Consider the following 71,412-nt stretch of genomic DNA (forward strand, 5'->3'; position numbering starts at 1 on the left):
AGGAACGTCCATTAGGACCCTTCTTAGCACATTAAAAACTCAGTCTCTTGAAGGCCTGCTATAAAGAAATTCCTATGTACCAAATCCTTTGGGAAATACCTTCTTGAAAAGCATCTGTGTCCCTCCAGCTCTGATTATTTCCATTTTAACATGTATGATTCTTTGGACGCCTGGGTGGCTCAGTCAGTTGAGTGTCTGACTTCAGCTCAGGTCATGATCTCACGGTTCATGGGTTCGAGCCCCGCATTGGGCCCTGCACTGACAGCTCAGAGCCTGGAGTCTGCTTCAGATTCTGTGTCTGCCTCTCTGTCTGCCCCTCCCCCCTCTCATGCTCTGTCTCTCTCTGTCTCTCAAGAATAAATAATAAACATTTAAAAAAATTTAATATTTATGATTCTTTACCCCCCCCCCCCCCCCCCTGGATACACAGGCTTTTCCGGTCCTCTTTGCACCAATGCAAATGATTGCAGGGATCCTTTTCCATTATCCAGTGGATGGTTTGGCTAAAAGATGCTTCTCCTTCCTACACAGCATTAAGGCTCCTTCTTTGCTCATCTATATCCAGCCCCAAATGAAGTCAGCCACTTTCTTCCTGAGTTTATAATTGATTTGGATGAAAAACCTAAGTACTTTGTCTTTGCTAATACCTTATTATGTTAATTTGAAAGATTTGTTCAAGCTCCGATGCATCTTTGTAATTAAACTGTTTCAGGGGCGCCTGGCTGGCTCATTTGGTAGAGCATATGACTCTTGATCTCAGGGTTGTAAGTTCAAGCCCTATGTTGGGTGTAAAGATTACTTAAAAAATTAAAATCTTTAGGGTGACTGGGTGGCTCAGTCGGGCGTCTGACTCTTGATTTCAGCTCATTATCTTTTTTTTTTAATTTTTTTAAATTTATTTTTGAGAGAGAGAGACAGAGAGACAGAGAGCAAGAGAGAGAAGGAGACACAGACTCTGAAGCAGGCTCCAGGCTCTGAGCTGTCAGCACAGAGCCCGATGTGGGACTGGAACCCATGAACCATGAGATCATGACCTGAGCCGAAATCAGACACTTAACCAACTGAGCCACCCAGGTATATCACCAGCTCAGGTCATGATCTTATAGTTTGTGGGATCTAGCCCTGTGTTGGGCTCCACGCTGAGCATACAGCCTGCTTAGGATACTCTCTCTCCCCACCTCTCTCTGCCTCTCCCCCACTTGCACTCAATCTCTCTCTCTCCAAACAAATAAATAAACTTAAAAAACGTACAATCTTTTTAAAAAACATCAAAATAAACTGATTTCTTCAGAACTTCACCCTTACAGAGTTCATAAAATAAGGTATTAGTATGATAATGTGAGGCCCCTTTAAGAATTTCTCAGGCCAGAAGAATTCATATAATATAGCATCACCCGCTAGTAAAGAGTGGTATTACAGGGCACCTCTTGGCCCCTATGTACATTCTCAAAAGTTCTAGTATTGATAAATGTAATGTAAGGCAAGAATCCACAGACATGGGAGGAAACTTAGGTGAATTTCTGGGAGGAAGCAATAAAAGATAGGAAACTTAAGAATTGTGAAAATATCAGATAGTCCAGAGTATGGGCCAAAGAAGGCCAATTTAACACTTCTTGGGACAAATGTCTTCAACTGAGAATGTTGAAGGGTCCCCCCCCCCCCCCGCCGCCGCCCACCCCAGGAAATTCTATTTCTTATTTTAAATGGAATCCAACAGAAAAATGGGATTTATATTTTCCTGTACGGCTAGGGCACTGCTCTGTTGGAACTGGCCCCGCGTGACCTTTCAAAAATATTTTACTCCTGTGCAGGCTGGGTGAGCATACCTGCCTTCTAAAGGTAGTTTACTCTTTGGCTTCCAATGAACGATGATTTGGGTGAAGCTCTGGCATGAACAAAGTGACAACAACCCTGCATGGAGTTTCAATCCACTGCATTAGAGAGCTTACTGGGGGAGTAAGGACGAAAATCTCGCCAAGTTCTGGGTTGCAGACGGGTTTGTTAGTGCACTGGAGGCCTCGCCAGCATCCATGTTTCCCCCTCTCCTCACGGTAACCCCCCTAAGGGATGTTTCCCAGCCCCTGCCTTTGCTTGAGGTCATGTGACTGAGTTCCAGCCAATGGAATATAGCCGATGGTGATGTGTGCCTCTCCTAGGCGTGTGCCAGGATTACCTCCAACCCACAATCCTCCAATCTCTCTCCCCCTTCTACGTCAACCTTGGGGGCTACTTATTAAAGATGGCAGCCTCACAGGACGGAAGAAGCCCCCATCCCCGAGGCAACATTTGTAAGGGAGCCATCTAACCTGCAATGGATTGTGATCTACGTGAGAGATAAACTATTGCTGTGCTGTCATTCAAATCTTGCAGTTGTTAGAACTAGCATTACTTGCTCTGACTACCATAGAAGCTGCTATCTTGAAATGGGAGGCCACAGTAATAAAAACATAAATATGTGGCCTGGCTTAGCAATTGGGTAGCAGGATGTGAGGAACTTGATATTAGAGGCCGAAAATACAAAAATCTTTGGGGCCTTCTCTAATCCGTTGAAGACCTTAACAGGAAAACAAAACAAAACAACAACAAAAAAAACTGACCTCCCCAGAGAAAGAGGGAATTCTGTCAGCAGACTGCCTTTGGACTTGAGCTGCAACATTAATTCTTCCCTGGGTCTCCAGCCTACCGGCTTATTGGTTCTGTTTCCTTGGAGAACTCTGACAAATACAGTGTTAAGTCTACAAAAGTTTGAAGACAATGCAAGTTTTGAAAGAGTAATTATCTTGGCAACTAAGAGGAAGGTAGCAATTTTAGCAAGCATTGTGAGTTACAGCTACATCCTGAGAAGGAAAAGTGGAAGCAAGGTCCTAATGCTGGAGAAGAACAGGCTGTGAGAAGAAAGGATCAAAAGCACAGAGGGAGGAATCGAACTTTCGGAGAAAGAGATGTTTTGTGCCTGAAGCAGAAGAGAGAAAGGATGGTCTGGGGGGCTCCCTAGGAGGTTCTGTTCTCAGCAAATCATAGCACTGCTCACAAACTGAGGTGGGACTTTGTACCTCCATTAATACACGGGGAGTTCCATCACTAGTGATTCTTTTTTTTTTTTTTTTCCCTCTAAATGACATCTGTTCTATAGCTACTTCCTTTGGCTTTCAGCAGAGTACGGCTTAAGTGCCACAGTCAAATGTCCTCACCCCCTCCCCAGCCCACACACAAGTTAAAAACAGCATTAAGCATTTCTCCCTATCCCATCCCGCCCCCCCCCCCCCTTTGCTGTCTCTGCCTCTGTGCTGAAGTCCCAGCCTGAGCCCCATCCTGATAACACCCCCCCTCCCATTCTGGTCTGGGTGGGGATTTTGTTTCAATTGACCCTGGGTCTATCCCTCTGGCTGTTGGTAGAAAATGCCTGAAATTGCAGCTGAAAGGCTTTCACCCAAAGGCTAGTATGATCTCTTAGAAAATCCCTGTCTCCTCCCTTCTTGATCTGTGATCATCCTTTATTCTCATCATTCTGCCTTCCCTCTGAACTATTTTGGAGCTTTGACCCCTTGTGCCTGCCAACTCATCTCCAGCTCTTTCCTGCCACTCCACAGAGCTAGGTCCCCTCTCCCCTAGAGTCCTTTTGGAACTGGAGTTCATCCTCTGAACCTCTGCAGGGCTGGGGTCCAGCTCTGCTCACCCAGGGCCGATCTGCCACCAGACACGGACATATTTCATTTCTTTGCTGATTCATTTGCACATCATAGCAATACCACAGGGTATGTACATCCTCCAAATCCAAAAGGGCAGGGACAGGGGTTGGGGGGGCACTCCCTCACATCAGGGATAGGCCCTTTTTGTCACCAAACATCTTGGATCAAGCCAATTGAGAAAGCATGGAGAAAACCAAAGGTCATTTGCTTGTTCTTTCTGTCAATAAATATTTGACAGATATTTCTGTCAATAATATTTCTGTCAATAAATATTGCCTTCTATGAGAGGCAGTGTGATGGACTGAAGCTATACACACAGGCACTGGATTTAGCCTGCCTGGGTTCGGCTTTCAAGATCTCCACTTACTAGCTACATGACAGGAAGCACATTATTAAATCGCTCCTTGCCTCAGTTAACCTCCGATAAAAAATGAGGACAACAATTGTGCTTATCTCATAAGGCTGCTACGAGGATTAAATAAATTAATACACAGGTAGCCTAGGTAAGGATTCCTTTGATGTGAATATCTCCCTGGTATTTACCAAGCAATTCTCCGACCCAGGCCACAACGCCAGCAGACGGGAGGTAGACTCGGAATCCAGGTTCAAGGAGGACATTGTGACTGCTGCCAGGGAGGCAACATCCTCTCTGAACCTCAGTCTCTGCGTCTGTAAGATGGGCAGCATGGGACCTGGCTCCCTCGCTGGAGGCTGTGGTGAGGTTGTCTTGAGACCATTGAGAGAACGTGCTTTACAAACTGAAACTTGCCTTGACCAGGTGGAGCAGATTAGAGATGGCTGATTGGCTTTCTAATCGGCTGGGATTGTGAATTGGCTTTCTGATGGCTGGCCCCTTCTCAGCTCCTGGTTTAGAGGAAAGTTCTTGCGTTTTGGCCATACCTACTTTACTCCATGGGCCAAGCCGGGTGTGGGCATGGAAGTGTGGGGATGTGGGAAAAGGCCGGGCAGGGTTGCCCCCGTTCTGTGGTCCCCTCTCTCCCTGCACTGTCCTGTTGTAACTTTCATCACACCTCAGCCCCCTCACTTGTCAAATTGTTGGCTTTCGTCACCAGATGCAACCTCTTGGGGCCAGGGCTGGTGTGAAGTATTCCGCACACTCCCAGAGTTTGGGGCGGAACCTGGTGTGCGGTAGGTAGGGATCCATTCATGAAGAATGACAAGTGAGGATCCCAGGTGGGAGCCTAGGACGAGAGTCACAACTCCCTGCTAGAGGTCTGTTCCCCTCCGATGGATGTCACTGTTTATACCAGAGGCCCCTCCACGAACAAAATCACAGAATTTGGGAGCGCCTGGGGCCCAGCTCCCTCCGTCAGAACACGGAGGTTTGGAGACACGAAGTGGCTGCTGAGTCATTCGCCCAGCGTGGCGGGGCTGGGGACCAACCTCGCGGGGTCTTCCCGGGACCGAGGGGCTGCGGGGGAGGGGGGCGGAATTTCAGTGCTAAGGCGGAGACAGTCCCAGGCAAACCGGGGCAGGAGAGGCTGGGGCAGCAACCCGGGGAGCCTGTCTTCTCCCAGTACGTCTCCCCCTTAGACGGACGAGGAGACCGCGCGGTCCAGGGCTGAACCCCGCTCCCGCACCCCAGCCCGGCCACGAGGCGGCCCCCGGGGCGGGCGGCGGCTCGGGAGGCGCCTCCCCCGGGCGCGGCGGCCGCAGGGCGGGCCCGGGGAGCCGGCGGGGCCCGGGGTCGGGGGGCCCCCGCGGCGGCACAAAGAGGCCCGCCGCGGCAGTTTTGAAAATACCGAGGAAGTGGATCTGGGCCGGGGCCCAGGGAGTGACGACGAGGGAGGGAGCGCGCGCCAGCGAGCAGGGGGGAGGCGGGAGGCGGGGAGCGCGGGGCGCGGGCCGGCCGCAGACCTCGCCGGCCTCCAGCGGGAAGCGCGCGGGCGGCGGCGGCGGCGGGATGGGCGGCCCGGCGCCCCCCGGCTGCGACCCCGCGGACCCTCCCCTCGGCGCGCCGCCTCCGCAGCCCGGCGCTCGAGCGGGCGGCGCGTAGGGCGGCGAGCGGGTGCCGGCCGAGGACCCGCCGGCTTCACCGCGCGCGCCAGTCCGCAGCTCGAGCCGCCGCCCCGGGGCGCTCCCGAGGCCCCTACCGGAGGGATCATGAAAGGTAAGCCCCGAGCGCTCGAGGACGAGGCGAACCCCGGCGGGACCCCCCGCGCTCCCCTCCCCGCCCGGGCGCGGAGGGCAGGACTCTCGGGGTGGGGCGGGGTAGCCATGGGCTCTCCTGCCCTTCTGAACCTCCTGCCTAAGGCACTGATATGGGGGACGCATGCAGCCCTGAGTGTCTAGAGGAGGGAGAGTTCACACAGTCACCTTCTCACTCCGCATCGCTCTATCCCTAAAAACAGTTTGAACTTCCAGAGAAGTTTCTGGTCCCTTTAACCGGTCAGCGCAGAAAGATGTCACCAGCCCAGCCTTCTGGGTGGTGTAAATCCCCAACCAGGGGACCCATCCTAGAGCTCCCGCAGCCCCCTACCTAGCTTGCCAGGTGCCAGGCCTAGGTACTGTCCTCCAGGAACTTCAACCCCTTCTTCAGGAGAGACCTGTTTTGTCCAAGTCGCTCAGCCCAGGCCCTGCCCCACCCCAGCCTCTGAACCCTGGCTGACCAGCCCTCTGACCTCCCAGGGACAAAGCATCTGGGAAAGACCAGTGGTCCAGGCCTGAGCTCTCCCCTGGAGCACTGGGTTATCCCCACAGTGGCCCTTCCTTGCAGAGACAAGAACCAGACTTGGTCCCTGGTGCTCATACCTGGGCCTGGCTTTCTTGAGGCCCGGGAAAAAGCACACTTTGCCTTAACACTCATTTTCAGGCTAAGGGCGCAGCAGACTTTGGGATCATCTTATGGGACAGGCAACCTTTGGGGTTTTTAATGCTCTCTCCCATGCTTTCCAATAATCCTTCCACAGCACCTCGGGCAGGTGCCGGTGTTCCTGGTAGTGAGAACCTCATCACTCCTTTGACTTACCGAATGCTGGGGCTGACAAAGACCTTCGAGATCATCTATGTGGCTTTAAATATACTCCCAGGTGTTGTTGAAGTATCAGCTCTGTTTGTGTCTTTTACATATGAGGGTCTAAGGGTTCCTGTGGAGAAAGGGCCCCACAGACAAACCTCTCTGACTGAATGCAACCTCCGTGTTGTATAGTTGAGGAAACTGAGGCCCAAACAGGTAGAAGCGGCTTCATGGGTGTGCAGACCTGTGCATCTTCACAGCTTCCTGCGCTCGGAAGGCCTCACACTGGGTTCAATGTCTTGAAAATGCTTAGTAACTTTTAAACAAGGGCCCCTAACACTTTACCAGCCTCTACGAATTATGTTGCTGGTCCTAGGGATAGGAGAAAGGAACTTGCTTAAGACTCACAGTGAGTCCAGAGAACCAGAACCCAGCGGCCTGACTTCCAGGCCAGAGCACTGGCCAACGCACCCCTGCCTCTCTGTCACTTCCTTCCCTCTGGCCTCCGGACCCTCTATCTGTGCTTGCTGACGGCCTCACCGTGTCTTGGGCTGTCTGGGATGAGGCAAGCAAGTTATAATCACCTCCAGGGAGTTCCCATGGCAGCAGAGAGGAGCCTCACCCACGAAGCTCCTGCCTTCAGCTACCACATCTGTGGAGACGTACTCACCCCGGTCAGCCGGCCTAGGGCAGGTCATTACCCAGAAGCCTTTGGAAGGGTCTTAGACCACATCTCACCACAGGCTTGGGGCCCATACTGCTCTGGGCCTTCATGACAATGGTGAGATGCTACACATACTCAGAGTGGTGTGGCTCCACCAACATCCCCGGCAAACACTGTAAGAGAAAACAGAGTGAGGGACAGCAGGGCAGGGCAGGAATCCCCTGGAGTGGAGGAGCCATCTGGCTCCCAGAGAGGAGGGAGTCGGGAGCACATGACCTGCCTTTCTGAAACTCAGCAAGGCAATTCCACTCCTCCGAATGGAAGAGGAAATGAGCTAGTGTGGATGAATATTTCGAGGAGGAGGGACTACTGTGGCAGCAGGTCTCGGGGTCTTTGTGGCCTGCCGGCCGGAAGTCTACAGGCTCCCTCCTTGGGTTCCCAAAGTCTGCCCCTCTCACCTCTTCTTCCCTGTTCTCAACCAACAGCCTCACCACCACGTGGGGCCAAATTCCTCTTCACTGAGGCCTTTGGGGCCGCTATCATGTATTTGTCCTCCAGTCTCCAGGAAACCTTCCGTGATCTCCCATAACATCCCAGGGGCATGGGCTGCCGGGCTGCGGGGGAAGATGAGGGTTGATTCCCAGGGCACCCCCCCACCCCGCCCCGCAAGTGTCTTCCCTCATTCTCCCCAGGAGCCAGGAAGACCTGCCACCTCTACCTGAGATGGAAAAGGCAGGGCAGACAGCAAATATTTGGCCTTTGGATCCGTGGCGTGTGAAGAACCAGGGTTTTTTTCACCCACATGGAAAAAGTAAAATGCCCAGCAAAGCAGGGCAGCCCTTCCAGACTGGCCCTTCCCCAAGGGGAACTGGCTTCACACGCTCCTCCAAAGGCCCCACCAATCTGAGAATTACATCTGTTGGCCAAGATTCATCATCTCCCCTCAAAGCAAAACATGGTGATGTTATGCTTTGTGGGGGAGAGGGGTGTTGGTGGGGACGGTACGTAAACCAGAAAACACATTTGCTGAGGAGTACGGCCCCCGGTGGCCAGGCGCCAGGGCCTGCTCCTGCCAGCCAGGCTGTTTCCACCCCGAGGCCCCTCCTGCCTGCCTGCCTGCCTGCCTGCCTGCCTCTGGCTGGGCCTCCCAGGCGACCACATCTTCTGATGCAAGCTGGTACCTGGCCCCAGGTGCGGCCCCTTCTCACACCTGGGGGCCACACAGCCGGCCCCGGGCCTTTGGTGATTGGCCCATCTTGGAGCTTCCCACTGGCCTGTCTGAGCCATTAATAGCCACCTGTGGCGAGAGGGTCCGGTCGTGGGAGTTCTCCCAGCTATCCAAGTGATTTGAGAGTCAAAAATAGGGGCTCGAGTCCTGGCCCCACGTGAGGCTCTGGTCAAAGCGTTTCTGTCTCTGGGCCTCGTTTTCCTCCTGGGTGATCCCTAAGGCCCGTCCTGCTCTTATGCACTGTGGCTCAGCCCAGGACCTCTGGCCCTGAGTACCACTTGGGGAGCGGAAGTGACTCGGTGGAGGGATGGTTGGAAGCAGGCCCACCGCACGGGTGAGTCTTTGCCCCTGGGAGACTTGTCCTCAGCTGCCACAGACAGGGCAGAGCCACACCCCGCTGTTCCCCAAGTGTGGGAGGGATGGCCCCTCGCCACAGAATCAGAGACCAGTGCCCATGCTCCGTGGAGAAAGGGTGGAGAGGGAGAGAAAGAGCTTCAGAATATAGCAGTGTGATCCCAGGAAAATCCATCCCCCACAGCTTGGCGGAGGGGATCATGAGCGGGCAGACTGGGTCCCCTTGGAAAGCCTGACCTCCATCCCCAGACATTGGGTGCTGAAAGGAGCCTGAGACTAGAAGAAAAGGAGCTGACGTGGCAGAGGTGCAGCGAGCCACTAAACGGCCTGAGGTGGGGGGGCCCGGGAGCTTAGATGATGGAGGTCAGCTCCAAACCCTCACCCCGCCCCACCGCTACTCACCTTGCCATCCAGCTGGGGTAATTTTAATAGCTGAAGACTCACATCGCAAAGCCAGTTTGCGAGGAAAAAGAATTCTGCTTCTCAGCAGATGTTTGGTGGAGAGCTTAGCTGTTTCCACGAAAGGCAGGCCGCCGTGCTGTGCGTTAAGACTGGCAGGTTCTGGCATGAGGGACTGTGCCACTATACTCATAGATATGCTGCCCATGTCGGATTATGTTTAACTTAGCAGGTGTGTGTGTGTGTGTGTGTGTGTGTGTGTGTGTGTGTTGTGAGCACTGAAGCCGGAGGTTAGACCTAGCCCTGTACCCGCCAGCTTTATAACCACATGGCTATGGTGAAGTCATTGCTACTCTCTGGCCCCCCTCGTCTGCAAGTAGACCGCATCGTCTTTAATGTTCTTTCCCCCTCTAACATTCTACTCTTTTGTTTTTCCTTCTGAGAGGGCTTATTGATTCAGTTATTTAATTTGAGTGCAGCTGACACACCCCATTACATTAGTTTCAGGTGTGCACCATACTGACTGCACAAGTTTAGACATTACGCCGTGCTCCCCACAAGTGTAGCTGCCATCGGTCACCCTACAGCACTGTTACAGTATCGTTGACTGCGTTCCCTACGTGGTGCCTTTTCTTCCCCTGATTCATTCATTCCATAACCAAAAGCCTCTATCTCCTGCTCCCCTTCCCCCATTCTGCCCACCCTCCCACCTCCCTTCTGGCAACCATCTGTTTGTCCTCTGTATTTATAGATCTGATTCTGCTGTTTATTCATTTGTTGTTTTTTCGGATTCCACATATGAGCGAAATCATGTGGTATTTGTCTCTCAGTCTGACTTACCTTCACTTGGCATAATACCCTCTAGGTCCATCCATGGTGGTTGCAAATGGCACAATCTCCTCCTCTTTATGACTGTGTAGTATTCCACGGTATATAGAGCGTACCTATATTTATATCTCTCCATCTGTCTATTGATCCATGTCTATTTTTCTCTCAGAATAAGACTGTAGAGCCCACAGGATAGTATTAGGATGTGAGTGTCATGAATATGGCAATCCTGTCCGCCTTTTTCTTGCCTCACTCCCTCACGGTGCCTGGCACTTAGGAGATGTCCACTGCATTTGCTAGTGGATACGTCTGAGTCCCCTACTGGGCTGAAATCCTTCAAGGCAACAGCAACACCGTGCTCTCTATCCCCAGAATCCAAGGTAGGTATCCCATAAAGACTCATGCTTCTATTTAACATTCACTGTCCAATCTCCAAATGCCAGGGCTTGTGTGTATATTTGTGTCTAAGGGTCAAGATAAATGCAAAGAAGAACTCACTGCCCTTTCGCTCAAGGAGCTTACCCTTTGCTAAGATGCTTAAGATTTGTGCCCAAATCATTCGAAAGAGATTGAAAGTGTGCCATAAGAGAGGTCCTGGGGAGGCCATTTAGGGTAGTTTTGGCTCTTTTCCTGTCTCCCTCTTAGCATAGCATCTGCTATGGACTCTCTGGTTCTCACGGGGCACCCATTCTAGTACAGTCTTCCCTGGCCTTGTGGATTTGACATATGAGGACAGGCTGAGGATACCAGGTTTACGGCTCTGGGCACCAGATTCATATTGCTGACTGTGTCGTGAACACCTCTAGAGGCCTGCGGACACCTTCAAGGCTCAGATGACATACCTCACAGCCACCTGAACCTGAGCTGTGGTTATTGGCTGTGGTTATTGGTTATTGGTTATTGGGATGTTGCACCACACTTTGGTGGCTTCTGCCCTCAGGCAGAGACGAGACATACACACTTAAGAAGAAAACTGGGTAATGAAGGGAGACGAAGCAAACAGACAAATGCATGGTATATGTAGTAGATTCAGTGGGAATCCCGGGGAGAAAGAGCAGTACAGGTTGGGGGGCAGTTTGGGGAGGCTTTAAGGAGGAATGAAAGGGTAGGCAAAACTTGGGTCAGGTCACTTAGGGGATAGTCATGAGAGGCAGGAAACAGCATTGTGGAAAGCTGGGCTTTACGTCATTGGGTAAATGTGTTTAGGGGTGATGGGTAAAGTGATTTGCCTAGGGTTGAGAGCTGGGTCAGCGACTCAGGGAGCCACAAGGCCAAGAGGCGTCGAGCACCCTGCCAAGGACTTCCGGTTGTGTCTTGTTGATTTTGGAGAAGCCCTGGAAGGGTTTGTCAGGAGACGGCCTGGAGATGTGCTCTAATGACTTTAGCCCACGTTGGAAAATCTCTGCTTTTAGAGAATGGCGGCAGAGGGGGTTGGGGCGGGAGAAAACGAGCCTGTGAGGGAGCCAGAGAGACACAGGCAGAGAACCGTGCCGGTAATGTCAGGGAAACTGAGAGGAGAAAGTTCCAAGAAGGAGGAAATGGTCAACAATGTTGACTGTTCCTCAACAGAGTTAATTGATCCGAGGAAGCCAGGCGGCACAGTCTGAGAGGGCAATGGCTAGATCTGAAGCAAAGGTACGGGGAGACCTCGCATTAGAGAAGTTCCAGAAAAAGGTAACTGAGTAGTGAACACAGGAAGCAGAGCCAGGCATGAAGGGGTTTTCAAGGTGGGGCTGGCCTGTGCTTATTTAAAGGGAGAGAGAGAGAAGCGGAGTTCTGGAAACGGGCACGTGGTGAGGAAGAAGGTAGCAGTGGGTAAGCTTTGCCTTCGAAAGAAGAAAGGCTCTCTTTTGGGGATGCAAGGGAAGGGAGAAATGACATGTACAGACACAGACTTGTTGCATTTAATCTTTTTATATATAGTACATATGCATTATGAAACATTTTGAAAAATTCAGTAAAGGGGAAAAAACAGCACTTACTCCTACCCCTCAGAGATAATTGACAAGATTTGGATGAGCATTCTTCCAGAAATCTTTGTGTGAATATTGGCACACCGATTTTTTTCATATGGATAAGATTATACTTTCCATGTTATTCTCTGTATGTATTTTTAAAATTCAACGAACTTAGATATCTTCTTGGGGAAAAAATTTTTTTAAACTGTTTATTTCAGAGAGAGAGAGAGCAGGGGAGGGGCAGAAAGAGACAGTGAGACAGAGAATCCTAAGCAGGCTCCACGCTGTCAGCACAGAGCCCAACACGGGGCTCAATCCCACAAACCGTGTGATCATAACCTGAGCCAAAATTAAGAGTCGGACAGTCAACTGACTGAACATTGAGACCCAGGTGTCCCAAGTCTGCATTATTTTTAAAATGGTTGCATAATATTCCATATATGACTTTACAATAATTTATTTAACCAATCCCTTATTGGTGGGCATTTGAGTTATTTACGTTCTTCCTTGGGTTTGTCACAACATACAATGATAATCTTCACACATTCATCTTTGCCCCACTGTATAAGCATCCCCTTAGGAAAAAATGCCTAGAAACCGGGTTGCTGAGTCAAAAGGCATGCTCATTTGAAGTTTGGAAACAGAGTGCCACACGACTCCAAAAGCATGAGTGGGCCCCTCAGCCCCACTGGGTTTGAGGTGTAACACGTGGAGGAAGTTTAGGGAAGGTGTAGACTTTTGATCTTTGCAGAAAAGGAGGAAGTGAGTTCATCTTTGGAGAATAAGCGATCAGAGAAGAGAAGGAACAGCGAGCGAGGATCCAAGCGGGACTTCATGGAAGCCAAATCCACGCCATTCTCTGACATCCTCTCACCGGGCTGGGGTTCCCCAGAGCAATGCAGAGGAAACAGGCTGAGGGGGTGAAGGGCACAAGGGCCAGGAGACAAAGCTAAAGGCCCCAGCACGCTGGAGCTTATCCCAGGGAGCTAGACTGAGAGCAGGGTGGAGTGAGGAGTGAAAAGGCTTAGCGCAGTGGAGAGATTGAAGAGCAGTGGGAGAGGTCCTTGAGGTCCAGCAGATGGGACAGCAGTAAACTTTCTGTTCCAGAGGGCACGCCAGCTGAGCTGTGGCCGAGGCAGAGAAGAGACTCATAGATTCCAGGTCAAGGAGCTTGGAGGTCTAGGGAACCAATGGGCTTTCAACAAATGTTGCTTCCATTAAAGTTGATGGCCGGAGACAGTCCAGAACATGAGACGCTCATGCTCTGTCTCTGTCTCTCAATAATAAATAAACGTTAAGAAAAAAAATTAAAAAAAAAAAGAATTACTAAAAAAAAAGTTCTATGGTCAAATAAGTTTGAGAAACATAAAATTAAACGCAGGTTGAAATGGGCTTTTTTTTTTTCTTTTGCTGCCTTGTCAAAATTTTCACTACGTTAATGTGAGCTTCCACGATGGTGATAGAGTACGCAGCACTTTCCAGACTTACTTGATCAAAGAGCTTTCTTTGTTTTGTTTTTCACAAAGAATATTTTGGGATTAGTGTTCCACAGGCCATATTTTGAAAAATGGATTTCTTGAAAGTTGGAAATTGGCCCTGAGCATAAGGGACACTGGGAAAGGATGAAAAATGACAGCAGCAATTCGAGTAGGACCGAAAAAGAGTCCCAATAAAAATGACAGCCACTACCATTTATCAGGTATTTGCCCTTCGCCAGGTACTTGTCATTTATTGTCTCATTGGGTTTCTTTTTTTTTTTCTTTTTTTTTTTAACATTTATTTATTTTTGAGACAGAGAGAGACAGAGCATGAATGGGGGAGGGTCAGAGAGAGGGAGACACAGAATCTGAAACAGGCTTCAGGCTCTGAGCTGTCAGCACAGAGCCCGACGCAGGACTCGAACTCACCGACCAAGAGATCATGACCTGAGCCAAAGTTGGACGCTTAACCGACTGAGCCACCCAGGCGCCCCTCTCATTGGGTTTCCACAGCAGCTCTGTGAGAAGATGGCGTGCTCTCTAGTTTGCACGTGAAGTTGAGAGAAGGGAAGAGAGGCCCCACAAGAGAGAGAGCAGGGGCCTCAAATGGTGAAACACAGGGAGAGTGAAGGGTTTGAAGATCCAGAAATGACCACAGAGATCAAGCAACTGGTGATTCCCACCCCTCCCCCACCATTTGCACGGGGTTTCAGGGTTCAGGGGCAGCGGAGGGGTCCCTGTCTACACAGAGGAGGACCAGTGTGTATGTGATGGGGGAGGGTTGGGTCTGTTGCATGGAGTGACTAGAATAGGCAAGATTCTTTTCTCACATGGAGGCCACACCGCCCCTTGAAGGGGTTTCTAGAAATGGGGCGGGCATCTGGAGTTATCACAATGATCAGGGATTGCTGCTGGCATTTAGCAGGCTCGAATGCCAGAAGTCTGCACAGCGTGGGTAAGCCCTGTCTAACAAAGAATTGTGTCCCCCAGATGATGGTCCCCCAGTTGGGAACACAGGGGGCAAGAAAGGCAAGGAAAGTCGTCGGGGATAAAGAGGGCTTAGGATAAAGGGTGAGTCTCCCCTCAGCCTCTGTGGTGACCCGGGAGCACAGTGGAAGGCAGGCTGAGGGCTGGCTCCGAGGACTGACACAGAGGTGGGCAGGAGGAGAGCAAAAACCCGTCCCAGAGTACCAAATGTGGATTTTAGGAATGAAGGCGCAGGGAGCAGGTGATCATCACAGGGAAGCAGATCATGACAAGTTGATGAGCCAGATAATCTGAAAGAGAAGGACCGGATTCATTAGAACAGAGAGGGGCAGACGGATTCCCATCGGAATATAGCTGTATCCACACAGGAAGCCTGCTGGGAGGGGGTAATGGCAGGAGGATTCTAATGAAAACAATTTTGCAACCGTAATTATAGCATTCTGCAACCCTAAACTATAGCCATTCTGCAACTTTAAATATAGCATTGGCTCCTGAGAAGACTCTGAAATCTTTATTTTTACCGGCCCAATTGGCCGTTTTGAAAACCCACTCTGTGAACTCCATAGAAGATAATCATCAAAATATGTTCCTTGAAGTTCCCAAAGAAAGACCTTTTATTCAGTTCCTCGAATCTCTCCCCCTCGCTGACTCTGATGGAAGATTGCAGTCCCGGAAAGGCTACGGAGTGAATTAACTCCATATTTTTGGTCAACCAAAAGAAAGCCAGTGTCAGTGACCACAGTTGAGTTAGCAGTTGGTTCACAGGTCCAGGCTATTTTCCACCTCCAGGGAGAAGTGAACAGAGCTCAACCCCAACAGAGTCAGCAGTCCCGCCAAAAATGTGCCAAGGCATGAACCTTCAATCACACTTTCTATGTGGCTCTGTGAGAGCAGAGGCACAAAAAGGGGGGGTGGGGTGCCTGGGTGACTCAGTCGGTTAAGCATCCGACTTTGGCTCAGGTCATGATCTCATGGTTCGTGGGTTCGGGCCCCGCATCGGGCTCTGTGCTGACAGATCAGAGCCTGGAGCCTGCTTGGGATTCTGTGTCTCCCCCTCTCTAGGCCCCTCCTCTGCTTGCGCTGTTTCTCTGTCCCTCTCATAAATAAACACTAAAAATAAAATTTAAAAAAAAAAAAGTAGTTTCTCTTGTGGCTGTCCTGACACTTGAGTTGGCCATTATGACCTCAGGTATGAGGGGAACAGAGGCTCTTTTCAAATCTTCAGTGGTTGCCACTGCTTTATGAGTCTGAGCTTGCAACCCTGGCCTTTGAAGGCTGTCGGGTTGGTTGTTTGTTTTCCTGCCTGCAATTTGTGTAGAAGTTGCTGGATGAGGAGTAGAGCCTGGCTCTACTGGCTGTGCCTTCGGTAGGTCATTCGTGGTGTCTGGCTTCTTTAACACAAGGACCAGGATACACACCTCATGACAGCGATAATCCCTTGGGGCCTCTGGAACAGGGGAGGCAGAAACCGGCTCATAAAACCTTAGGGGTTTGCTGACTGGAGCAGCTTGCTGCTTATAGTCTAGTCCTAAAGGCTTATAGTCCAGGCATTATCATCTCTTCTCCTGTGTCCTTTCCCAAGCCCACCACCTCTTGTCACAATTTATGCTAGAGTCGGCAAAATGAGGAAAGGAAGGGAAAAAAGGAGAGAAGGCAACAGAGTCTACTTCTGCCTTTATGGAACCTTAGCCCCCCTTCAGACACCCATGGCCTACAGCATTGCCTCTTCCTCAGCCCTCACAGACACCTAGCACCCATGATGTTTGACACTCGGCACTGCCTGGGTTTTTGGCATGCCAGGAGTCCTCAATTTCATGGATAACTTATGTATGACCCAGGGAAGAGCCGGGGCCTTGCTTTAGAGAGCCATAACATGCTGGTGCTATTCTAAGGTAATTAATTGGGACACCATTGGAAAATAATACTCCCCCCTTCCCACCAAAAAGAGGTCTTTTAGCTTTAGGAGAGGATTACCATGTCCCTTGTTCTGGTTCTGAGAAAGGGAGGGGAAGCAGACCCTACCTTCCACTATACCCCCCCCCCCAAGTTCATTCCTTTTCCTTAAAAAAGTTTTTTTTAATGTTTGTTTTTGAGGGAGACACAGAGAGAGAGAGACACAGAGTATGAGTCGGGGGAGGGCCAGAGAGAGAAGGAGACAGAATCTGAAGCAGGCTTCAGGCTCTGAGCTGTCGGCACAGAGCCCAACGGGGGGCTCGAACTCACAAACCGCTAGATCGTGATGTGAGCAGAAGTTGGACGCTTAACCAACTGAGCCACCTGGGCGCCCCCATTCCTTTTCAATTCAAACATTAGGCCCCTGTATGTGAATGCTAAGCCTCTGCTGCTTTAAGCCTTTGCATCCTCTATGCATTAGCACCCCCCAATACCCCCTAGCCGTGGAGAACTAAGAATACACAAAATTTAAACCATATTTGAAGTCATTCGTCTTTATTTTTTAATAAAAATGAGCTCTTAAATGAAACAGCAGATGTCAAGAATTAACTAAGGATGCAGGCTTTCTCAAAGGATCGGTAAACTCATTTTTTTGAACACCCACTCTGGGCTCAGCCCTGTGCAGACTGAGGCTGGAAAGAGGATTTCAGACCTGAAGGCAATGTAAACAGACATCGGGCCTGGATAGAAAAGACTTATCCCAGATCTGTGGCCAGTCCGAGCTGGGTATATGCGACCCTGCAAGCCCTCTGTGTGTGTGTTTGGATCTTCCTTCAGATCCCTGGAAGTTCAGGAACCACGAACTAACTGGCAGGTCACTTGACCTCTCCGCACCTCTGTACCATGACAGGTGGGCTCTGTGACTTCTGAGTTCCTTCCCACTCCCTGTCTCTGAAAACACATTGGAAAGCCGGTATGCCCAACATTAAGATCACCACAGAAGCCGTAGGAACAGGCAGGCATGGGAGATGGAGAGGAGGAGGAAAATTATCTTCCTGTCTCTTGGCCCAGTGCAAGGAGGGAGTACGGACTCCTGTCTAATCAATCATCCTCTGATCAATCATAGCCTCTGTATCCTCAAGCCAGGCTCTCCTCCATTCTTCAAGTCTGTTTCTTCCTCTGTCCCCTGACCGGAACAATCTTGGTGTAATGTGAATATAATGAGCCTGTGCTTGCAGAGGGCTTGGCTTATAAAAGCCTCCCAAATGCTTTGGATTATGGTCTCATTAAAATGAACAAGGCTAAAGTGGAGAGTTGCTACAGCATTCCAGACATAGGTAAATTAGAGGTCCCCCGGGCCCGCGGCTCTGTGCTGGTGAACAGGAAGTCCAAAGGATTAGAAAGAGGAGGAGACCCCCTTGGGGATCGGGGAGGGCGTGAGCTGCGGAGCTGAGATGTCAACAGAGGGAACAACGCCAAGCACTTGTGAACCCCTCATCTACAGAGAGCCAAGTTCGTGCTGGCAACTGTCATTTCCCTGCCCATGGGCTGCAAAGTACTGGAACAGGGTCTTTATTAATTCCCACTTGCTAACGATTGCCAATCTTGGGGGACCTCGGTGGGAGAGCAAAGTTATGACAAAGCTGTGTGCTTTTTGAGGGGGTGTTTGCTGAAGGTCAGTGTCAGCCTTGCTTGATTTAAGTTCTCCCAGATCCCTTGCAAAGGCTATAAACAGCGATGTGATGAAATTGGCCTCAGAGCCAGAACAGGGAGGAGGCCTAGTCACAAGGGAGGGCAGAGAAGCACCATCAAGGGGTGGAGAGAAATGAGAAACGGGCAGGAAGGCCTTGAAGGCATTTCTGCTCCAACGAATGGAAGGAATACCTCCCCTAGGGACCAAGGTGGCGGTAAATCCGGGTAAATCTGACAACCCTCAGCGTGGTTCTGGCTGAGATCATCTGGGGCTGAGATGTTAGGGGGAGGTTTTGGTCAGATGGAGCATAGAGGGCACCAAGGGATCCTAGCCTGCCTCATCTGAAGCATAAATTTATGGGAAAGGGATGGTAATCGTGGTAACCCCCCCGGGCACAGTTACCCTCATAAACTGGTGGCAGATTGATGGCAGCATGACAGCCTAAGACACAACACAGGGCTGAAAAGATGGATTTCTTTTTTTTTTTTTAATTTTTTTTTCTTTAACATTTTATTTATTTTTGAGACGGGGAGAGACAGAGCATGAACAGGGGAGGGTCAGAGAGAGAGGGAGACACAGAATCTGAAACAGGCTCCAGGCTCTGAGCTGTCAGCACACAGCCCGACGCAGGGCTCGAACTCACGGACTGCGAGATCATGACCTGAGCCGAAGTCGGCCGCTTAACCGACTGAGCCACCTAGGCTCCCCGGATTTCTTAGGCTATTTATGAGATGATCAGTGGTACCTGCCATGTCAGCCCTCCTTCTGCCATTGTACCCACTCCCCTCCAAGGCACACGCGTGCACACACACACACACACACACACACACACACACACACTGGTGCACACACCCATGAGAACACACTACCTCTATCAGAGAGGCTACCTGGAGGTAGCTGTGGATAGGAAAACAACCAGGATTCAGGAGGCTTTGCCACTAGCTGGCTCGGTGACTTTAGCCAGGTGTTACGAGATAACCCCCTGGCCCCAACTCACTTTCCTCACCTGGAGAGTGAGGGGAATAACTTCTCACCCTGTTTATCTCTCAGGCTAGTCATAAGGACCGAATGCAATAATGGATATGAGGTCTCCAGCCTCCCCCCCAGCTTAGGTCAGAATTGTTGAGAGTGGGGTGCTCACCTGGGGCTCTCGACCAAGCTTCCAGGTAGTTACACACGCGAGCGTAGACCTACTTACTACTGGAAAAGCATAATGTAAAATCATTCCTAGATTCATTTAAAATTGTGTTTGTTGAGTATTTCTCAGTGCCATATACAGCACTAGGGTCTTTGGATAAAGCAGAGAATAAGACAGACATATTCATTACCCCCAGATCTTAAACACTGGGGAAGAGACCTACTGAATAAATAAGAAAAGGTATATTGCCTTCTACAATGGGGAGACACAGAGCACACGGAAGTATGCATGGAGCATACTGGCTATTCCAATTTGGGAGCCCAAGGAAGGCCACTGAGGAAGTGACATATATGCTGTGCCCTGGAGGTCAGGCAGAAGGCATTCATGGTGATGATGGTGGCATCTTTAATTTGGGGTCACCCTCAGTTCCTCTCCTACTGAGTCCACTCATTTGATCATTACTCTGAGGAGGCGGTAGGCATGGTCGAAAAGATGTCTGAGTTCAGATCGCAGCCCCATCACATATTCAGTAGGCCATTAAGCAACAGTCTTAACCTCTCTGAACCTTAGTCTTTTTGTCCATGGAAATGACACTTGAGACTGTAAAGTTTATAGGGTTGTCGTGACGACTGACACAAGGCGAGACCCAGATTTTTATCAAATTGAAAAAGGGAAGAAACAAAAAACTTCGAGCTTCTACTTCTAGTGTTACCGGCTTAAAATATTCTTGGGACATGAAGCTTATGTCCTAGATAAACTACAAGCCAAATGCATAGGTAAAGTTGAAAGAAAACTGAGGAAGTTTACAAAGACCAAGAAAAAGAATTCGAATTAGGAGCTGAAACCAATGGGTCAACACATACAGAAGCTGGGTGTCAGGAACAAGGCTGTGAGTGGCACAGGGAGGGGGCAGCAGGCTCAAAGACCCCCACCATAAAGCCTGTCACACTCTGTCACCCTGAGAAACCCTGAGACAGCCATTCTGCCTGGTTTTGGGGTTTTCGTTTTTGTTTATGTTTTTGCCCCAGTCTTTTCTGATTGATCACAGTCTTCCTACTGGTTGCTCGATGCCTGTACCTGAGACATTTTGAAGCTCACCCCAGCGAGTCTGCTCCTTGGAAAAGAGGAGGGGAGAAGCGAGAGGCTGAGCGGGGAGGGGGTGGAGTGGAATACACCTGTCAGAGAGCTGTTGAGGAAACCGGATGTCTCCAGAGAGTCCAGAGGGTGGAAAGGGCTGTGCCAGGGATAGGCTTGCCCTCCCAAGGGTCTGGGTGTCCAGTTTATATTCAGTGTGCACTTGGGCAAGCCAATTTTATTTATTTATTTATTTGTCTACTTATTTATCCATTTAAAATTTTTCTAACATTTATTCATTTTCAAGAGACAGAGAGAGACAGAGTGTGAGTGGGGGAGGAGCAGAGAGAGGGGCCACACAGAATCTGAAGCAGGCCCCAGGCTCTGGGCTGCCAGCACACAGCCCAATGCAAGTCTTGAACCCACAAACCACGAGATCATGACCTGAGCCGAAGATGGACGCTTAACCCAGTGAGCCACCCAGGTGCCCTGGGCAAGCCAGTTTTGAAAAGCAAACTGCAGTGGTCCCAGATTGGTTGTTGTTCCCTTGGTACCTGGTAAAAGTCAAGAAAATTCCCTCTGGAAGAAAGAGTCTTGAATACAGACCCCTCAGGATTCTGTCATTTAATCAGGGGGTACGATATGGATGCCCTTCCACACCTCCCCACCCCGTGCCCTCCCCCTGGAAGACACTCTGGTGGCCCCGGAGCTGTGCACACACAAGCTTTAACAATTTAGAAATAGGGGCACCTGGGTGGCTCAGTCGGTTAAGCGTCTGACTTCAGCTCAGGTCATGATCTCACGGTTTGTGGGTTCGAGCCCCGTGTCTGGCTCTGTGCTGACAGCCCAGAGCCTGGAGCCTGCTTCAGATTCTGTGTCTCCCTGTTGTTCTCTGCCCCTCGCCCACTTGTGCTCTGTCTCTCTCCGTCTCTCAAAAATAAAGATGTTTAAAAAAATTTATAAATAAATCTATTGAAACATCTGCAAGACACGTGATAAAATGTTCTGATGAAAGCCTCGCACACACGCAAAATCCATAGCTCAACAGAAAAAAGAGCAAAGGCTACATATAGACAATGCATGGGAAAGAATGGCTAGTAAGCACTTGATAATGGTCAGCCTCTTAATTTTTTTCTCTAAAAAATTTTTTAAATGTTTATTTATTTTTGAGAAAGAGAAAGAATGCGAGCAGGGGGATGGGCAGAGAGAGGAGGAGACACAGAATCCGAAGCAGGCTCCAGGCTCTGAGCTGTCAGCACAGAGCCTGACACAGGGTTCAAACCCATGAACCATAAGATCATGATGTGAGCTAAAGTCAGAGGTGTAACCGGGTGACCCAGACTCCCCAATAATTTTTGTTAATAATTTTTTTTTACTTTTTAGATAGAGTGAAAGTGTCAGTGGGGGAAGGGGCAGATGCAGAGAGAGAGAGAGACAGAGAGAGAGACAGAGAGACAGAGACAGAGAGAGAGACAGAGAGACAGAGACAGAGAGAATTCCAAGCAGTCTCCACACTCAGCATGGAGCCTGAAGCAGGATTCCATTCCACAAACCACGAGATCTTGACCTGAGCTGAAATCAAGAGTCAGATGCTTAAGTGATTGAGCCACACAGTCGCCCCAATTTGCATGCCCTTTCTAGATGGCAGTTAGTTCATTTGTTTCCAGAACATTAAAATGTTCTTACAATGTGATCCAGACAATTCACTTTCAGGAAATTATCTTGAGAAGATCCTATATGTGCATAACATCTTATGCACAAGGATTTTCAATGAAGTATTACCCACACACACACACATATATGCATATACACATATGTACACATTTTTTTTTTTTTTTTGCACATACCTCATGGTCCTTTACTTCTAAACACTTCCGTATGGATTTCTTAAGAATAGGAATATGTCTGAATACAGTCATAAACTTCATGAATTGCTTTAAAACTTTATGTAACGTACAGTGTGTGTCCCAGTGTTACCAGTGGACCAGCAGTATCCTTTGTAGATTTCCTCTCCCCTCCAGCACAGGATCCAGTCTAATGTTAAGGGTTGCATTTAGTTGTCATGTCTCTTCCACCTTTATTGTCTTTTATGACTGATATTTTTGAAAAATACAGTCCTCTCCCACATCCTTTAAAAAAAATTTTTTTTTTGATCTTTATTTATTTTTGAGAGAGAGACGGAGTGCGGGCAGGGGAGGAACAGAGAGAGAGGGAGACACAGAATCCGAAGCAGGCTCCAGGCTCCGAGCTGTCGGCACAGAGCCTGACGTGGGGCTCAGACTCACCGACCGTGAGATCATGACCTGGACCGAAGTCGACTGAGCCGCCCAGGTGCCCCGTCACATCCCTTTTTTTAATGTGATGATCGTCACTTTGTGTTTTTCTCATGTTTCCTCGTGATTGGATTGCGGTTGTGTGTTCTTGGCCAATAAATAGTATATGTGATGGTGTGTGCTGCTCCAGCTAATACATCTCTAGGCACACAGTGTCCATCTGTCCCTCACAGGTGATGTTCATTTTGATCACCTGGTCAAGGTGTGGCCTGATTTCCCCGATACATAACGAGTGGGCTTTCCCCCCTCCCTCATAACAAATAAGTCATCTGTGAGAAGACACTTTAAGACCATGTGTATATACTGCTCTTCATCAAAATTTTCCCTGGAGGTAGCATCCGTTGATGGTTCTTGCCTGATTCAGTCTTTACTGTAATGAGTGCAGAGTGCTGATTTCCCAACCCCAGCGCTGCTGTAAGAAGGAGCCCTTCCCCTGGCCTCCCTGGCTGCTAAACCTTGGCTGCCATCATGAATGACAGACACAGTAACTATCCAGACTAGGAAGTTCATGACCAACCAGCGACTTCAGCAGAAACAAATGGTCATTGATGTTCTTCACCCCCAGAAAGGCAACAGTACCTAAGACAGAAATTCAGGGGAAAACCTAGTCTAAATGTACAAGACCACACCAGCTGTCATCTTTGTGTTTGGATTGGGAACCCGTTTTGGTGGTGGTAAGACAACTGGCTTTGGCAGGATTTATGATTCCTTGGATTATGCAAAGAAAAATGAGCCCAAACATAGACTTGCAAGACAGGGCCTGTATAAGAAGAAAAAGACCTCAAGAAAACAGCAAAAGGAACACAAGAACAGAATAGAGAAAGTCAGGGGGACTGCAAATGCCGGTGTTGATGCTGGCAAAAAGTGAGCTGGAGATTGGACAACAGAAGGGGTAAAAATTCTGCAGTGACTTTATCTGTGGCATTTGTGCAGATTGTGCAGATTCCCTCATGCAGATTCATGAGGGAATTAAGAAACAGAACTTACAAAAAAAAGGAAAGAGCCCTTCCTTCTATCTATCTAACTATCAGTGGTATGGATTCATGAATTCCTGTTTTTAATGACTTAAAATAGCATTATTATACTTAATTATTTTATGACTCAAATTGTTTTAGATTTGGCCAGTGCATACATCTTCGAGATGGTTTCTGTTTCCTTATGACATCCCCCATCATTTTTTTTAGCATTCCTTTAATTTCTGAAATAACAAGATGTTCCAGATTCATCTTTACCTACCTTTTACCCCAACCCTAGAATCAGCCATTTCTCTAAGAATGCCTGGCTTTTTTTTCTTCTTCTTTTCTAGGACACAGAGTATGAGTGGGAGAAGGGGCAGAAAGAGAGAGAGGGAGAGAGAGAATCCCAAGCAGGCTGTGCACTGACAGTACAGACTTGAGACTCAATCCCACGAACCATGAGACCATGACCTGAATTGAAATCAGGAGTCAGACGCTTAACCAATCGGGGTGCCCCTGCCTGGCTTTTTAAAGTGGGAAATAGTATTAGCCACCAAGACCTGGGGCTGCGAGGGCTGTTCATTGCTATTTAAGTGTCTGCTTTCTGAGCCTTTCAACAAAGTTATACGTGTACACATACCGACACATACAGATACGTATATGTTATATATGCACATAAGCATGAACATATACATACCTATATATATTGGAAATTATGAGCTTATATTGATACCCTCAATTTTAATCCATCCCCAAGGGTTCTTTCTTGTCCCCCCCATTCCATATTTCTGTGTCCCCTTTTCCATAGTGAAAAACCCTGGGCCCAAACCACATCAACACATTTATTCATTTGCTCAGTCTTTTTTTTTTTTTTTTAATGTTTATTTTTGAGAGAGAGAGAGACACACACACACGCGCGCGCACACACACACACACACACACACACACACACACACGTGGGGGAGGGGCAGAGAGAGAGACACACACAGAATCTGAAGGAGGCTTCCGGTTCTGAGCTGTCAGCACAGAGCCTGACATGGGGTTTGAACCCACAAACCATGAGCTCATGGCCTGAGCCAAAGTCGGACGCTAACCGACTGAGCCATCCAGGTGCTCCTCATTTGCTCAGTCTTGAATTAATCTAAAGTAATTTCAGAATTGCTTTACCCATGCTACAGTAATAAATAAAATTACTTTATAAGTTTCATACATGTTTGCACTTCCCCAATTATATCCTACCACATCCCAGATAGAGATTACATAGTCAAAACTAATTTATTTAGTTTACTTAGATTAAATAATTTTAGCTGATTTAGTAGATTAGTTCTTTCCTTCAGTATGCTTTGTAGTCATTTCAAAATGTAAATTAGGTTCATTTGGTTCTAGGTAGGTGGGTTTTTTTTAACCAATAAAATTTAATGTTTTGAATGTGTAAAATATTAAATGTTTTCGAAAGTCAAAACTAAAAAAGTTTCACTCAGAGAAATGCCACTCTGTCTATATCCCTTTCACCCTATTTCTCCCACCTCATCCTTTGTAGAAAACAACTTTTTGTTTTTTGTTTTTTCTTTCCTGTGTTTCTTCTTTTAATAGTAAGCAGATATATGCATGTTTTCTTATTTTCCCTTCTTTCTTACAAAAAAGGTAGCGTACTATATATTTGCACTTTGCTTTTTTATTTTTTTTTTTTTTTTTTTTTTTCCTTTTTTTCAACGTTTTTATTTTTATTTTTGGGACAGAGAGAGACAGAGCATGAACGGGGGAGGGGCAGAGAGAGAGGGAGACACAGAATCGGAAACAGGCTCCAGGCTCCGAGCCATCGGCCCAGAGCCTGACGCGGGGCTCGAACTCACGGACCGCGAGATCGTGACCTGGCTGAAGTCGGACGCTTAACCGACTGCGCCACCCAGGCGCCCCACTTTGCTTTTTTATTTAATATCTCCTGGAAATTATCCATGTCAGTTGATTGAGGTTTCTGTATTCATTTGTATAGCTGCATAGGGTCCCATTGTGTGTATATAACCATAGTATATTAACCAATCTCCCATGCTTGAATATTTAGATAGTTCTCAGTTTTCGCAATTACAAATAATTCTGAAGTGAATAACCTTGTCATATATGTTTTCAGATTGTTGGAGGTGTATATTATGGATAAATTTATAGAAGTATGATTGTGGGGTCAGAGGACAAATATGTATGTGTTTAATTCCCCTCCACCAGGTCTGGGCCATTTGCATTTCCACCCCAATTCCCCATAGCCTGGCCAATGCAGTATATTATCAGCCTCTGCATTTTTGCCAATCTGATAGTTGAGAACCGTTTTCACACTGTAGTTAAAAAAAACTTTTTTTAATGTTTATTTATTCTTTGAAAGAGAGAGACAGCATGAACACAGGAGGGGCACTGAGAAGGAGACAGAGAATGTGCAGCAGGCTCCAGGCTCCAAGCTGTCAGCACAGAGCCCAACGTGGGGCTCGAACTCCTGAACTGTGAGATCATGACCTGAGCTGAAGCCGGACACTTACCAGACTGAGCCACCCAAGCGCCCCTCATACTGTAGTTTTAAGTTGCATTTTGTCTTAGAATAAAGCTGAACATCTTTTCATTTGTTTAGGGGACCTTTTTTTTTTTTTTTCAACTGAACTATAGTTGACACACAATGTTACATTAGTTTCAGGTGTACAGCATAGTGATTTGACAAGTTTATACATTATGCTATTCTCACCACAAATGTAGCTACCGTCTGTCACCATACGACACTATTATAATACCATTGACTACATTCCCTATGCTGTACCTTTTATCCCCATGACTTATTTATTGCTTAATTGGAAACACTTAGGGGACATTTTTTATCTCTTTTCATAATTGCCTGTTCAGGTCTTTTGTCCATTTTTCTATAGGATTTTTGGGTTTAGGTTTTCCTATTTCATCCATCCCTCGACCCCCTTCCTTTTGGTAACCATCAATTTGTTCTCTATAGTTAAGAGTCTGTTTCTTGATTTGTCTTTCTCCCTTTTTTTATCCTTTGCTCATTTGTTTTGTTTCTTAAATTCCACATATGAGTGAAATCATATGGTATTTGTCTTTCTTTGACTGACTTATTTCACTTAGCATTATACTGTCTAGCTCCATCCATGTTATTGCAAATGGCAAATTTTCATTCTTTTTATGACTGGATAATATTCCATTAGGTGTATATACCACTTCTTTATCCATTCATCTGTCGACGGACATTTGGCTGCCTCTATAATTTGGCTATTGTAAATAATGCTGCAATAAACATCAGGTGCATGTATCCCTTTGAATTAGTGTTTTTGTATTTTGTTGAGGGGGTAAATGCCCAGTGTGTAATTACTGGATCATAGGGTAGTTCTATTTTTAACTGTTTGAGGAACCTCCATACTGTTTTCCACAGGGGCTGGAGCAGTTTACATTTCCACCAATAGTGCAAGGGGGTTCCTTTTTCTCCACATCCTCATCCTCACTTATGTTGTGTTTTGATTTTAGCCATTCTGACAGGTGTGAGGTGATATCTCGTTGTGGTTTTGATTTGCATTTCCCTGATGATGAGTGATGTTGGGCATCTTTTCACGTGCCTGTTGGCCAAGTGGATGTCTTCTTTGGAGAAATGTCTGTCCATGTCTTCTGCCCATTTTTAATTGGATTATTCATTTTGGGGGTGTTGAGTTTTATACATTCTTTATATATTTTGGATATTGACCCTCTATCAGATATGTCATTTGCAAATGAATTTTCATTTTAAATTCCATTCTGAATTTATTTTTGTGTATGGTGTAAGAAAGTGGTCCGGTGTCATTCTTTTGCATGCTGCTGTCCAGTTTTCCCACTGCCATTTGTTGAAGAGACTTTTTCCCATTGCATATTTTTTCCTGCTTTGTCAAAAATAAATTGACCATATAATTGTGGGCTTATTTCTGCGTTTTCTTTTCTGTTCCATTGATCAGTGTGTCTATTTTTGTGCCATTACCATGTTTGTACAGCTTTGTAGTATAAATTGAAGTCTGAAATTGTAATACTCCAGTTTTGTTTTTCTTTTTCAAGATTGCTTTGACTATTCAGGGTCTTTTGTGGCTCTGTACACATTTTAGGATTGTTAATTCCAGTTCTGTGAAAAATGCTGTTGGTATTTTGATAGGGACTGCATTAAATGTGTAGATTGTTTTGGGTAGTATAGACATTTTAACAGTATTTGTTCTTCCTATCCAGGAGCATGGAATATCTTTCCATTTCTTTGTGTAATTCTCAATTTCTTTCATCCGGGTTGTATAGTTTTCATCCGGTTGTATAGGTCTTTCACCTCTTCGGTTAGGTTTATTCCTGAACATCTTATTGGTTTTGGCACAGTTGCAAATAGGATTGATGCCTTAATTTCTCTTTCTGCTGCTTCATCATTAGGGTGTAGAAATGCAACAGATTTCTGTACGTTGATTTTGTATTCTGGGACTACGGGATTAATTCCACTTCCTGAATTTTTAAAGCTCTTTAGAAACTTGGTATATTGCCTCTTTGTCTATAATATGTGCTATGAATATTTTCTCCCAGTTTGTCATTGACTTTGTTTTGGTCATGCCAAAGCATTGTTATTTTATTGTCATGTGGTCAAATGTATTAATCTCTTTCTTTTATTGCTTCTGGATTTTGAGGCATAGTTTTAAAAAATCCCCTCAACAGATATCTCCCAGGAATTCAGTCATCATGATCAGCTCGTACACCACCCCCCCCCCCCCCCCCCCCCCCGCCACCCACATCCACACTTCCCAGGACAGAAGTACTGGGTGGCTCCATCCTTAAACACCCACTCTGGCTCACTCTGCCTATTTTGGGTGTCTTTCTCCTCATCATTTCTAAAAGACCAGGTCCTGGAAGGAGGAGGAGGTATGAGGTGTCTGAGGGAACAAAAGCAATCTTCTGATTGAGGGAATCCATCACCTAGGTCTTACTTAGGGAACACATGGCCCCAGGGAGACCTGCTCCTCCCATGGTCCCTTCCACACCCTGGCAGGTCCCGGATGAGGCAGAGCATGAGGCAGAGGTCTGTGACCATTTCCACCATTCTGTATTCTCTTTGTTCCCACTTCCTCCTTTCTGCAGCTCCCCCAGCTGGGCTGGATGCAGAGTCTTGTAGATTCACACTTGACTGTGGAGCAGAGGAATTCTGCTTGGGTTACCATGTGCCAGGGAACGGAAGGATGGCTGAGCCGGGTCAGGCAACCAGCGCTTATTCCTTCTGATTCCATCCCAGGGCTTTGAGCAAGGTACAGAGCAAGGAGGCAGCAGAGCTGGCCTGTGGATCTTTACCGGCTCGTGGGAGATCATGAAATCTCCTTGCCCAGAGGTGTTGGGACATCTCAGTTCCTCAGCCACTCGATTCTTCTCTCCCTCCCCCTTCCCCTTTCCTCCGGGTCACCTGGAGCTCAGGTGGGCTGACTTGTACTCAAGGGTGGGGGTGGGCATGGGGTGTGGGGATTGTAAATGAACTGGGCAGCTGGAGAGGGGTGGGCATGGCTCGAGGTTCCAGCCCCAGGTCTGACAGCACTGGCTCCGTCACAGTGAGGTCGGCCACCGGCGACAGAGATGCGTTGTATGTTACAGAAGAGGAGCTGGCTGGTGACGACGAGGACATGCCGACCTTCCCATGCACACAAGAGGGTAAGGGCTGCCCTCTGATCTCCCTGCCCCCACCCCCAGGCTGCTGACTTACCTCTCTACATGGCTTCAAAATCCTTCCCCCATTGCTTCCTGGAGGGGGAAGGGCAGAGTTGCATAGGCCTGGGTTATATAGTGTGGATGATGTCAAAGTCTGACACAAGTGACATCTGTCTCTAGGGCTCCTCCTGAGACCTGTCAGGGACCTCTGCCATCTCCCCCAGGACCTGTCCTCTATCTGGCCCAGAACTGTCCCCTTCACCATATCCCATGCCACCCAAGTGGTTCGACCACTTAGCCCACAGGACCCACCTTAGCATTTGGATAGTGTCAGAAACCAATGCCACCTGAACTGTTACTTAGAGTAGAATTTGGTGGGTTCTGGTTAGATTAGAGCAGCTGTTCTCAACCTTGGCTGTATTTTTTTTTTTTACATATAACATTTATTTATTTGAGAGAGACAGAGCATGAACAGGGGAGGGGCAGAAAGAGAAGGAGACATAGAATCCAAAGCAGGCTCCAGGCTCTGAGCTGTCAGCACAGAGCCCGACGCTGGGCTCAAACCCACCAACAGTGAGATCATGACCTGAGCCGAAGTTGGATGCCCAACTGACTGAGACCCCCAGGCACCCCAGCCTCGGCTGTATATTGTAACCATGCCAGGATGCCTGTGACCAGCCTTCAGAAATTCTGATTTCTTTCGGTCTGGAATGCAAAGGAAGCATCAGGAATTTTAAAACATTCCCAGTACTCATAATATGCAGCTGAAGCCAAATCCGCCTTAGAAATGTCACAACCGGGGACATCACTGCATGCCTCCTGGATGTTGGCCATGTGCCCGAGTAGCCAGAACACCTGGCTTCTTTCTTCTTCCATACCAGGGACCCAACTGGTGGACTGGAACCATTCATTCCGTTTCCAGGAGAACTGCTCGTTACCCGAAAAGTTTGGGGACTGAGGGGTTTCCCAGGGTGTATGACTGGTTTTCCCCATGCTGAGAAATTCCCACAACAGGAGACTTTCAGTGCTAAAGCCCGGAAAGTCGGAGGCAAATTGGAACAAGTTGGTCATCCAGTGGAGAAACAAAGCTGACTGCCCTGTGTTGTGGACCATCGTAAGGCCAATGCACCAGGAAGAGGTGTTTCCCCACACCATGGGCTGATTGACGTTGCCATAAAGGACACTGGTGGCAGTCATGGGCTGTTCTTGGAAGACCCCGATTCTGGTCTCTTCTATTTCTCAAAGCTTAAGCACCTAGAGAAAACACAGGGAGATGGGCAGACATGAAAATGGAGAACAACTCCCTTCCTGGAGGCTGGTTTGATATGTGATGAGACAGTTTAGACTAGGAACATGAAACTGTCCCTTCGCCTGCAGCCTCAGCCACTGGTCTGCTTTGTTCCCCAACAGGCCGGCCGGGGCCCCGCTGCAGCCGCTGCCAGAAGAACCTGTCTTTGCACACGTCGGTACGGATTCTTTATCTCTTCCTGGCCCTGCTCCTGGTGGCCGTGGCCGTGCTGGCCTCTCTGGGTGAGTGCAGGCTCCCAGTGGCATCTGGGAGTCCAGCATCTTTCTGGGGATCTTCATGCTTGGTTCAGACTCCAAAGGCTGGCCCCTGGATTCCGGTCAATTTGTAGCTGTGTGGCTTTGAGCAAGGCACTTGCTCTCTAGGGAGTCTGTTTTCCTACTGGGAAAATGAGAGGACAGGACCAGCTCAACGGTTCCCAGTTCCAGCTCCATGTGAGAATCACCTGGGAGCTTTAAAAGCTACCAATTCTGTGCCCCAGCCCAGGTAATGTCCATCCAGGGTTGAGATCACTCTGTTGGCAATGTCTAAGCCCCTTCCATGGTCTTTGTGAGTGTTTCTCAAAGTGAGGTTGGATGCCTGCCTGCATCAGGATCGCCCCCCAGTATTTGTTAAAATGCAAATTCCTGAGTCTCACTGGAACCTATGAAATGAGAGTCCTGTAGGCGAAGCCCAGGGACCTGGAGTTTGGCGGCTCTCATGAGCACTACAGCTTGTATGACCATGGTAGCCAACCCAGATGATGGTGCACAGCCAAGTTTAGGCAGCCCTGCCTCCTGGATGCTAATAGATTACGGTAAACTGAGGGGAACAGACGTGACAGCTTCTCACTGCAGTCCCATTACACTTAGCTTCAGATTTTAAAAAATCCAGATGTTACTAAGGGCAGCCAGTAGGTTTGCTAAAGAGCAGCCAGTAGGTTTGCTTGTTCCCGTGGACTAGATATTGGGGACAAGGCCGGGACGCAGGTGAGACAAGTGAGGAGCAGGGTGGGGTGCCTCAGTCCAGGTGCCGCCCCTGCACTTGTGTGACCCTGAGAATGAGCGCCTCCCTAAATGGGAGCACCTGGTCCCAGTCCTGGCTAAAGATATTCAGCCGCTGGCTCGCTTGGCTTGAGGGCACAAGGTGAGCATGTTAATGACTTGAATGGACACTGTTGTCATAATGCAGGAATCCTAAAGGTGTTAAGGAATCTAACACAAGCCGAGCACCTACTTTGTGCCAGGTAAAGGGAGCACCAGGATGAGGCCCTTACGTTTCGTCATCAGAGGGAGCAGTTCTCAGTTTTGTCTGGACCTTAAAAGGCATTTAAAATGCCTAATGGCAGGATTCCTGGCTCCAGATGAATGAAATCATAATCTCTGGGCAGGACCCAGGCCTTACTAAACTATAGAAGCTTCTCAGGTAATTCCAGAGTGCAACCAGGTTGGAGGACCATTGATTTCAAGAACTTTCCAAGCCTCTCACCTGGGTCAGCCCCACCTTTTCCTGCTAAATCACTTTACGGGGCTTGGCCTCTCAGAAAGTAGCCAAAATCCTGGGCCAGAGGAGGTGGGGAGCTGCGGGCCACCATTCTGAGGTGGCAAACGACATCAGGGAACCTCCAGAGGTTCCTGGTCAGGCCTTTTAGGGCCTCAGCTCCCGGCACCCGCAGGTCCATTAGTAAAGCTCCGGTAGCCACAAACCTGAGGCCAGAGCAGAACACAGGCACAACCACACTTCAGAAGCTATGGACAGTCATCGGTGCCCACCAGCTGCTAGGCACCATCGTATACATGATATTCGTGAGTCATCTTAACCAGCCCCGAAACGGGAGGCTGCCCTCGTTCCACATACCTGGAGAGGTGAAGTGATTTGCCCTAAGATCCAGAATGAATGAGCAGAAGATTGTAATAATTGGGGGCAAGGAGTGCATTTGGGGACTCCAGGGAGAACTTTAGGTTTCCTTTTGTGCTTTTGCCTCCAGCCTGGGCCTTCAAAGTCCCCAGAGCAGGGTGGGCTGGGCATCGTCCTGGCCTGGCTGGTAGGTGCTCGGTAATATTTGTCAAATGAATGACTAGAGATTTGTGAGTACATATGTGGATGGTCCTAGTCAAGGCATTATGGTCAGGACTGTGGATAAAGTCTGGAGGATTGAGCAAAATCCGTCTTCCTTGCAGGGAAATGAAAATGCACTTATTCATTTAATCAAGTATTTGTTGCATGCATACTATAAGCCAAGAACTGTATTAGGCACTGGGCATACACTGCTTAATAAAACATAGGCCTTGTCATTATGGGGATTATAACCTGGAACACGGTTTGGCAAACCTTCTGTAAAGGGCTAGGTAGTAAATATTTTAGGATTTGTGGGCCACACATGGTCTTTGTCAAAACCACTCTGCCATTGTGGAGCCAAAGCAGCCAGAGATAATATGAAAATGAATGGGGATGGCTATGTTCCAACAGAATGACATTGGGTTAGATTACATATGCAGATCCTACTTTGCCAGCCCTTGGTCTAGAGCAGTAACCTGTGACCTTTTTTTGACTGTGCACCCCATCAGTAAAAAAATTTGATTTAAAATGCATCAAAAAATTAGATGGGTAGGTGAATGGATAAAAAGATAAAATGGACAGATGTACAATAGTAAATATAGTAAATATAGTAAAATTTAAAAAAATAGTAAATATAGTAAAATGGTTTTTTGTTGTTTTTTTATTTTTTGAGAGAGGGGGGTGCAAGTGAGCAAGGGGCAGAGAAGAGAGAGAGAGAGAGAGAATTCCACAAGGGGCAGTTCCATGAGGGGCCAAGAGAAAGAGAGAGAGAAGTGGGGCTCACCTGAAGCAGGGCTCATGTTTTACCTGAAGCAAGGCTCGTGCTCACCTGAAGGGAGGGGGCTTGAGTTCACCCGATGTGGGACTCAAACTCACGAACCATGAGGTTATGACCTGAGCCAAAGTAAGATGCTTAATGACTGAGCCACCCAAGCACCCTATAGTAAAATGTTAATTATAGAATGTAGGCAGTTGATATATTACTGCCTACTGTGCAAGTAGGATTGTACAAGTCTTTTGATTACTCTTTGAAAATTTTTACAATTAAATATTGGAAAAGAAAAACCCGATAATCTCACACCTGTAAAATATGCCTATTTATTTATAAATTATACATGTATACTCTTTTTAGTATAATTATAAGACTCAATTTTGAAAAGATGAGAAAAAAATAAGATCTAAAAAGTAAGGAAAACTATGTAATTACAGATCATGAAACTCTCTGTGAAGAAATGAACAAGGTGAATTATATGAATGAGCCCTTGGCTATTGGTTTGGAGGGGACTTTATAAAGCATTAGAATAAGAATCAAAGTCTGCACCTCTGTTTCCCTATCTATACAAGGGATTTTAACTTGGGGGAGACTCAAATGGAATGACGAATACTGTAAACTCTAAGTGCTAGTGTAATAAAATGGCATAGAACTGTTCCTAGGACCTCTCAACATGTCACTGTTACTAATTAAGTCTCAACAGCTCTCAGACATACGATATTAAAGCCCAGAGATTCCAAAAAAGTTGGAATCATGGCGTTTTGGAGCTGAGAAGAACATTAGAGGTCATCTAGCTTCATACTTGCCTTTTACAGATGATTCAGTTGAGCTCCAGAAAGGTTAATTGACTTGCCCGAAGTCACCCTGCAAATCTGAGGCAAGTGTGGACGAGAAGTTGCATGACCCAGTTCTCTTGGCGGAGTTCATTCCATCCCTGTGCACTTACCTTCCTAGGCTCTGGGGGAAACATATGGTCTACCTCCGTCCAATCCGGGCCCTCCTCTCACTTCCTCGTCCAGCCAGACACTTGCTAGAGAAAGCCAGGAATCCTGCTGCTGCCCAGATGTGCTGTAATCACTGGCCAGCACTGACCCCTGAGAAGGGGGTGAGACTCCCCATGCAGTGTAAGCTGATAAATCCTCTTCTAGGAGTCAGTTTGGCAACATGTATCAAAGACTTAAAAAATATTAATGCCCTTTGACCCATTAATTCTACTTCCAGCAATTCATTCTAAGAGAATAACCATATACACACAACCACCAAATATAAGGATTATTTCTAGGAACAAGTGTTACTCATATTTACATATCAAGTTTTATTTGTAGGCTCAGAAAGGGAGGTGGCTTAGGTGTCCCCCAAGCACAGGAGATTTTTATATAATTGCCAAATCATTTATATCGAGTATGATACATGCATTAAAAGTAATGATTTAAATATTTTTTAAAACATTTATTCTTTTTTGAGAGTGAGAGAGACAGAGCGTGAGTGGGGGAGGAGCAGAGAGAGAGAGAGAGAGAGATACAGAATCCGAAGCAGGCTCCAGGCTCTGAGCTGTCAGCACAGAGCCCGACTTGGGACTCGAACTCACAGAGCCCAAGATCATGACCTGAGCTGAAGTCAGATGCTTAAGCAACTGAAGTCAGTGCTTAAGCACCCAGATGCCCCTAAACGTAATGATTTTAAGGCAATTTAAACCTCAATGGGAAAATGTCCATGACATGATACTAGTGATGCAAAATGAAAGAAAACAGATGAGATGTTCAGAACATTCCATTTCTTCTGTTGTTTTCTAAAAGAGTATACCTATATCTATGTAGCTATAGAATGATTATGGAGATAAGAGTCTAAGAGATGCATGAAGGTATTGATGGCTATTATCTCTCAGTGGTAGGATTAAGAATATTTTTATATTCTTTTTACATTTTTTTCTTAATTTTCCCTATTCTATCCTGTGGGGGTCAGGCCCTAGTTTTAAAATCTGGATGGGGATGGAGATAGATACATATATACACACACATGTATATATATGTAGGCACAAGGATATATATATATATATATATATATATATATATATATATATATATACATATATACACACACACACAAACTTTTAATGTTTGTATCATACTCTATATAAATGATTTGGCAACTATACACACACACACATGTATATGCATACATATATATATTTAAGAGAGGTGTATAAACAGATATAGATCTAGATGGATATAGAATGTGTGAACTCTGGCCATAAGAAGCATCTTCCCTTACCACCACTGAAAAGTCCTGTAGAAGGATGAATGGTTTTGGTTGCAGAAAGACTGATAAAAATGCCTTCTCACCAAAAGACTGCTGTTTCTCTGAGCTAAGACCCTGCCCCAGTTTCTCATCTGTATTTCCCATATAGTTTTCAGGAAAGTGGACTCTCTCTCAGAAGACATCTCCCTGGCCCAGGCTGTCTATGACAAGAAGCTGATGTCCATGCAGGAAAATCTTCAAGGCCTGGGTAAGTGTCCAGTGTCCAGATGTGCTAATGACAATGATGGAAGACCAGGGTTAATTGGGGAGGGGTGAGTGTTCCTCCCCAGACCATGGTGCCCTGGAGCAGGGAAGCCTTAAGCCACCCTCTAGGCACAAGGGAAGGGCAGCTATGACTCCCTGCCTCCCAGTTCATCCCGAGTGGGCAGCTGCCCTGGGTTTCACCCAGGACTGGGGCCAGGGTTTCTGTGTGAGGTACAGATCTAGCCAGAGCCTACAGGTAGAGAAGGCTTGGAGGTAGACTTTGTAAAGCATTAGGAGGCAGAGAAGGAACCCAGAGACATTCCCCAGTTATTCTCAAGTATCTGAGATTATTTTCAGGATCTTCTGAAGCCTCTTGGCAAGTCTGCCCTTGCCTCACTACTGCCTTAAAGTGTGCACAATTCAGGATGCTGTCTATCTCCTGCGTTAGCTAGGGACATTCTCGTTCTGAGGCAGAGACAGAGGAGCCATAAGAGAAGGGGTAGAGGTGGTCTGTCCTGATGGAAAGAGAAAGTACAGGCTGAGTGATGTTTGGCAGGCATCTTCTCTGTGCCTCATTTCTCATCTGACACATGGGAGAAATAATCCCTGTACCGTCTTTTCCCCATAAATGTACTGATAAGATAGCAAATATAAAAGTGTTTGGAGAAATGTTAAAATAAAGTTTAAATGGGCAGTTCTTGGCAACCTTCAAAAAGTTATGAAGATATGTTCTCGAGAATTTGGTGGTGAGTTAGAAAAAAAAATGTCCCAAATTCTACATTTCAAGTCATAGTAAAGACATTTGGTCAAAATAAGATTTCATAGAGATGGCAAGATTTTTCCATAAAGGATTTCATAGCAGACTTAGGATAGGAAGAGGGAACAGGAAGCCACTTGACAATTCATTATGCTCCGAAATATTTAAAGAAGCCACTTTTGTCCCATGATCCTTCAGCAACTCAAAATGTTGTCCCTTTCTCCTAAAGATCTGAAAGCCCCAAACAATTGTTCCTTCTGCCATGAGGCTGGGCAGCTGGAGCAAGAGATCAGAAAATTGCAGGAAGAGCTGGAAGGAATTCAGAAGATGCTTCTGGCCCAGGAGGTCCAGCTGGACCAGACCTCTCAGACCCATGAACTGCTCTCCACCACCAGCAGTCAAATCTCCCAGGAGATGGGCAATTGTTCCTTCTCCATCCACCAGGTCAACCAGTCTCTGGGGTTCTTTCTCACCCAGGTGAGAGGCTGGCAGGCCACCACAGCTGGCCTGGACCTCTCTCTGAAGGACCTCACCCAGGAGTGCTATGATGTCAAGGCTTCTGTCCACCAGATCAACTTCACTGTTGGGCAGACTTCAGAGTGGATCCATGGGATCCGGCGGAAGACTGATGAGGAGACCCTGACCCTCCAGAAGATTGTCACTGACTGGCAAAACTACACCCGGCTCTTCAGCAGCCTGCGTACCACATCGGCCAAGACCGGAGAAGTGGTCAAGAACATCCAGGCCACTCTGGGGGTCTCCTCACAGCGCATCAGCCAGAATTCCGAGAGCATGCACGACCTGGTGCTGCAGGTCATGGGCTTGCAGCTACAGCTGGATAACATCTCGTCCTTCCTGGACGACCACGAGGAGAACATGCACGATCTGCAGTACCACACCCGCTATGCCCAGAACCGCACGGTGGAGAGGTTCGAGACGCTAGAAGGACGCATGGCTTCTCACGAGATCGAGATCGGCACCATCTTCACCAACATCAACGCCACCGACAACCACGTGCACAGCATGCTCAAGTACCTGGACGACGTGCGGCTCTCCTGCACGCTGGGCTTCCACACCCACGCTGAGGAGCTCTACTACCTGAACAAGTCCGTCTCCCTCATGCTGGGCACCACGGACCTGCTCCGGGAGCGCTTCAGCTTGCTCAGCGCCCGGCTGGACTTCAACGTCCGCAACCTCTCCATGATCGTGGAGGAGATGAAAGCTGTGGACACGCGGCATGGAGAAATCCTTCGTAATGTCACCATCCTGAGAGGTAAGAGCCCGACCTGGGCCAAACCTGCTACGGAGCTCCCAGAGGGCCTTGGTGATCTTGCCAGACACAGAAGTACCCGGTTTCAGGCAAGAGTCCTGATAGCCTAATACAATCCTGTAGCAAATGCCTAGGGCAACTGGAAGCTTTAAAAACACAGTGGTCCCCCTTTCTCTGCGGGTTCACTTTCTGCCTTCAAAAGGTCAACAGTGGCTTAACGCTACGTCACGATGCCTACATCATTTATCTCACTTCATCTCATTACTTAGGCATTTTATCGCCTCACATCATCACAAGAAGGGTGAATGCCGTACAACAGATATTCTGAGAGAAAGAGAGAGAGAGATGACATTCACAAAATGCCTAATTTATAAATTACACTTTCTCATAGGTAAGTATACATAGGAAAGAAAGGCGATATAAGGGAGTCTAGGAACATATCCACCGCGGATAAGGGAGGACTGCCATACTTACAAGGCTCTTTTGTAAAGGTGTTATGGCTCCTAACTTTGCCTGTCATACAAATCTGGATTTTCATATGTGGGTTTGTTTGATTGGGTCTACACAGAGAAATAGGCAGACCTCGTCTTGGAAACTGTTTTCTGTCTTCCCACACCATCACTGGTGTTCTCAGCCATGTGCCCCTCATATGCCCATCACTCTGATGCTCTCTTCTCCTCTCATCTCATCCCTGCATTAATCAGGGTTCTTCAGAAAAACAGAATCAACAGGAGAGAGAGAGAGAGGTTCTTTTAAAAACTGGCTTATGTAATTATGGAGCTGGCAAGTCCAAAATCTGCTTGGCTGATGTCCCAGTTTGAGTCAGAAGGCTGGAAGCTGCTGTAGAACTAGGAAGAGAGGATGTGTCAGTTTGAAGGCCACCAGGCAGGAGAATTCGGTCTTACTTAGGGGAGGGTCAGCCTTTTGTTCTATTAATGCCTTCAACTGATTAGATGAGGCCCACCTATTGTGGAGAGCAATCTTCTTTACTCAGTACTGATTTAAATATTAATTTTCTCTATAAACACCCCTGTAGACATGTCTAGAATGTCTGGCCATTTGGTGGTCCACTCAAGTTGACACATAAAATTGACCACATGTCAAGCTGGTGCCCATAGACATCTCCTTAAATAATACTTAATCCCCAAATGGAGACAATAACAAGGTTACAATCCTGCCTAAAGCTCATAATGTGAGTATGCTGTGTACAACCAAAATCATACTAAACCCTTCCCCAGAAGAGGAGGTAAAGTCCTTGAGAGATAGTTACTCTTCCCCCTGGATATCCCATAATTTAAATACTATGATATAAAGTTAACAATATTTAAATACTGTGATATAAAATCAATGTTTTTTTTTTTTTAATTCTCTTAAGTTTCTTTATTTTGAGACAGAGCAAACAGGGAAGGGGCAGAGAGAGAGGGAGAAAGACAGACAATCCCAAGCAGGCTGTCAGCACTGTCAGCACGGAACCTGACACGGGGCTTGAACTCACAAACCATGAGATCATGACCTGAGACAAAACCAAGAGTTGGATGCTTAACTGACTGAGCCACCCAGGTGCCCCTAAAGTCAATGTGTTTTGTGTTTTATGTTACATGATAAGAGAAGAAAGATAGCAAAGATATTTGCTGTATATATATTTATATATTTATAACACACTAAGGGGGAAATGCTCTTGACAAGTTCAGTCCTTATTTTTGTAACTGGTCACATGGTCATAGCTGGTATTTATAACTGCCTTCTTCCACTACCCGTCTGTATTTTCTTTGCCCCAGGCAAACACCTCAGCTGGTTGTTATTCTTTACCTGGTAGGGTGATCCAGACCTTCATTCCTGAAGGGCCATTCCTGTCCTCCCTAGTCTGGGTTGTTGTAGTTTTCAACTGACATTTATTTCAGGGAACAGTAGCACTAAGAGACACCCTAAGGGAGCTTTTGAATTCCAGACGTGCTCTCCCTTACCCCCGTTGTAGAGTAATAGTCCAGTTTCTCCTTGGTAGTTGGGATCAGTCACGTGGTCAGCACAATAACTTCTTCTTTGTCTATTAATTCAAAGGCATGAGAAGCCCAAAGTGACCAAGCAGCAGTCTTAACTTCCAGTTCAATGGAATCATTGTTGTATCTCCTGGCAAGAACACTCCTTCCTTTGGAACAAAGATCTCTAAGCCAGCAGAGCATAAGGTTGTGGGAATAAGAAGCAAACATTTTGCTACTGGGTCACTAGGGGTAATAGTGAGTCTTTCCCATCTCCATCCCTTGATCCCAGGACTAGTGAATTCTGGCTATTGGAGAAACAGCACCACATACTGGACACTGATTCAGACTATAGACAGCCCTGCAAGGTATTGCCACCTAACTAGAGCTGTAACTGAGTCTTCAAAGGCCATTGCACCCTTCTGTCATGCCAGCTGTTTCAAGATGGTGGGGACCATGGTAACACCAGTGAATTCCATGATCATGGGCCCATTGCCACACTTCATTTGCTGTGAAGGGATTTCCTTGATCAGAAGCAGTGCTATGTTGGAATACCATGGAATACCATGATGGCAGATAATGCATTCTGTCTGGTATTTTTGGCAGAAGCATTTCATGCAGGGAAGGAAAATGCATATCTAGAGTAAATTTCTATTCTAGTAAGAAGACATTGCCCCTTCCATGATGAGAGTGGTCCAAGGTAATTAACCTGCCACCAGGTAGCTGGCTGACCACCCTGGGGAGTGGTGCCATATTGGGGATTTGTTGGTGGTCTCTCCTGTTGGCAGATTAGGCACTTGGCGATAGCCGTAGCCAGGTTGGCCTTAGTGACTGGAAGTCCATGCTGCTGACCCCATGCATAGAACCCATCCCCACCATCATAGCCATTTTGTTCATGAGCCCAGTGGGTGATGACAGGGGTGGCTGGAGAAAAAAGACTGACTGGTATCCACAGAATAGGTCATCCTATGCACTTGTCTATTAAAAGTTTCCTCTGCTGAGCTTACCCTTTGAATAAAATTCACATAGGATGCAAAGGCCTTCACATTTTTTGCTCCTTCAGAGAGGACTATTCACAAACCTCTTCCCCAACTTTTCTTGTAACCAATTTTCCAATTGTGGAAAATCCCTGACCATTCAGCCAAACCATTGGCCATGGCCCATGAATCAGTATATAATCACATGTCTGACCATTTCCTCTTCTGAGCAAACACGACAGCCAGGTACACTGCCAGAAGTTCTGCCCACTGGGAGGATTTTCATTCACCACTGCCCTTCAAGGATGTCCCAAAGAGGGGCTGTGATGTTACAGCTGCCCACTTTCAAATGATGCCTGTGTTTTGTGCAGAACCAATGGTAAACTAGGCCGGAATCTTCTCCTCCTCCTCTATCAGCTGGTCATAGAGAACTCCCCATAATACCACAGGTGCAGGCTGGGGGAGAGAAGGTGGTATACTAGGAGTGGGGACCGTGGGTATTTGGACCACTTTCTCATGTAACTTACTTGTGCCTTCAGAGCCTGCTCAGGCCTAATTACATATACACCACTTCCATTTGATGATGGAGTGCGGCTCTGTGTGCCCAACATTATAACTTGGTGGGTCAGAGAGTACCCAGTTCATGAGGGACAGCTCAGGTCTCATGGTAACATGGTGACCTCTGCTAGTCTCTACTCAAGCCCAAGAGCTATTTCTCAAAAGGAGAGTAGTTATCCCCGGAGGATGGCATGACTCTGCTCCAAAATCCTAAGGGTCTGTAGTGCAAGTCACTTATAGGGGTCTTCCAAAGGCCCCAAACAACATCCCTATCTGCCACTGTCACTTTAAGCACCATTGGATCTGTTGGATCATATGGCCCAGCTTGCACGGAAGCCTGGACCTGTCGCAGAGCCTTTTCTTATTCTAGGCCCCGCTCAAAACCAGCAGCTTTTCAGGTCACTCAATAAGTGGGTTGGAGCAACACATCCCAGTGAGGAATGTGTATATGTTACCTCCAAAATCCAAAGAGGCCCACAAGGTGGGCCTCTTTTTTGATTTCAGGAGGGGGCCAAATGGAACAGCTTATCCTTGGGAGGGATATCTCAACATGCCCAAATCACTGGATCACTAGAAATTTCGTTGAGGTAGAAGGCCCTTGAATTTTTGTCATGTTTATTCCCCACCCTCTGACCCACGAATGTCTTCGAAATAGTGAGCTACAACTTACTTGCTCGCTAGGTTGAATCAGTATAATATCGTCACTGTAGTGGACCTGCGTGATATCTGGTGGGGGAGAAAGGAAGTCAAGTTCCCTGTGAACTAAAGTATGATGGAGAGCTGGAGAGTCGAGATCCCCCAAGGCAGGTCCGTGAAGGTGTATTGCTGGTCCTGTCAGCTGGAAGCAGACTGTTTCTGGTGGGCCTCGTGAACAGGTATGGACAAAAAAAAGCATCTGGGATGTGTTGATTCTCTCAAGTAATGAGACTGCATCTGGTACAGGAGCTACAATTGGAGTCACAACCTGGCTAAGCTTATGAAAATGCACTGTCATTCTCCAAGATCCACCTGTCCTCTGCACAGGTCAAATGGGCAAATTTAACATTCTTGATGTTAAAGATGGGGGCACCAATCTCTTCAGTCCCTTCAGGAATGTGGTATTGCTTTGGGTTTACTATTTTCCTTTATGGATATATGTAGGAAAAAATAAATATTGGTTGATTTATTTTGAAAGAGAGAACGAACAAAGGGGGTGGGTGATGAACAGAGGATCCAAAGCAGGCTCCAAGCTGACAGACAGCAGAGAGCCTGATGCGGGACTTGAAGTCACGAACCATGAGATCATGACTTGAGCAGAAGTAGGACACTCAACTGACTGAGCCACCCAGGTACCCCTGGTTTACTATTGTCCTAGGTAAAGGCAATTCTAGTGGCTTCTGGTTGGCCTTTCCCACCATGATATCCCTTACTTCATAGGCTAGGGAACCAATGTGGGGATTCTACCAGCTACTAGGTAGGATGTCTATTTCAATTATGCATTCCAGAACTGGGGAAACAACCACAGGGTGAATTCAGGGAACCAGTGGGCCTCATGTGAGACAGATCTGTGCTAAAACCCCGTTGATCACCTGACCTTCATAAGCCCCTACTCTGACTGGAGGGCCACAGTGACATTTGGGTCTCTTGGAATCAGTGTCAGTTCAGAGCCAGTGTCTAGTAGTTCCCAGAAGGGCTGATTATTTTCTCTGCCCCGGTGCACAGTTATCCTGGTAAAAAAAAAAAAAAAAAAAAAAAAAAAAGGTGTAGGTCCCCTTGGGGAAAGCTGGGAAGATTAACAGTATAAATACTAGGGTCTTCCTCAAGGGTACCCAGCTTCCCTTTCATTCAAGTAGTTCTGGATCTGTAAACTGGTTCAAGTCTGAGAATTGACTGTGAGGAGCCATGGCTATTTTTATGATTTGGATTAGACTTTTATTCACTTGACCTGGAACTTCTCTGCTTATACAAAACAAGTAAGAATTTAGTAGGCTTCCTATCTATTTCACTTCTAGGTACACCATGATCAACTAGCTAACACCACGGGTCTGTGCATGTCAGCCTATTCTGATCACCGTGTTGACTTTGCTATTACAGTATCCATGCTCTCCTTGCCTTGGCCAGTTGAGTGCCACCATTAGGTAGCTGCCACCCCGGGACCCAATCACTCCCATTATGGCTAGGTTTCCCAGTTGAGTGACAAAAGTTCCCCCTGTACGGTCTGCCTGCAGAAGAGAGCAATCAGAAAATTCTTCAAGGCTTCTAAGACTCTCCTTACAGATTTATTTCTCACAGTCATGGTGAAAGGCACGTCTTCTGGACCTTCCCAGGATGGGTGAGTAGGTCCCAGATGACAAATCCACTCCAACATCCCAGCTTCTCTCATTCTTTGAATCCCTTTCTTTACATAAAACCAATGAGAGCCAGCATTTCTAACTCACTCACTGTGGGTCTTTTGGCCCATGTCTCAGCCAACCAACCAAACTAACTGTTAGAGCCTTTCTCACTCCCCAAGATGCAATATTAGATGCAGAATCCCTGCTTAGTGAGCCCCTATCAATAAATTCTGCCTGATGCAATGTTATGTTCCTTCCACCATTATCTCCACACCTTTAGGATCCATTACCACAAATATCCCCCAGATTCCTATCTGTATAAATTTAAAAACTCAGGTAGTTCTTTTGGAGTGTAGCACATCTCCTCATAGGTCACACTTTGTGCCTCACCTTTAAGGTCCTGCTGAGAACTGAGTCTAGCTATAGGTCTAGAAGCAAAGGGGGGTGGTGGCGGTGGGTCCTCAGGAGAATCATCATTGTCTTGCTTGGCGGTGCCTCAGGGCAGGCCACTGCCCTTTCCTCAGGCCATGAGGGCTTCAGACAGGGGTTGAGAGGCCACTTTTACTGGGTGTGGGGGGAACTGCTTCCTCTGTCAAAGATGACTTATCAGAATTTAGGGGTTAGTGTCCCCAGCTCCATCAAGGTCTTCCCACATATCCCCATTCCAACTTTCAGGATACCATTCCTTCCCAGAAAATGCCTTTACTTTAAGAGTGGACACCCTGGGAAGCTGGGAATTCAGCCTGCATTGCAATTCAGCCAGTTACAGGATGAGTTTGTAAGTTAGATTTTCAGCAATCTCAACCCCATAGCCACAGGAAATAAGGGTCTCCTTCAGGGCAGACATGGAAGCTTTCAGGTCATTTATGTGACACTTGAGCTGGGAATTTGAATCCCCAAGGTCAACTTTTTATTGCCCCACTTTGTCCAGTAACATTAGGAGCAACCAATCTCATTATACTCGTTACTCTGACAAAAAATGTTCGAAAGTATCAGTCCCCAATACTTTGCATATCTTTGTTGCCAGATCATGCTTTGGACTATTAGGCTGTCTTTACTACTAGAAATAAAGTCATTAGCATCTTTAAATCTTAAATTAGAGTCAGTTCCAGAAATCCCAGATCAATTTAGAACATTCATCTTTAAAATTCTGTTCCTTTATACTTGCTCTTGGTACCACAATCTGTATTAGTCAGGATTCTCCAGAGAAACAGAACCAAACAGCAGGATATATATATCCTGTGTCCATTAGGATCTCTGAAAGAAATTGATTTACTATAAGGGATTGAAGGAGGTGGCTCACATAATTATAGAAACCAGCAAAGCCCAAGATCTGCAGGGTGAGTCAGCAAGCAAAAGACCTGGGAGAGCCAATGGTTTAATTCCAATCTGAGTCCAAAAGCCTGAGACTCAGGAGAGCTGATGGTATAATTGCAGGCTGAAGGCTGGCAGGCTCAAGACCCAGGAAGAGCCAATGGTTTCAGTTCAAACCCAAAGGAAGGAAAGAGCTGAAGTCCCCACTTGAAGCAGTCAGGTAGGAGGGATTCCCTCTTAGGCTTTTTAAAAAAAATTTTTTTTAATGTTTTTATTTATTTTTGAGAGAGACAGAGACAGAGAGTGAGCAGGGGGTGGGGGTGGGGGGCAGAGAGAGAGGGAGACACAGAATCGAAAGCAGGCTCCAGGCTCTGAGCTGTCAGCACAGAGCCTGATGCAGGGCTTGAACTCATGGACACTGAGGTCATGACATGAAGTCGGACACTCAACCTACTGAGCCACCCAGGCACCCCATAGGCTTTTTGTTCTATCAAGGCCTTCAACTGACTGAAGTGAGGCTCACCCACATTGGGGATTTCCTCAGTCTACTGATCCAGATATTAATCTCATCCCAAAACACCCTCATAGGCATACCCGGAATAATGTCTGACCAAATATCTGGACACCCTATGGCCCAGTCAAGTTGATACATGAAATTAACCATCAGAGGTGACATCTGAACTGAGACACCTGAAAAAGAAGGAGGAATAAGTTAGATATAGCAGGTTCAACATGGATGAACAGAAGGGTTCCAGGTAGAGGGAGTAACACATGCAAAGATCATGGGGGAAGCCTATGGCATACACATTATCTCCTTTCATTCCCACGATCCCTGAAACCATGAACCCAAAAAGCCTGCAGTGAACTGGATACCACACGAGGTCTAGCCAAGTTCACACAGCTGTCAAGGAATGGACACAGGATTCAAATTCAAGGCAGTTCAGATCCATAGTTGCAAGCTGCCTGGAACGGCCTTCTCCAAAGTCACATAAAACCCTGTCCCTCTAAAAGCACCTGAGCAATTGAAGCACCTGCTTCTTGGTGACAGCAATCTGCCCAGTGTAGTTTCTGCAGTGCACTCCTGTCTAATCCCCATCAATTTCCCCAGCAAGGGGCTGACCTCTTCTTCCCCGTGGGGAACCTCCATCCCCAGCCTACCCCTAGATTCCATACCAAAGGTGGGTTGCCTGGCCCACTCCTTCAAATCATGCTTTATGGCTTCTGCTTATGAGAATTTCATTCTGAAATGAGCACTGTATTAGTCTGCTCCGGCTGCTGTTACAAAGTACCACAGACTGAGTGGCTTAAACCACCGAAACGTACTGTCTCGCAGCTCTGGAGGCCAGAGGTCTGAGTTCGAGTGTCGGCAAGGTTGGGTCCTTCTGAGGGCCTTGAGGGAAGGCTCTGTTCCAGGCCATGGCTGATAGATGACGCTTTTCTCCCTCATCTCTTCATCTTCTCTCTGTGCATTTCTGTCTCTGTGTTCAGTTTCCCCTTTTCCTCAGGAAGCCAGTCATATTGGAGTAGGGGTTACCTAATGGCTGCATTTAAAATTGATTACTTCTGGGGCGCCTGGGTGGCTCAGTCAGTTAAGCGTCTGAGTTCGGCTCAGGTCATGATCTCGCGGTCCGTGGGTTCAAGCCCCGCGTCGGGCTCTGTGCTGACAGCTCAGAGCCTGGAGCCTGTTTCAGATTCTGTGTCTCCCTCTTTCTCTGACCCTCCCTGTTCATGCTCTCTCTGTCTCAAAAATAAATAAGTGTTCAAAACAATTAAAAAAAAATTGATTACTTCTGTCAAAACCCTGTCTCTAAGGAGGGTCATATTCCCCAGGGGCTAGGACTTTAGCCTATGAATGTTGAGGGGACACAATTCAATCCCTAACAAATGCTATTACTTTTTCATTCTACTCTTTCACAGCAGTATTTCCAACAGTTTTTCTCCTAGAAAATAATCCCAAAGATGCCTAATCAGAATTCGTTTATACTAGGAATCTGGATGGCTCTACCCAGGTTCCCTGGACCCTTCCCAAGGAATTGTGTGTCTTTGCAGGAAGGGGGTTCGACCTGAAAATATAACCAATCTTGGCTCTAGAGAATAAAATTAGTTAGCCACTGAGATCTGCCAGTTCCAGAATTTATGGCTTACATTTGGTGGGGGAGGGGGGCAAATATCTGGGCCTGATAATCTAGGGGAGCTTTAAGGAAGAAGGAGGGAGGGCCCCACAATCCCAGACAGCTCTGTTCTCTCTGCAGAGCACAGACTTGGAGCCAACCTCTCTGATTCTCTATTTTGCTTTAATCATTTAGTCTCAAACCTGTATTGCCTTTATTTTACATCATTGAGCATTTCTACTGCCACGAGGGTTAATTTTTTATTCAATCTAAATTGGTGGTGTTGGGGGGGATGGAAGTACATCTTGTTGACCTGCTGTCATATTTTTGCAACAAAGCCAAGTATTGAATGTTTCTTGGGTAACTGAAACATTCCCCCAGTGTTTTATCTAAAATACGTAGCTCTAGGATACATCCTCTAGGCTGCATTGTTCTAGAAAAGGCATTATCAGGGAGTTCTTACAGTTTATCCTCTGTATTTTTGTTGCGTTCAGCCTAAGAACCAATGAAATATAAAGCTTTCCCAATGACAAAGCCCATTCACAGACTTCGTTTTGTTTCAGCCTCACAACAACCTTTGTGCAGTAGACAAGGCAGTGTCTTTATTTTACAAGAAGGTGACCTGAGACTGGGAAAGGTTAAGGCACGAGCTCAAGGTCACACTATGATTTTAAATTCTGACCCCTTGTCATGGCTCTGAGGTGCACACGTCCAGGGTGCAGCCAGAAGAGGAGACACTGAGAGCGTAAGCTCTCAGATACCAAAAAGGCACCTCCCCTCAGGTCCTGCCTAGGTGTAAGGTGTGGGGCAGAGAGTTGCAAAGAGGGAGATGATACTCAAAGTGTTGGCAGGGGAACCATTTAAGAACCCCATTCTAAGTATAACCCAACAAGAGTCATGGGAATTTATATTTGTTCCTGTCCTAATAATGGCAGAGTCCTCATCTGAGGACCTTATCTTAGCTGGAGAGCAAGGTAAGATATTTGTTTCAGCTACATCTGACTCTTGGTTCAACCTCTGAATTTCTGTTTAAACTCCTCATGGTTGTTAAAGCACCTCATGTAAAACCTTTCTCATCTGAGAGAAAATTTCAGGTACAAAATGTGCATCCTTTCCTACAGGAGCTTGTTACTCATTCTTTCAGGCATAGACAGGTGCTGACAGTCTCTCATGTTGGAGCTGGCAGTGAGGTCTCCCCCAGGCTGGAACTGAGCTGCTCTCTAGAATAAACCGGGTGGGACAGCAATGACCACAGCCAGTGTGGAAGGTGCCAAGTGCTGACTGAAGGGCTGGAGCTCTTAAACTACATGGGAAAGAAGTCTGACTTCTAATTTGCTCGGAGTCTGTAGGCAGAATCACTTAATCTTTCTAAGCCTCTGTTTTTTCTTTTTGTTCTTCATCGGTAAGTAAAAGGATAAGACCAGCTGTTCTCTGAGACCTCTTCCAGCTCAACTTGCTCAACAGAAAGCCTGTGGTACTTCCATAGTGTGTGTACCTCTCATAGAATATTTCTGTCTTTGGGGCACCTGTGTGGCTCAGTGGTTAAGCGTCCAACTCTTGGTTTCAGTTCAGGTCATGATCTCACGGTTCGTGGGTTCAAGCCCCATGTCGGGCTCTATGCTGTCAGTGCGAAGCCTGCTTGGGATTCTCTCTCCCTGTCTCTCTCTGCCCCTCCCCTGCTATTTTTTTCTCTCTCTCTGTCAAAATAAATAAGTAAACTTAAAAAAAAAAAGAGTATTTCTCTCTTCCTGCTCTGTAGGATGATTTCTGTGTCTGTGTTAGACAGCGTCTGTGCTAGGACTATTATTTGGACATTGAAAACAGGAAACCATCATTGCTTATTAGCTGAGTGACCTTGGATAAGGCTTTTGGCCACTAGCTACTTTCAATTCAACTTCCTCATCCACAAATAGGAATATTAATACCTCCCTTGCTTATATCCCATGGGGTAGTTGTATCATTGTTAACAGCGGGTGTGAACAATTTTTATAAAATATAAAAGGCTGCCCTAATTTAAGGGATGATTCTGAATCTAATTTTCTTGATGATGGGCTACTTGTCTCCCTCATCAAGTACCCAGCAGAGTGCCTGCTCTTGGAAGGCACTCAGGAAACATTTGCTCAGTGAAGGCAGAATGAAAGCATAAACAAGGCTAGAAGCAGAGGGTGGGCAAGAAAGGTGACGTTTGGCCTATTTCTGATACACTCATGCTCACAGCGCTTGGTCCTAGAGGAGCGTTTACTAGGGCCCTGTCACCTTGTCTGTCTTGAACGCCGATTCTTGTCTCCCCGGCCCCATAAGACTAAGTGAATGAAGCTGAACGCTCTGCTCAGTCTCTCTGCCCTGTGCAAATGCACACACGATCCCCTCTTCTCCTGAATCTTGGCATCCTTCCACCCCAGCCCCAGTGAAGCCACTGAAAGCCCTACTCAGCTTCTCAGCCTGACGGCTGCAGCGTTTTGTTTGGCTTCTCAGCTTCTCTGCTCAAACTGATCACTCATCAACAAATGCCTTGAGAAGGAAAGTGCCAAAGACTGCCAGGCTGACTTCCATGAGCCTCCCTTCTCCCTGTGATTTTAGCCTTTGATCTCCCTCCAAAGCCATCAGGAGTATGTCTTGGTATTTGATCTGATGATTCGGATTATTCTCAGTGGGAAGTTTCGTCTGTTACAATCTAGTGCATCACAGAAGTGGAGGTCCATTGTCATTTTTTCAATGTTCCTCAGGTAACAACAGCCGGTATTGAGAGTCCCTGACTTAGGCCAGTATATTCACTGAACAGAGGGAAGCCTGAGGTCCCAAGAGGGACAGAGACTTACCCACGCATCCAATTGGTTAATACCAGACCTGGGACTCAAACCAGGGTCCCCCAAAGCCCAGGCCAGTGTGCCTTCCTTCCATGGCCTTTCAAGAGTCGCCCATTCTGTTTCTGTTTCCTTCCGTCCTCGTAAGCTGACCTGTTGCTTTGGACTGGGAGATGGGCTGCAGGCCCCTCCTGCCCACGCACTACCCCACCCATGGGTGGGGAGTGTTGGGCTCTGACAGACTCAGTACTTCTGCTCACCCCCACCTCCACCTCTTCCGGGTTCCTAGTGCAGACCACCTACTTGTCCCAGACATGCAGTCAGTTGTGGCTCGACCCTAATGGGCCAGGATCGCCTAATTATAGTCCCCAGCTTCCTGAGTAATTATGGGCCTCCCCGGGACTCCAGGGTGCTCCGTTCCTCTCCCACAACCCTGCCCCTCAGCCACACTGCTCACTTTCCTCCTTTGCTTTAAACGCTCCCCACAGCGTTTGAATTCCGCCCAGAGCAGGATTGAGCCCTCCCCTCCTTTGCCCTGCAGCCCTGCTGGTATCCCGATCTGATAATGGGCTGTGTCAGTGGCACGCCTTCCCGCAGAGCAGATACCCTGTCAACCTCTGTCCACATTCCTTGCCCCTAAGCTAACGATGAAAGCCAGGGCTGTTGACTTCCTCCCAGGCTAGACCCAGGTCCCACAGCATGATTCATGGCTGGGAGGGACCAGCTCACCTGGGGAGGACAGCCCTTCATCTTACCCTTCCCCACGCTGTGTGGACCCTCCCTGGGACAGGCAGGGCAGGGGCGGGGAAAGGGCCAGGAGCCCAGCCACAGGGTAATGAGGACCCGAGGCAGTGCGGTAGGGGGACAGAGCATGGGTTTCAGAGCTTCAGGCCCGGCTTTGAGTCCTGTCTCTACCCCTTACTGGCCGATGATCTTGGGTACGATGTCACCCTCTGCACCACATTGTCTCATCTGTAAAATGGGACAACAATCTCAGTATACAAAGCTGACACAGGAGAGACTCAGTAGACAGATGCTGGCACTCTCATTGCCCTTCCCTTCTCCGAGAGAAGGCAGGTCCCAGAGAAGTCAGAGAGTGGGCAGGGATGTCGCAGGGTTGTCACTGGCCCCTGATGCCTTGTCTGCAACAGAGGCTCCTGTCAGTAGTCCCAGACGAGGCCACCCCGCCTGATGTCCTCAAAGTGACTGTCTAGGACCCCTTTCCGTGTGCTCAGAGATGGGGTCGGTGGTGCCAGCCATGATGGGGAGGGGTATGGAGAGTGAGGTCACCCATTTCCCTGAAGTTCTCCTTCCACGCATGCTGAGGGCTGCACTCCTGGGGCAGTGAGGTGCGTAGTGTGACCCAGGCTTCTGCACACACCTTCCACCCAGGCATGTGGACCCCGGCCTTCCCCATCTAGGGAAGCCGCCAAGAGCTTCCCCAGGAAGAGGAGGCCGTGAGGGCAGGTGGGAAGGGACAGAAGAGAGGGCCTCACCCTCTTTCTCTCCCTCACTGCTGGCATAGAGACCCCTGGCAACCCTCTCAGCTAGCTGCTCTGCCCCTCGAGTAAGGGCGGAGAGGGCACCTGATGCAGACGACACGGGCAGGCCGGGGTCCCAGGGAGAGAGTGAGGGGGCTCCCGCTGGACCTGGGGGCTGTTCAGAGCAGGGCAACTTCATCGGGATGAGACTTCTCATGCTTTTCCTGGGTCGACGCTGGAAATGGGGATCGTGGACCCATTCACCCCGGGGACAAGAGAGGAAGCCATGGAAGTGGTTATAAGGGGAGAGAATGAAGAACCGGGGAGCTGTGTCCTGGGGCGGGCAGCGGGTGAGCCCAAAGAAGCAGGCCAGAGGGCAAGGACAGAGGCAGGGGGAGGGGTGGGGGGGGAAGCTCCAGGGGCCCTCAGGAACTGAAGTACAACTCTCAATTTTATCCATGAGGGCCTGAGCTCCAGAGTGGGCAGGAATTTGCCCAACGTCACTCCAGGTCCCCCTGACTCCCACCCATCCACCCATCCACCGATCCTCCAGGGGCCCCTCCACCTCTGAATGGCTGTTTTTCCAACCTCAGCAGGCCCAGGTCCCAAGGCCAGAGCTGGGGCGGAGACCGGCGCCATGGCTCTGCCGATTCCCAGCAAGTCCTGCCAGGCTGGGGGAGGCAGTCCCTTGGTGGGCACCTCTCTGTACCAGGTTGTTCCAGCTGCCTGGTGCGGGGGAGAGGGGGCTGGGGGGGCTCCAGGGGCCTCTGCAGACCAAAGAGCAGGTCCTGCCTCCTGGCTGCTCCCTGGCGGGTCCGCTGCACCGCCAGCCACCCCACCCCCGCCCCCGCTGGCCCCATGACGGAATCCCAGCCTGTGCAGCTGGCACGCCACGTGAGCCGAGCCCACACAGGGCTGCATGCCCCTGTGGGGGGGGGAGGTGGGCATGGGCAGGCGGGGGCAGGGAATGGCTGGAAGGTTTTTATTGGCCCTCGTGGGGCTGACTCTGTCTGGGCTCCAGTTTCCCGTTTAGATCCCAGTTTAGAGCTTAAGAGGACGGTATTCACTGATCCACAGAACCCTCTGGGAAGCAGACCCACAGGGAGCAACAGGGGTGGGGAGTGGGGAGAGGGTGCTGGGGGCTGGGGGGCGTAAGCAGGTAGCATCAGCCAGGATTAACAGCAGTGGCATCTTCATTAGCTGGGGCAGAGCCCGGACACCGCAGACCTGGGTCATGGCCACTGGCAGGGCTCCCTGCTCTCTGAGAGGCCCACCTGGGTTCTGGTTTCCGCTCAGGGGACCCTGAGGGGACTGCTTCACCTCTCTGGGCGTTAGTTGCCTCCTCTGTGAAAGGCAGGAATTGGACTGGCTCTCACCTAGCTTGAAAATGCCAGAAGTCTTTTGCAAGAATGATGTAGCAGCAGAATTCTGAGGGAGAATTCTGTACCCGTACCCTTTGCTGAGACCACTGAAAAAAGCCAGGTCTCTGCTGTGCCTTTGCTGCATGATCCTCATGAGGCCAACGAGTCCCCTTTCCTCCAGGAATTCAGAGATGCCTTGGGGCAGAGCGACGGCCACACTCTGCTTTGTGCCCTGAGTGTTCGTACAGCTCTGGGAGCTGGTGACTCTCAGATCTAGTCAGAAGCATATTAAAGTCTTCCGACCCCTGGCTTGGGAACTAAGAAGGGCTCTTTAAGGACAGACCATGTCTTCATCTTGGCCTCTCCCCCAGGCGCTAGGCCAGAGCCAGGTGGGAGCAAGGAGTCCACAGCTATTTGGTGAATCATTCTTTTCAAGCATATTCTGAGTTTTCACTGCCATGTGCCAGGCTCCATGCCCAGGGCGGGGGCTGTGAGCTGTGGCCCTCAGTCTCTTCCAGAGGCTCCATAGTCTAGCAGGGTCTGCCAGAAAGGCACTGAGGGTTTGCTTTCACGGTACGGTGACTTCTTTTTCCACGCGTCAATTGAAAGATTCAGCAAGTGGCAGCCTCAGGAGCTCAGAGTAGTCAGGGTGGGCCTCCTGGAGGAGCCGTCCTTTCTCTGGGCTGTTGTGCCCACACACTAACCCTGCAAAGGGGTCTGTTTCTCCTGCCTCACTTTTTTGGTTTTCCTCCCCCGTGTCACTTGACTCCATCCCTGGCCCCAGATGCAGAACGGTCATGGGCAAAAGCCTGAGGTTGAGATGAGGGTGGGGCAGGGGGTTGAGTCAAAGACTCAAGCAGAAGGCCAGGCGGCCTCCAGACCGGGACAGACAGTCCTGGCCAGTGTTGGCCTTTTCCCAGAGCTGTCCAGCTCTCCCAGTTCCCAGCTTGAGTGCACGTGGGGAACGAAGTCCTGAAGTCAGAACAGTGAGTTCTCACGGTGCCCCAGACCTCCCGCCAGACACTTACCCGAGTTATCTCAGGGTCCCCTCCTCACAGGTTGTTCGGCCGACTTAGGGAAGTCACGTAATGGGCCCGAGCTCCCAGAGCTCGCAGGCGGCAGGCCTGGCCTTTGTGTCTAGCTAACTAGACATTGTCACTGTGGCCTGGCCTGTGCTGTGTCTCCTTGGTGGGAGAGCCTCGTGAGAGCTGCCCGTCATGGACTGACTTCTCCCTTCTTCTCTCTGACCCTAGGTGCCCCTGGCCCCCCCGGACCAAGAGGACTCAAAGGAGACACGGGCACGAAAGGGCCTGGTGGCAGCAGAGGACCGAAAGGAGACCCTGGCAGCTTGGGGCCCCCGGGACCCCAGGGTCCTCAGGGGCAGCCTGGAGACACAGGACCCATGGGGGAAAGGGGACCGGTTGGCCTTCGGGGTTTCCCAGGCCTCAAAGGCTCAAAGGGCAGTTTTGGAACTGGAGGCCCAAGAGGACAGCCAGGCCCGAAAGGGGACATGGGGCCCCCAGGGCCAGAGGGGCCCCCAGGGTCTCCAGGGCCCTCAGGGCCTCAGGGAAAGCCAGGGATTGCTGGCAAGACAGGGTCACCGGGCCAGCGGGGACCCATGGGGCTTAAGGGTGAACCAGGGATCCAGGGGCCCCCTGGCCTCCCAGGGCCCCCAGGCCCACCAGGAAGCCAGAGCCGCTACTAAGGGCCCCAGGCCCAGACACTGCTGCACCAAATGCCGGGAAGGGCCTCAGGGCATGGCAAGCCCCCACCCCAGAAAGCCACCCTTACAGACAGTTGTGGTTCTTTGATCCCAAAGGGGCTTCTCCCCAGCCTGCCCCTGCACCTCGGGGCTCCCCAGTACTGACTGTACCACAGAAAGCAGCCCCTCACACGCACACACACACACGCACATACATTTCCCTGCTGGCCAGGGGGGCCAACTGGGTGTCCCTGGCTGGGCAGGAGGAGAGGGCAGGAGAAGACCCCCCTCTCCTGTGACTGAGCCTGCCAGGGAGGTGGCTACCTTGGGAGGAAGGTCTTAACTCTATTTCTGAATTGTTGACCAACTTGGCTCTCCAGCTTTTTCGGAACCAGCCTAGCTAACAGTTCCCCGTGGCTCCCAGCGGTTGAAAAGACCCGGAAAACCTTTGAAGGGGATGTGGTTCAAACTCTAGGGACAAGGTGGATTTGATGACCAGAACACTCTCCTCACGACCATGGGAGCAGTGTCCCAGGAGTTGCCCCCTGCCTCACACAGGACGGAGGGACTCCACCTGAGTCACATTCTCAGGCTCTGGGCACCGAGCTCTCATGAGTTCAGCAATTTTTTCTTGTCTCCAGAAAATTCCTCACTTCATCCTTGCCTCCTTCTCTCAGGAGCATCTTGGGAGAAATCCAAGCAGAAGCTTCATCTGCATGGGGAGACTATCTAGGCCCTGGAACATTCTCCCAGAGTGGCGCCCAGCAGCTGGGAAGCTGGAAGAAGGGAGGCAGAGGCGTGAGTGAAGATGCCTCCCTTGCTCCATCTGAGGCTGGCCCGCCTGCTCCATTCCTGGGACGGGCCCCTCTGTGGAGGCTGGAGGAGGGCCAAGCCTGGCGACAGCAGCTCTCCCCTCTTGTACCCGGCTCTCCTGCCCACAGCTGCCTGCTGACCTTACCCTGCCCTGACTCAGAATGGCCCGAGGCCTCTCTGCTTGGGCAGGAAGGCTGGACGAGGAGGGAAGGGCCCAAACATCCACAAGAGACTCGCTAGGACACCATCCCTCGTCACCTCCAACTTCCTGTGCACAAGGGCAGAAAGGAGCCCTGGAAGCTCCCCCAGCAGGGTGAAGGCCGCCCACAGGCTAAACTTGTGGTAAAGCTGCCTTACCTTGGTGTTCGGCAGATCCCAACCACTCCTGGGCTGGGGGCCTGGAGCTGTCCCCTCCCCACCCTGACTCAGAGAATAGCCTCTGTCCTCATTCCAAAAGCCTTAATGCCACCTCCCTTCCTGTAATATGTGCAACTGGTTTGCACTCCCACCTGCCCCCCCCAATGCCATGTAATTCTGTCTATATATGATATCATGCGATATAGTATTACTGAGTCAGTAAAGAGCTGTTTCCAGGAGGGAGGTGTCTTCTGGTCCTTTCTGCCCAACCAGGGGCATAATGCCTTCAGGGGCTCTGCCTCACTTGGACTTTGAAGGGGAACCGGTGGACGAAGGGTCCCCTAGATATTCACTGTAGAGTTTGGCCCTAACCCCCTGCCCCTCAATCTAGAGACACAGAGCTGTGGCAGGAATTCACAGCGGTCCTCTGGGGGCCAGGGACCAAGTGCATGTGAGGGAACCACCCATAAAGAGCAGGAACCCAGTGAGAAACAAGGTGAGTTCTATTATTCTTGCAACAGGCTAAACGGAGCCCTAGACAATCTGAGTGACACCTTCACCTTCCCTGTTCTGCAGATAAAACAGAAAAGCAGAAAGAGATCGGGCCAGATCTGCCCCCGAAAGCCTGCCTCTCCAGGATCCACAGAAAACAGAGGACAGCTGGGTCCCCTGTGAATCAGCCAGGTCTGCTCCAGGAAGCCAGAGTGTAGGAGGGAGCTCTGCCCTCGGGGGCTGGCTTTGAAAGCATATGTCTTAGTACATTTTGGCTATTCTAACTGGATACCACAGACTGGCGATTTACAAACGGCAGACATTTATTTCTCCCAGTTCTGGAGGCTGAAAGTCTAAGATCAAGGTGCCAGCAGACTTAGGGCCTGGTGAGGCCCTGCTTCCTGGTTCATAGATGGCCATCTGCTCACTGTGCCCTCACATGGCAGGAGGGGAGAGGGAGCTTGCTGAGGTCACTTTTCTAAAGGCACTAATCCCATTCATGAGGGCTCCACCCTCAAGACCTAAACACCTTCCAAAGACCCCACCTCCTAGTTCCATCACAGCGGAGGTTAGGATTTCAACACATAAATTTGGGGGAGACACAAATATTCGGTCTATAGTAGCATAGTATGGTCACTTGCTAATAAAACGCAGCCCAGTACAAGTCCTATGCCCTGTTTCGATTTTGTTTTTTGGAAGGGAGGGGGAAGTGATGTGTGTTAGTAAGGTTTCTCCACAGAAACAAAACCAAGAGGCTATACAATAGTCTCCCATTATCTGTGAGGGGTTCCAAGACCCCCATTAGATGCCTGAAACCACAGATAGTACTGAACCCCATACGTATTCTGCCTTTTTTCCAAATATACATACCGATGAGAGCGTTTAATTTATAAATTAGACACAGATGAGGCACCTGGGTGACTCAGTTGGTTAAGCATCTGACTCTTGGTTTCGGCTCACATCACGATCTCACAGTTCGTGAGTTCAAGTCCCATGTCGGGCTCTGCACTGACCGTGCAGAGCCTGCTTGGGATTCTCTCCCTCCCCCTCTCTCTGCCCCTCCCCGACTCATGCGTGCACATACTCTCTCTCTCTCAAAATAAATCAACAACAAAAACCTCGTGACTCAATAACGTAAGAATAAAGACGTAAGAAAACTCATGTGTCCTAGACCGTTGGCCACCAGCATCCCCGGCTGTGTGATTTGGAGGGTGAAGTTCAGCTTGATTCACAGGGGAGGGTGAGGCACGCACCTGAGCCCACCTGTGCTGTCGCCGCCCCCACAGGTGCATACCTCCACCTTCCCTGTTCAGGGAAGTCCTCTCAAGCCCTACCGAGGAAGGAAGAGAGAGAGTATTTATGAAATAGGCACAGCAGGCAAAATCAGAGCTACAGATGCTGAAGAACAGCCGGGTCTTGGGCTTGCTACCCGTGGGAGGCTGCCAGCCTCTCAGGCTTCTGTCTTCACTGTCAAGGGTGACTGGTCTCTTCTCTTGGTGGCCACTGACCTCTCCTCTCTGCTCCCCTCTGTCCCCTTTCTCCTGACCATCATCTTCTGTGTGCATAAGGCTCAGCTTAACTGGGTTACTGCTCTCCCCTGCAAGGACCCTGTCCTTTGATTGCTCATTCCCAACCCTAGGATAGCAATTGAACTGCCAACCCTGGGGGCCCGTCCAGGATCCACCTTGATCCAGTGGGCTGGGACCACACAGGGAGAGAGTCTTGTGGTCAAATTAGAGGCAGAAGGGCCAGACTGGCTCTGAGCGAAGCTGGCCATAAATCTGTGGTTGGCAATAAAGGAATAAGGAGAATCATAGCAACAATAATAACAGACACCAGTGGGGGACTTATGCAACAGAATACCATTCTAAGCATTCTACATATATTTTAAAAAATTTAAGTTCATTTATTTACTTATTTATTAAGTAATAATCTCTGCACCCAACGTGGGGCTTGAACTCACAACCCCGAGATCAAGAGTTACCTGCTTCTCCGACTGAGCCAACCAGGTGACCCAACACTTTACATATATTCACACATCTAATCCTCACTACAACTTGTAATGCAGCTATTATATCCATATATACTATTATTATTCCCCCTTTACGGATGGGGAAGCGGTGGTTTGGAGAGATTAGCTTCCCAAAGTCACATAGATAATGAGTTTTTAGATGTACCTCTGTTAAAACAGCCTTGGGCAAGTTACCCTCTCTATGGTTCTGTTTCCGTCCCTGTAAAATGGGGATTACAATTGCACCTACCTCCTGAGGTCATTGAGGGGATTAAGTAAGAGGATACTATATTAAAAAAAAAAAAATTCAGCTGATGAAATTTGAAGATCTAGTTGGCTTTATCAAGTGATTCACTGAATCGGGCAGCACCCCATCTAGTGAAGAGAGGGAGACTGTAAGGAGTTGTACAACATGGGAAGTTTTGTTTTGTTTTTATTTTTTAATTTTTATTTATTTTTTTCATTCTATTTATTTTAGAGAAAGAGAGAACATGAGCAGGGGCAGAGGGGGAGAGAGAGAGAAGAGAGACAGTCTTAAGCAGGCTCTGTGCTCAGCACAGAGCCTGATGTGGGGCTCGATCCTGTGACCCCAGGATCATGACCTGAGCTGAAATCAAGAGTCAGACGCTCAACCAACTGAGCCACCCAGGAGCCCCTTGTTTTTATTTTTTTTAATGTTTATTTATTTTGAGACCCAGAGCGTGAGTAGGGGAGAACAAGAGAGAGAGAATCCCAAGCAGGCTCCGCACTGTCAGCACAGAGCCCGAGGGGGGTCTCTGTCTCATGAACCGTGAGATCGTGACCTGAGCCAAAATCAAGAGTCAGATGCTTAACCGACTGAGCCACCCAAGCACCCCAAAATGGAAAGTTTTTGGAGGAAGGAGGGTAGGGCAGAAAAATTATAAGCAAAAGAAAAGAAAGGATTATTTCAGGCAAAATCACCTTCCCCTAGTGGGAAGGGCAAAGGGTTTTATTACACAGATTACCTCATCTTCCTTTGGGGGATGGAGAGGGCCCAGGTCCACAGATTACCTCATTGCTGTTATCAGAAAATTCCCGACTGACAGGTTAAGATTTACATTTCTGGGGGAGACTGAAACTGCAATTAGGTTAGGTACTAAGGCCAGGTCTGATGATCTGGCCTGGCCCAGTTACCACCATTTTGGGCCTGGGGTTTTCTTTTCAACAGTGCATTTGGCCAATTGCTTGGTGCACTGGTCAGCTCAGGCTGCCATAACAGAGGCTGGGTGGCTCAACCAATAGAAATTAATTCTCTCAGGGTTCCAGAGGCTAGGAAGTCCCAGAGCAAGATGCCAGCTCTTCCTGGCTTGCAGATGGCTGTGTCCTCACCTGGTCCAGGGTGTGGGGTAGGGAAAGAAGGGGAGGGGAGAGAGGGAGTGAGAGAGAGCACTCTCTTCCTTTTTTCATAAGGCCACAGTCTTAACAGATTAGGGCCCCACCCTTAAGAGACCTCATTTAACCTCAGCTACTTCCTAGTACCTTATCTCCAGATACAATCGCACTGAGGGTTAGGGCTTCGGCACATGGATTTCATGGAGACACAGCTCAGTCCCCAGTACCTGGCAGTGGTGGTCAGGCGATTAGCAGCCGTTATCATGTGCATTATACAGATGCAGACCTTCTTGAGTGGCGGTCACCACTGCCCACTGCAGATGAGTGGTCGGAACGGGAGCCCTTGCAGCTCCCACTGCCACATTCCCTATATCGTTAGAGCCCAGAGAGAGCTGGTGAATCACCAGGCTCAGCCTCTCTACTTTCCAAGAGAGACAGCAAAGGCTGAGAGAGGTGAGGAGTTTGTCACCCACCTGGGACTAAAGCTCAGGTCCTGGTCCCCTCAACTTCTCACATCTCTGGTTGTGCTGTAAACTCCACTTCTCAGGCCACTTTGCCGCTGGTCACGACCATTGGGCTCCTGATGCACATTCCCCAGAAAGTGCCCGCGGGTCTCTGTCTCTATCCCACCTCATCAAATAGCCCTCGCTACTAATGTGACCCTTCAGAATGTCCAGACCATTTTAAGGTTCTGGAAAGCCCGAGAGCCGACAGGTGTTGGTGGGGAGGGCAGTTGGAACCATAAAGCCTACAGCAAACACCATGAATCGATACACTGTTCTGTGCAAAAACTCTGTGATCCACCCGCATCACGTGGGATGACTGGGTGGGCTCCATGATAGAATTCCTTCGCGGACATGGAATTGCAACGGGGCAGGCTTCTACCCCGCTGGGCCCTCCATTTGTAGTGGGATTGCAGGCTGACACCACGCATCTCCGACGTTGGTTCCTCTACCAGGGAACAAAGAGAGTGGCCGGGTCTTGACGCCATCAGGAAGTCACCTGGAATGCGCTGGATTTCTCTATCCTGCAATTCTGACCAAGTGCTCTTCCTCCCGCCCTGCTTGGTTGCTCCCCTGGAACTTGCCAGGGCCGAGGCGTTAAAGTCTGAACCCGGACTAAGAGGTGATAGCCTGCGAGATTTCTCATCACTGGATCAGAATCATGGCCTTTGCCGTCAGGTGTTTTACTCCCCGCCAGGTTTGCAAAGCCTTGAAGGAGCTCCCGGGCTTCCTTCTAAGGAGACAGCAAGGGGGCTTCCTGGGGGCCACAGGACTGGGTTATGTCTAAAAACCCTGGGCCTGCCCACCATTCCTCCCCAGGCCACTTCACCGCCCCTCCAGCCTGGGCTGAGCCTCTGGGCCTTCCTCCGGCTCCTCCTCCCTGGCCCAGGCTGTGCTGGCAACATGTGCTGCGCCAGCCTTGGACACACCTGTCAAAACAGAGCCAGAAATGACGCGAGCAGGGAGCTGACAAACACGGTGGGATCACGCCGCGCTTTCCAGCAGCGCTGGGCCGGGGCTGGGGAGGGCCTGGAGGGACCCTGAGCAGCCTCCCAGGGGATTGCTTGACCTGCAGAAGCACAGGTTGTTTTCCTTGCCATCACCTACCCGGTCTTTTTGTTTTCTTTTGCACACTTCAAAGTGCAAGGCTCTCTGTTTGATGTGGTGGGAGATGTTACAGAGGTTAGGGCAGTGCTCTTAGCAGGGACAACCACCCAGGAGGCCCTAGAAATGCAGGCTGCAGGTTTCCACTGCCCACTTCAGAATCACAGAGGGGACAGCACAGGGAGGAGTGAGGGGGAGAAATCCACAGGGAATTCTGGTGCACCCCCCCCCGCCAAAGAAAATTTGAGAACCACAAGTGTAAGAGAGAAAGCATACTATGTTCTTTAAAATTTGTGTGCAGTATCTCGGGGCGCCTGGGTGGCTCAGTCCGCTGAGCATCAAACTTTCGCTCAGGTCATAATCTCACAGAGTTCGAGCCCTGTATCAGGCCCGCTGCGGTCAGCACAGAACCCGCTTCAGACCCTCTCTTCCACTGGCTCTCTGCCCCTTCCCTGCTTGTGCCCTGTCTCGCCAAAAATAAATAAAACATTTAAAAACTAATATAAAATAAAATCGGTGTATAGTATCTCATCCAATTCTCACAAACTGAAAGTATTTTCATTTTATAGGTCAGAAAACAAGGCTGAGAAAAGTTAAGTAATTCACTCAAGGCCATGTAGAAGTTATGCAGATTTGAACTCAGAATGTATGGAAGCCAGCTATGGTGAGGTGCTTCTTACAGAAGGATAGGATTGGGGGTTCAGTTGGGCCTGTGCTTTGCACCTGAGAAAGCTGAGGTCCTCAGAAACAGATTTGTTCAAGGACTCAGAGCAAGCTATTGACACAGCTGTAACAAGGCGCCAATCTCAGGGCCTGCTGGGCTTCTCTGGCCCAGTTGCCTTGTCACTAAACATGTGACAAGGCACATATTTAGGATTAGGGATTAGGAAGAGCAATACAGGGGTTAGAGACAGGAGCATAATCTCTGCTGTGAAAGCTGGGGGCTTTACAAAGGAAGCCAGGTGCCCACCAAACTCCCAATGGTCTTTTCCCTAAGTCCAAAATGGGCACCCAACTAAATCCTCTGGGGTGAGGCACAAATTATTAAGTATTAAAATGTCTACTACCTGTGTTTCATCTATTCTAAGTCATGCTTTCTTTCCACACAATCAGATCTGACATGAAGTCAGCCAGAAAGTTTGGAATGACCTAGAATATGATTTGAAAATAAATTTATGTTCATTATCTTTAATCCTAAACAGCGCCCTACATGCAATTATGCCTGGAGACATTAGGCAACAATAGAAACATGAAAAATTCTATACAAACTCTTTCAGAAAATAGAAGAGGAGGGAACACTTGCTAACTCATTCTATGAATCCAGCATTATCTTGATAACAAAACCTAATACATATTACAGGAAAAGAAAATCATAAGAAAAGAAAACTACAGATCAATATCCTTAGAATATAGCAGCAAAATTTCTTTAAAAAATTTTTTTTTAATTTGAGAGAGAGAGAGAGCACAACAGGGGAGAAGGGCAGAGGAAGAGAGAGAGAGAAAGAAAATCTTTTTTTTTTTTTGAGAGAAAGAATCTTAAGAAGGCTCCCATGCTTAGCACAGAGCCCAATGGGCAGCTCAATCCCATGACCCTGAGATCATGATCTGAGCCGAAATCAAGAGTCAGAGGCTCAACTGACTGAGCCACCTAGGCACCGCTAGAAGTGAAATTTCTTAACAAAATTTTAGCAAACTGAATCCAACAATATATATGAAGGTAATATATCAAAAATGAGTTTTATCTCAGAAATACAAAGTTGTTTTAACACTCAAAATAAAGATAATTTGCCACATTAATAGAAAATAAGATAATATAATTCTCTCTATAGATGCAGAAAAAGCATTTGAAAAAATCCAAAATTTATATATTAGAAAAACCTCACCACACACTAGGAATAGATTGAGCCTTTCTCAATCTGTTATAAAACATCCTAAAACAAACAAACAACCTAGAGTTAACATCATTCTTAATGATACAAGGCTTAATGCTTTCCCCTAAGACCAGAAAAGAGTCAAGGATGTATGTATGCTTTTACCACTTTGAGTTAACCATGTATTGACAATCCTATCCAATGCAATAACAGAAGTAAAAGATAAAAGAAGATGCCCAGATTGAAAAGGAAGAAGTAAAACTGTCTTTATTTGAGGACAGTGATTGACTAGGTAAAGAATACTAAGGATTTGCCAAAAAAAAAAAAAAAAAAAAAAAAAAGACTCAGCAATGAGTAAACAAAATTGAGAACACAAGGTCAATAAACAAATATCAATTGTATTTCTATACACTAGCAAGGCACAGCTAGAAGTTGGAATGAAAAACTAATACAATGATATCAAAAATGTGAAATACCTAGTAAAAAATTTGGCAAATACATGTAAGACCTGAGATTTAGAAAACGGAAAATCACATTGCTGTGAGAACTTAAGGAAGACCTAAATAACTGTAGATAAATACAATATTCATGGATCAGAAGACTCAATATTGTTACAATATGAGGTTACTCCATATTGATATATAGATTGAATGTAATCCTAATAAAAAAATCCCATCAGGAATTTTTAAAGAAATAAACTTACTCTAAAATTTGTTTGGAAATGCAAAGGACCTAGAAGAGCCCAAACTTTTTTAAAACTATTTTTTTAATGTTTATTTATTTTGAGAGCGAGAGACAGAGCATGAGCAGGGGAGGGGCAGACAGAGAGGGAGAGAGAGAAGCCCAAGCAGGCTCTGCACTGTCAGCACACAGCCGGATGCAGGGCTGAAACCTACAAACCATGGGATTATGACCAGAGCTGAAACCAAGAGTCAGATGCTCACCCAACTGAGCCACCCAGGTACCCCAGAGCCAAAACTATGTTTTTTAAAAAAGAAGAAAGTAGGGACACCTGAGTGGCTCAGTCAGTTGAGCATCCAGCTTTGGCTTTGGCTCAGGTCATGATTTCACAGTTCATGGGTTCAAATACCTCAACAAGCTCTGTGCTGACTGGAGCTTGGAGCCTGCTTCAGATTCTGTGTCTTCTCTCTCTGTCCCTCCCCTGCTCACTCGCTCTCTCTCAAAAATTGAATAAACATTAAAAAATTAATTTTTTTAAATTAGAAAAATAGAAGAAAGTAGAAAGACATACTACCTGATTTCAAGATGTACAAAGCTATAGTAATCAAGATAGTGTGGTATTTGTATAGAGATAGACTCATAGATCAATGGGACAGAATAGAGAGTTCAGAAATAGATCCACTTATATATTGTCTGTTGATTTTCAACAAGATTGCCAAAGCAATTCAATGAAGAAAGAATAATCTTTATAAAAAGCAGTACTGGAACAATAGTATAATGATATACAAAATATGAATCTTGGCCCTTACCTCTTAACATACACAAAAATTAACTCAAAATGGATTATAGACCTAATTGTAAAAGCTAAAGTATAAAACATCAAAAAACAACATATAAAAATTTTAGAATAGTGAGTTAGGCAACAGTTTCTTAAATATGATATTAAAAGTATGTCAACATGTAAAAGCATACAAACACGGACTGTAAAAGAGATTTTCATATAAACAAAGCTGAGCAGTTTATAACCAGTACACTTGCACAAAAAAGAAATATTTTTTTTTTGCTTCTTTTTTTTATTATTATTTTTTTATTTTTTAATATATGAAATTTACTGTCAAATTGGTTTCCATACCACACCCAGTGCTCATCCCAAAAGGTGCCCTCCTCAATACCCATCACCCACCCTCCCCTCCCTCCCACCCCCCCATCAACCCTCAGTTTGTTCTCAGTTTTTTAACAGTCTCTTATGCTAAAAAAGAAATATTAAGGGAATATCTTTAGGCTGAAAGGAGATTATACCAGTTACAAACTTAAGTTTCACACACAACCCTCTTTTACCCAATGAAAGAAACAATAAGTGTTAAGTTTATGGATATAAAATACTTTTTCTTTTTATTTCTTGATTTCCTTAAAAGAAAATTTATTGTTAAAGGGATAATCACCACAATGCATTGTGAAGTTATTACATACAAAAAAGGAAAATGAATGATAACAGTGGCAAAATGAAAGGGAGATAGATAAGTGGAAAGTTCTTACATCATATGTGAACAAAAATAACATTAATTCAAGGTAGGATAGGAAGGAAGTATATTGTAACTCTTACAGCAACCACTAAAAAATAAAGCCAAGAGGTAGAACAGAAAAGCAAATAGAAGAGGTAAAATGAAATACTAAAAATACTTAATTGAGCTAAAAATAGATGAAAAATAGGAGTAAATGAACATAAAAAACAAGACAAATAAAAACCCAAAAAGAAAGATATGGGCCTAAAAAAATTATATAATAATTACATTATATATAAGTGAACTAAATACTCAAATTAGAAGACAGAGAATGTCAAACTAGACTTAAAAAAAAAAAAAGTAAGACCTAACGATACGCTGTGTAAAAGAGATGCTTCTAATGCCACACTTTTTCTTTTCTTTCTTTTCTTTTTCTTTTCTTTTCTTTTCTTTTCTTTTTTTCTTTCCTTTTCTTTTCTTTTTTCTTTTCTTTTTCTGGAAGCTTCACGAATTTGCATGCCATCCTTGCACAGGGCCCGTGCTAATCTTCTCTGTGTCGTTCCAATTTTAGTATGTGTGCTGCTGAAGTGAACACTCTAATGCCACACTTCTAATTATATAGGTCAGAGAAAAAACATCGCAAAGAAAATTAGAAAAAATTTTTAACTGGTATTAAAAATATAACATACCAAAATTTGTCAGATGCAGATAAAGTAGTTCTTAGGAAAAAATAAAATAAAATAGAGCTTAAGTGACTATATAAGTGGGACACCTGGGTGGCTCATTTAGTTCAGCGTCTGACTTTGGCCGAGACCATCATCTTACAGGTTCATGAGTTTGAGCCCTGCATCGGGCTTTCCCTCTCTCTGCTCCTCCCTTGTGCTCTCGTGCTCTCTCTCTCTCTCAAAAATAAACATTTAAATGACTATATAAAAAAAGAAAAGCAATTTTTAAATCATTGATTTATGTTTCTGCTTTGAGAAACTAGAAAAAGAAACAAATGTTAACACAGAATAAGATAAAGAGAGACAACTAAAAAAGCCAAAATCAATTAAAAAAAGACAAACAATAAGGAAATTAACACAACCAAAAGTTAGTCCTTTGAAAATATGAATAAAACTGATATACTCTTAACTAAATTTTCAAGAAAAACAAAGGAAGAACAAATAAATTAACAATATCAGGAATGAAAGAGGGGACATCACTATGGATCCTGCAGAGTGAAGTATAATAAGGTAATATTATGAACCAAGTTATACTACCAAATTCAACAATCTAGGTGAAATGAAAAAATTTCTTGAAAGACAAAAATTACAGAAGCTAATACAAAAATAATAGAAAAGTCTCCATAGTCTTAAGTGCATTTTAAAAACTGAATTCAGAATTAAAAACCTTTTCCTAAGAAAATTTATTTTAAACATTTACAAAATAAATAGCAATCTTACACAAACTCTTTCAAAAGGTAAGGAGGGAATGAGTAAAGTGCAAGAAGATAAAATCATAGACCAATGATCTTCATGAATATAAATGCAAAAATTCTTAACAAATTGAATGAGGGTACTAGCAAATCAAATCTAGTCATATATAAAAAAGATAATTCATCATGACTAAGCAGGTTTTGTCACAGTAATGCTAGGTAGTTTAACACTTTGAAAATCAATTAATATGGTTCATCATTTATACAGAAGAATAAAGGAGAAAAATCATTTGGTCATCTCAACAGATGCAAAAAAATTGTAACAATTCAATGTTTTCTAATTAAAAGTCTCAGTAGACTTAAGAATCAAAGGAAACTTCAAACTTTGATAAAGTTGTCTTATGAAAATCTTTCGATTAACATCATATTTAAATGTTAAATACCAAATGCTTTCTCTCTAAAATCAAGAACAAGGCAAAGGTATGGACATACCACTTGCATTCAACATTGTACTGGAGATCTTAGCCAGTGAAATAAGGCAAAAAAAGAAAATAGAAAGACAGGGAAAGAAGTAAATTTGTTTCTATCTACGAACAAAATAATGGTACATGTAGAAATTCCTAAGGAATCTATTAAAAAGCAAACCTTACTTTTACCAAAAAACAACTTCTCAAGGGCAAAGGATACAAGAGCAATACATAAAAATCAATCATTTGTCTATATACTAGCTACAAAAAAAAATGAAAAAGGAAATTAAAAAAATATCACAATAGCATGAAAGAACATAAGATAATTGGGAATAACTTTAACAAAATTTGTATGAAATCTGTATGTATAAAATGACAAAACGTTGCTGAGAGAAATTTTAAAAGACCAGAATAAATGGAGAGATACACACGTTCACAGATTGAAAGACTTAATAGTGGACATTCTCCCCAACTGATCTATAGTTAATGCAATCTCAAAGCTCCTGCACGTCTTTGTTATAGAAATTGAAAGGCAGATACTAAAATGTATATGGCAATATAAATGACATAGAATAGCAAAAAAGAAAAAAAAATTCATGAAAAAAAAAAGAACCAATTTGGAGGACTTACATAGCCTGATTTCAGTAATGACTATGAAGATTTAGTATTCAAGATAGTACGGTACTGTCACAAAGATGAACAGACAAGTGTAACAGAAACAGAGTCAGAAATTAGCTCAACATTAATTAGCCCATTGATGTTTTGTTTTGTTTTGTTTTGTTTTGTTTTGTTTTACAAAGGAACCAAAAGAAGTCAACGAGAAAAAGAAAGATTCTTCAAAAATGGTGCTAGGACAATTGGAAATCATAAGGAAAAAAGTGTATCTTGACCCCTAGCTCATGTTACTCATAAAAATTAATTCAAGATAGATGAAGGCCTAAATACAAATGTTAAAATTATAGCACTTCTAGGAGCTCCTGGGAGGCTCAGTCACTTCAGTGTCCGACTCAATCTCAGCTCAGGTCTTCATCTCAGGGTCATGAGTTCAAGCTCTGTGTTGGGCTCTGTGCTGGGCATAAAGACTTACTTAAAAAAAAAAAATTATAGCGCTTCTAGAATAAACGCAGAAAAATACCTTCATGATCTTTGGGTGGCAAAGATTTCTCAGCTAAAACAAGAAAAGCATTAACCATAAGAGAAAAATGTGATAAATTTCATAAAAATTAAAATCTGCACACCAAGAGATCCAGTTAAGTATATGATCAGATATGTTACACATTGGAAGAAAACATTTGACAAGTAATTTATAAATAGAATATATAAATATCTCTTGCAACTCAGTAATAAGACAAATAACCCGTATAAATGGGTGAAATGTTTGAACGGACTTCACAAGAGACATTTATTAGTGCACAAGAAGATGGTCAACATCATTAGTGATCAGGGAAAAATATAAATCAAAACCACAATGAGATACCACCACAAACCTATTAAAATTAAAAAGACTGACCAAGTGCTGGTGAGGATGCGGTGAGGATGAAACGCTCATATACCACTGGCAGGAATGTAAAATAATACAACCACTTTGGAAAACAGTTTGGTAGTTTCTTAAAAAGTTAGACATAGGGGCGCCTGGGTGGCTCAGTCGGTTAAGCGGCCAACTTCGGCTCAGGTCATGATCTCGCGGTCCGTGAGTTAGAGCCCCGCGTCGGGCTGTGTGCTGACAGCTCAGAGCCTGGAGCCTGTTTCAGATTCTGTGTCTCCCTCTCTCTCTGACCCTCCCCCATTCATGCTCTGTCTCTCTCTGTCTCAAAAATAAATGTTAAAAAAATTTTTTTTTTAAAAGTTAGACGTACATTTATCATATGGTTCAGTCATTCCACTCCTAGGAATTTATCCCAAAGAAATAAAAATATATATCAAAAAATACATTTATTCATAATAGCCAAAAAGTAAAAACAACCCAATGTCCACCGTCAGGAGAATGTATAAAATGCATACAATGGAATGCCCCCTCAGCAATGAAAAGGGAAATGTTATATTGGACACAAAAATATGAGTGAATCTTAAAATAATTATGCTGAGAGGCGCCTGGGTGGTTCAGTTGGTTAAGCATCTGACTTCGGCTCAGGTCCTGATCTCATGGTTGGTGAGTTCAAGCCCCGCGTCGGGTTCTGTGCTGACAGCTCAGAGCCTGGAGCCTGCTTCAGATTCTGCGTCTCCCTCTCTCTCTGCCCCTCCCCTGCTCATGCTCTGTCTCTGTCTCTCAAAAATGAAAAAAGTGTAAAAAAGTTTTTTTAATAAAAAAAATTATGCTGAGTGAAAGAAGCCATCCATAAAAAAGAGTACATAGTGATGATTCTATTTATATGAAATTCTAGAACAGGCGAAACAAATAAAAAATGATAGAAGTAAGATTAGTGGTTACTGGGGCAGAAGTGGAGAGTAATCAACCAGAAAGGGGCATGAGAGTTTTCTGAGGTGACAGAATTGTCCCTATCTTGATTAGGGATGGTGATTACACAGGTGTGTACATTTGTTAAAACTCAAGAAATTATACACTTAAAATGTGTGCATTTTAAAATTATACACTTAAAATGTGTGCATGTAAAGTATACATCAATAAAATTGATTTTAATTTTTTAAAACATTTATTTATTTTTGAGAGAGTGGGGGGAGGGAAAGAGGGGCAGAAAAGAGGGAGACAGAGGATCCAAAGCAAAGTCTGTGCTGTGTGGGGCTGGAACCCACAACCGTGAGATCATGACCTGAGCTGAAATCAAGAGTCAGCCACTTAACCGACTGAGCCACCCAGGTGCCCCAAAATTGATTTTAAAAAACAACTAGGATACCATATTTTACTCACTAGAAGAATTAATATGGAAAAGACTTAAATATCCAACTATAGTGAGAATGTTCCTGTTGGGACTGTATGGTAGAACCTCTTTGGAAAACCAGTTTGGCAATTTCTTATAAAGGTAAATATGCACTCACCCTATGACTCAACACTTCACTTCCATTCCTAGGTATTTACCCAAGAGAAACAAAAACATATTCCACAAAAAGACTTGTACAAAAACATTCACAGCAGCTTTCATCATAATTGCCCCAAACTGGAAATAAGCCAAATATCCACCAACAGAGGAATGGATAAATTGTTACATTTTTGTGCAATGGAATATGAACTACTCCAAAGAAGATGGGGAAGAAGGGGAGGGGGGAGAGGTTGAAGAGGAAGAAAAAAAGCAACAACCAAAATGTATAAGCAATACATTAAAAAAAAAAGAGTCAAAAATACTATATTGAAGAAAAGTAACACACAAAAGAGCATATACAGTATGATTCCATTTCTGTTAAATTAGGGGGAGGCAAAGCCATCCTATGACACTAGAGAACAGAGTGGTTGCTGCCTCAGGGTGTGCAGGGGAAAAGCAGGAATCGATGGAGAGACCATAAGACAAGTTTCTGCTCTCATGGAAAAATGGTCTGTGTCCTGACAGCTGTGTGACTTCTCCAGATGTATGCATTTAGGGAAACTCCTCGAACTATGCACATAATCTGTGCATTTCACTGAAGGAATGTGAAGTAGCACTCAATTTTTAAAAATTATTTTAAGAAATAGAAATTTATTTCCAAAAGCTCATGAGTCAAAAAAGAAAAAATAAAAATTACATTGAAATAGACATAGCAAGTATTTTTAAGCCGGTTTATTATGAAATGTCTCATAATAAAATCTCAGAAGCTGAGGAGTGTAGTTGGGCAGTACTTGAAGAGAAAATTAATGGTCTTAAATACTTACATTAGAAGAAGAAAGGCTAAAGTTAATGAGCTATGTGTCCAACTTGAAAAGTCTGAAGTCCACCAGAACACACATAAAGTTGAAGGAAGGAAATAATAAAGGCCTAAAATTAATGACATGAGAAAAAGAAAGTTTTGAATGGAGAGGACAGACAAAGCCAAAAGTTAGTTCTTTTAAAAGACTAATACAATTGATAAGCTATATGCAGTATTGATCAAGAAAAATGAAAGCATCAATAACAGACATTGAGAATAAATAAGACAACATTAAATGGAATTGCCATGAACATTTAGTCGTGATACATTTGAAAGCTTTGATGGACCGAACAAATTCATAGGAAAATGTAAGTCATCAAAACTGACTCAAGAAGTAGAAAACCTGAATATTCTGAGACCATTAGAGATGTTGGATCAGTGGTTTAATATATTCCCCCAAAGAAAACACCAGGCTCATGCAGAAAGACTTAGAGGCAAATTCTATCAG

The 71,412-nt window shown here is 46.6% G+C and overlaps 1 protein-coding gene, 1 non-coding gene and 1 pseudogene across 4 annotated transcripts; 2 read left to right on the forward strand and 1 right to left on the reverse strand.

The window, feature by feature from the left end:
• Positions 1-23,024: 23,024 nt before the first annotated feature.
• On the forward strand, positions 23,025-23,586 carry LOC122217643 (annotated as a pseudogene).
• Positions 23,587-28,819: 5,233 nt separating this feature from the next.
• SCARA3 (scavenger receptor class A member 3) lies at positions 28,820-55,968 on the forward strand. Of its 3 annotated transcripts, none has more exons than XM_042934929.1 (6): positions 28,820-28,928; positions 29,224-29,322; positions 30,730-30,849; positions 35,842-35,940; positions 36,923-37,966; positions 54,111-55,968. In XM_042934929.1, the coding sequence occupies exons 2-6, from the start codon at positions 29,295-29,297 to the stop codon at positions 54,560-54,562; spliced, it is 1,743 nt and encodes a 580-aa protein (XP_042790863.1). In that variant the 5' UTR covers positions 28,820-28,928; positions 29,224-29,294; the 3' UTR covers positions 54,563-55,968. The 3 variants fall into 3 exon arrangements, with proteins under 3 accessions (XP_042790863.1, XP_042790864.1, XP_042790862.1); XM_042934930.1 differs by having other exon boundaries at positions 29,266-29,322; XM_042934928.1 differs by lacking the exon at positions 28,820-28,928 and having other exon boundaries at positions 29,165-29,322.
• A 9,766-nt stretch (positions 55,969-65,734) lies between these two features.
• On the reverse strand, positions 65,735-65,841 carry LOC122218781. Its single transcript, XR_006202111.1, has one exon. It is a non-coding gene; the product is annotated as a U6 spliceosomal RNA (small nuclear RNA).
• Between the last annotated feature and the right edge of the window lie 5,571 nt (positions 65,842-71,412).

The sequence above is a fragment of the Panthera leo genome, chromosome B1, assembly GCF_018350215.1.
Source record: "Panthera leo isolate Ple1 chromosome B1, P.leo_Ple1_pat1.1, whole genome shotgun sequence".
In the NCBI taxonomy this organism is placed as follows: domain Eukaryota; kingdom Metazoa; phylum Chordata; class Mammalia; order Carnivora; family Felidae; genus Panthera; species Panthera leo.

Excerpts from the sequence above, each read along its gene's own strand:
- SCARA3 (XM_042934928.1), top strand. The coding sequence starts at position 29,175 with ATGGCTCGAGGTTCCAGCCCCAGGTCTGACAGCACTGGCTCCGTCACA. Across the intron at positions 29,323-30,729 it reads CTTCCCATGCACACAAGAGG|GCCGGCCGGGGCCCCGCTGC; the intron begins GTAAGGGCTGCC and ends GTTCCCCAACAG. Across the intron at positions 30,850-35,841 it reads GGCCGTGCTGGCCTCTCTGG|TTTTCAGGAAAGTGGACTCT; the intron begins GTGAGTGCAGGC and ends TTTCCCATATAG.